At 44.0% G+C, this 70,675-nt stretch overlaps 6 protein-coding genes across 9 annotated transcripts in view; 2 read left to right on the forward strand and 4 right to left on the reverse strand.

Moving 5' to 3' along the window:
• Positions 1 to 342: 342 nt before the first annotated feature.
• chmp1a (charged multivesicular body protein 1A) lies at positions 343 to 8,262 on the reverse strand. The gene is made up of 7 exons (XM_061221114.1): positions 8,073 to 8,262; positions 6,120 to 6,139; positions 5,169 to 5,246; positions 3,692 to 3,838; positions 2,991 to 3,119; positions 2,278 to 2,471; positions 343 to 1,448 (listed from the first exon to the last, which is right to left on the reverse strand). The coding sequence occupies exons 1-7, from the start codon at positions 8,077 to 8,079 to the stop codon at positions 1,427 to 1,429; spliced, it is 597 nt and encodes a 198-aa protein (XP_061077098.1). The 5' UTR covers positions 8,080 to 8,262; the 3' UTR covers positions 343 to 1,426.
• A 712-nt stretch (positions 8,263 to 8,974) lies between these two features.
• On the forward strand, positions 8,975 to 16,654 carry cdk10 (cyclin dependent kinase 10). Of its 3 annotated transcripts, none has more exons than XM_061221112.1 (15): positions 8,975 to 9,113; positions 10,064 to 10,276; positions 10,535 to 10,691; positions 11,727 to 11,799; positions 12,060 to 12,131; positions 12,398 to 12,500; positions 12,707 to 12,788; positions 13,182 to 13,249; positions 13,554 to 13,606; positions 13,800 to 13,869; positions 14,081 to 14,140; positions 14,858 to 14,981; positions 15,430 to 15,569; positions 15,980 to 16,032; positions 16,142 to 16,654. In XM_061221112.1, the coding sequence occupies exons 3-15, from the start codon at positions 10,602 to 10,604 to the stop codon at positions 16,237 to 16,239; spliced, it is 1,086 nt and encodes a 361-aa protein (XP_061077096.1). In that variant the 5' UTR covers positions 8,975 to 9,113; positions 10,064 to 10,276; positions 10,535 to 10,601; the 3' UTR covers positions 16,240 to 16,654. The 3 variants fall into 3 exon arrangements, with proteins under 3 accessions (XP_061077096.1, XP_061077095.1, XP_061077097.1); XM_061221111.1 differs by having other exon boundaries at positions 10,064 to 10,272; XM_061221113.1 differs by lacking the exons at positions 8,975 to 9,113; positions 10,064 to 10,276; positions 10,535 to 10,691 and adding an exon at positions 11,313 to 11,411.
• Positions 16,655 to 17,476: 822 nt separating this feature from the next.
• Positions 17,477 to 27,083, reverse strand: vps4a (vacuolar protein sorting 4 homolog A). Its single transcript, XM_061221110.1, has 11 exons — positions 26,907 to 27,083; positions 26,194 to 26,305; positions 25,116 to 25,266; positions 24,713 to 24,774; positions 24,341 to 24,460; positions 23,698 to 23,854; positions 21,410 to 21,558; positions 20,520 to 20,601; positions 19,912 to 20,131; positions 18,822 to 18,962; positions 17,477 to 18,608 (listed from the first exon to the last, which is right to left on the reverse strand). The coding sequence occupies exons 1-11, from the start codon at positions 26,925 to 26,927 to the stop codon at positions 18,507 to 18,509; spliced, it is 1,317 nt and encodes a 438-aa protein (XP_061077094.1). The 5' UTR covers positions 26,928 to 27,083; the 3' UTR covers positions 17,477 to 18,506.
• Positions 27,084 to 31,149: 4,066 nt separating this feature from the next.
• chst6 (carbohydrate sulfotransferase 6) lies at positions 31,150 to 40,667 on the reverse strand. 2 transcript variants are annotated; one of them, XM_061222111.1, is made up of 3 exons: positions 40,557 to 40,667; positions 39,939 to 40,128; positions 31,150 to 32,358 (listed from the first exon to the last, which is right to left on the reverse strand). In XM_061222111.1, exon 3 carries the CDS (start codon positions 32,347 to 32,349, stop codon positions 31,150 to 31,152), a length of 1,200 nt encoding a protein of 399 aa, XP_061078095.1. In that variant the 5' UTR covers positions 32,350 to 32,358; positions 39,939 to 40,128; positions 40,557 to 40,667. The 2 variants fall into 2 exon arrangements, with proteins under 2 accessions (XP_061078095.1, XP_061078096.1); XM_061222112.1 differs by having other exon boundaries at positions 39,939 to 39,968; positions 40,557 to 40,620.
• A 3,920-nt stretch (positions 40,668 to 44,587) lies between these two features.
• On the reverse strand, positions 44,588 to 59,387 carry tmem231 (transmembrane protein 231). Its single transcript, XM_061222113.1, has 7 exons — positions 59,064 to 59,387; positions 58,521 to 58,687; positions 58,308 to 58,436; positions 57,857 to 58,000; positions 57,230 to 57,311; positions 46,679 to 46,784; positions 44,588 to 45,080 (listed from the first exon to the last, which is right to left on the reverse strand). Exons 1-7 carry the CDS (start codon positions 59,200 to 59,202, stop codon positions 44,918 to 44,920), a joined length of 930 nt encoding a protein of 309 aa, XP_061078097.1. The 5' UTR covers positions 59,203 to 59,387; the 3' UTR covers positions 44,588 to 44,917.
• Positions 59,388 to 63,120: 3,733 nt separating this feature from the next.
• Positions 63,121 to 70,675, forward strand: part of gabarapl2 (GABA(A) receptor-associated protein like 2) — a 10,158-nt gene continuing 2,603 nt past the window's right edge. The window contains exons 1-2 of the mRNA XM_061221744.1: positions 63,121 to 63,309; positions 70,117 to 70,172. Coding sequence (XP_061077728.1) covers positions 63,276 to 63,309; positions 70,117 to 70,172 — 90 coding nt within the window. The 5' untranslated portion in view covers positions 63,121 to 63,275. The remainder of the gene's footprint in view (positions 63,310 to 70,116; positions 70,173 to 70,675) is intronic.

The raw sequence follows: 70,675 nt of genomic DNA on the forward strand, positions 1-70,675 counted from the left end.
CCAGTGAACTCTCTCTAACCCAAGATCTCCAAAAACAGATCTGATGCACGAGAGGCCCTAATCCTGTAGACTGGCTTAGCAAACCATTCCAGTCAAAGCACTCGTCTAACACACCTTTACTCCTGGTCATATAGAAACCATAACAATGTGGACATGTCTGCTGTAAGGAAAACCCTCAAAATATTAACATTTCTGTGACATTGCCTTATTATATTATATATTATATTTATTTCATGGAAGATCTTCAAGAGACTGATAAGTGGCACGCATTAATAAAACTAGATGCGTTTTAAAAGTTTTGCGGTTAGTAAAAATAAATAAAATACTCGTGAAACTCCAGAGTATGTTGGTAACAGAGGGTTTATTTTTCGAATATAAACATAGAAAACCAAAACAAATGAAATTTTAACAAAAATCCAAACATAAATATCCACCCCGGGCAAAAAAAATAAATCATAAAATCATAAAGAGATCAAGAAAGAGAGAAAAACCAGAGGAAGTTGTTCTCTGCGACCAAATGAGAGGACGTCCTCGACAGGAACAGCGGAACGCCAGTACCTCTGTCCATCCACAGGTCTGTCCTCTCTCCCAAAATGTCTCACTCAGGCACTAAAGCAGAGTACCGAGGCAACAACCTGCACCCCAATAAGGCATGAATAATCAAGCAGGGCAGATCAGGCGTGAACAGTGGAGAAACCGATTCAAAGCAGGGAAAGGCTGTTTTTCGCCCGTGTCTGCAAACGCTGTGTGTGTGTGTGTGTGTGCGTGTGTGCGTGTGAGTATGTATCTGTGTGTGTTCAGAGGTTTGCCTGTGTGAGCAGTAAACATTGACACAGACAGTCAGGTGTCTTAGTGTTGTACTTCACAATGTACATGATACAGATAATGTGATGTTTCCAGCTCTGTTACCCACGGTTACCCCCAAGAGGCTCAATACCGGTCATTACACCCCCCCCCCCCGCCCCACCCAAAAACCTGACATGCGTCCCTGACCCCATTTCATCAGAAACAAAAGCAAAATACGTACATATATATATATTTATATTTAAAAATCCCAGGAGGCTCCATGATGTGACCTACAGTTCTGAGTCTGCCCCTCAGTAGAGTCTCACAGAGAAATACATCGTCCCCTAAATGATTACAGCTTCCATTTTAAAATGCACCTCATTATCATTCCTCTAGGAAAGACAGCATGAGAGAGAGATGTTGAAACGGACATTGTGAGAAGGTGTGTTAGGCATACATGTGGTGTTTGTGGGTGGGCTCCCCCCACCCCCATATATCCTCCTCTCACCCTGCTTTACCTAGAGCAAATGGGAGGGGGGGAGGGGGTGGGGGATGGGGGGAGGATAGGATGGTACAGGCAGGGTGATAGAATCTCAGCTCCTCTCTTCTTTCCTCATTGGTGGCAGCCAATGAGAGGGCTTCAGTTCCGCAAGGCAGCCAATCTGAAAAGAGCGCAGCGCTGTCAGTGTTTTCACAAGGTATGCTGCATATAGTGACACTGTGTATAGGATGTATGGAGCGAGTGCATAGTGTATGTAGTACATATGGTTTGTGGTTTGTGTGTGCTTATACTGTGTGCGGCACGTATAGTGTATTTTGTGTGTAGACTTCAGACCTGGGTTAATTACATTTTTGTTCTGGATTCAAATACTTTTCTACACTTTACTGAGCTTGTCTGGTGTATTTGAACTTGTGAAACCCCACCTTCTGGTCTTTTTTAGCAGGCTCAAGAGATCAAGAGAGCACAGAGATGTTTTTGAATCCAAAAGAAGTACGTATCTGACCCAGGTCTGATTCTATGCTTGTGTGTAGTGTATATTTAGCATCACCTGTGCATATAGTGTGGATACAGGACGTGTGTGTTCTCTGTGCTTATATTTATGTGGCTTGTACAGTGTATATTCTGCATATACTGTACTTGTCTGTAGCATATATTTTGCATACACTGTATAGTATGCATATAGACTTTGTGTGTGCTTACAAAGTATAGTGTGTAGCATGTGTAATGTACATTGTGTGTAGTTGCATTGTTGTGTATAGTATGCTTGTGTGTAGAGATATTGTACACATTTCACAACAGTTATGTGTATAGTATACGTACAGGGTGTGTGTGTGTGAGTGTGTTATATACTGTATATTGTGTGTAGCCTGTGTAGAGCACACTGGGTGCACAGTGTGTGTGTATGGTGTATATTTTCCATACGTACATGTGTACAATATGCACACAGGGTGTATATTGTGCGTCGCTGATGCGGCGTGTATGGCGCATACCTGCGGGACAGGAGGTCCTCCTTGTCCTGCGAGCGGGAGGAGCCCTCTCCCAGGGACGTGGCTCCGGCGGGCAGCTGGTTGAGCTGGTCCATCACCTCCAGCCCGCTCTCCTCCGCGATCTGCACGATCAGGTCATCCACCTGCTCCTGGGGCGTGGTCAGCGTGGTGGCCGAGCTCATCGAGTCCTCCATCACCTGGGGGAGAGGGGGCAGCGTTGTGACAGACGTGAGGCGGAGGAAGACCGCGCTCGCAGCGACGCTCAGAGAAACAGAAACAGAGAAGTCAAGAGTCGGAGCTCATTCCAAATCCTTTATTTATTTCGTTTGTTCGACTACTAGGTCCACTCATCGGGAGAGGCTAGGATAAGAAGTGAAGACGGTGAAATCGAGAAAAGGGTGAATTAGGCAAATTGAATGTTCTTGCTCCTTCAAACGTGAGTAAGCCATGTCAGTTACAGATGCGTGGCAGATGGGGAGAGGTGGATCCACAGGTGGATCAGGTACGCATTACACTTTCCGGAAAAATACTTTCACATTTAACAGGTTGAAATGTCCTTCAAGATAATGGAGCTCAATCGATTTCCGGGTCCGGAGCAAGGAAAAGAAAAAAGAGGAGGACTATAAGCGATTGGAATGAGCCCAAGGTGTCAGAGATGGACGGTGGAAGTAAAGGAGAGAGTGAAAGAGGAGTGTGGCGGAGGGCCTGCTACTCACGGAGGTGTGGACGTCCAGGTTCTGGACCTGCGTCTCGAACTTGTCCATGACAGCCGACACCTTTTGCAGGTCCATGGAGCCTAGGGCCTTGTCCAAGGCCTTAGTCACCTGCGCCATGTTCTTTGTTACCTAGGAGACACAGGCACAGGCTATTGGCCAACCGCGCAGCTGAGCAAATATAATTAACTGATAAAACACTGACACTGCTGTATGAGAGAGAGTGCGTGCGGGAGATAGACTGTGTGTGTGTGTGAGTGAGAGAAAGAGACTGAGTTTGTGTTTGCATGAGAAAGACAGGGAGTGTGTGCGTGGACATGTGTATGCGTGCGCGTGTGTGTGTGTGTGTGTGTGTGTGTGTGTGCATAAGAGAGAAAGAGACAGTGAGTGTGCGTGTGTGTGCACATTAGTGTGTTTGTGTATACATGAGAGAATGGGACAGCAAGTGTGTGTTTTTGTATGAAAGAGGCAGTGAGTGCGTGTCTGTGTGGAAAAGAGTAAGTGTGTGTGTGTGTGTGTGTGTGTACACATGAGAGAGAATGGGACAGTCTGTGTGTTTGTGTATGAAAGAGTATGTGTTTGCAGAGACAAAAAAGACAGTGAGTTTGTGTGTGTGTATGTGCGTATGTGCATGTGTGTGTGTGTGTGTGTGTACGGACATGAGAGAGAAGCAGACAGCGGGTGTTTGACGGACTCAGACTCACCCCCTTCATGGTGACTGCAGTCTGCACCTTGGAGGCGACGGCGTCGACGCGGGAGGCCATGCGGAGCCAGTTCAGCCCCTCGTTCTTCTTCCGGATGGCGTTCTCTGCATATACCCGCGCACACTCCACATTCTTCTGCTGCAGCGCCTGCATCAACACACACACACACGATTTTGTAGCACACTTTTTAAATGGTAAATGGTTGGCATTTATATAGCATCTTTATCCAAAGCGCTGTACAATTGATGCTTCTCATTTACCTATTCACACACACACACACACACACACACACACACACACACACACACACACACACACACACACGAACGGCGGCAGGTGCAAGGACCAACCAGCTCGTCCGGAGCAATTGGGGGGTTAAGTGTCTTGCTCAGGGACACTTCGACACATCCAGGGCGGAATCGAACTGGCAACCCTCCAACTGTCAGACAACTGCACTTACCGCCTGAGCCAATGTCACCCTTTTTACTATTACTATTAACTACTGTATTACAAAAAGTATTTACTATGACGCTTTCCCCCTATTCCCTTTGTAGACACATGCATTATAACACAAATATTCCCTTTAGACACTGATGTCATCCACACTTTGCACACTGACCTCAAAAACATATTTCACTCTATTCCCTCTACACACCGAACAAAAACACATATACATACACTTACACATAATTGTACAGTTAAAATAATTTCACACTCATCGCACTTTCCCCATTTGGTCAGCTTTCAGCAGCATCTATCATGCATAGCTGATGACATACTGCCCCCTGGGGGTGAACAAGCTGCATTACACCACAGAACTGCAGCTCCACACTGCAACAGCACTCAAAGCCACACCTTGTTTACCCTATAACCACAGTAGCAGGGATGCACAACAAGAGCTTACGCGTCACACACCAACTTGTGCTCTTCTCATTACTCCAATTATTTATCTGCTTTGACATTTCTAACAGTCTGCAGACATGCATTCTTGGTGAAATCAAATCTCCGATTGTCACACAATTCATCATTGAATGATTCAGCTATTTGCCTATTACATGCCAATGCATAAAAATGATTGACTTGTTTCAATCATATTGATTTACCAAACAATCTGATCTGAAGAAATGTGATGTGCCGCAGTCTATATATGGTTTATACCAGGCTTACCGTCAGTGGGATATGCATTGTAGGGGAAGAATTCAAGTTGCTATGCTAAAGTTTCATAATGGAGGGAATCCAATGCACAGTCAGGATTTGGTGAAAAGTCTGAACGTGATGATCCAATAAGCAGCCCACATTTAGCCTTTATTTAATCAGGTCTTGTTGATCGATCTCTTTTGCAGCGCCAAACAATGTTGCCCCTATTTGTCTCCAGCACAACAACCTCTGAGATGCAACATATCCAATCATAAAAAGGCAACAATGTAACTTAACCAATAAAAAAAGCTGTCCATTCCATGCCGTTCCCAACACTCACCTTCTTAACCTTTGACTGCTCTGACTTGGAGTCTTTCTCTGCCTTTTTGGCTAGCTTTTCCAGCTGCTTGGCTGTGAACTGCAGATTTCAGAAAACAGGAAGAAGGGAGGGGGGGAGAGAAGGGGAAAAAACAAGGTCAAAAGAGGTCCAAAAATGGAAAATGCCATTTGTTTCATAGTGTCTCTAAAGCCAGGAGTACACCAAGGCGAGGGCTGGGGTACAGTCTGCCTGTTCCATACGTGTCATTGGCTGAGCCCTGGCAGGAGGCGTTCGGACCCCGTCGGGACCAATACCAAAAAATGAATCAGGAGCTTGTCGGTCGGCACTTCACCGTGCAGTGAAGTTTTGACAAGAGTGAAGGGGCATGATGTGGAAGTGGGCTCACCTGTATGGAGCCCATTTTGTTTGTTTGTACTTTGTCCCTATGCTTATCGTGGCAACAGCTAGGCTATACACTGCACATTCATAATTCTGGTCAGAATTAGAAAGATGAAAAACGTTTATACCACATTTAAAATGCTATCCACTTGATGTGATTTACAACCTGTTTGTAAAACTATTATCTGTTGTTAAACAACTTCTTAACCCAATGGTATACAGGAGGTAGAGCTAGATTTCTCTCAGATTAGTGTTTTTATTTTTTCAAGCACTTGACAAGGAATTGATTGTTCCTACGCTTTTAGAACCTGCATACATGTGTTACATGTGCATACATGTGTTACATGTGCACACAATGTGGGGCTCTATTGGCTAAAAGACGACTTGCATTCACCGAAAGCAAGAATGCAAATGGTGAGGCAACCATCAGGGCAGTGATGTTAGAGCCATGGGATAGATCACTCCCAACCAGTTCCAACGAGACCCCACCCGATGCCGGCTGTAGTCGACCGACCATCAGGAGTCCTTCAGCTTGCTGAATTCACTGCTTTAAATCAGCAATCTGTGACTTACCTTCAACTGGAAGAGTGTGTCTGTAGGATAAGGGGGGTGGGGGGTGAGAGAGAGAGAAAAACATAATTACTGCATTGCAACAGTCTGCATTAGCCCCTGGACTAATATTGTGTGACATTGAGGCCAGGCTCCTGCTCCATACAGATGAGCTTGACCTGCGGTCTCCCACAGAACAGGGGCTTCAGTAGAGCCTGCCTCCTTCAGCCATTACTGTCAGACCTGGACCCTGGCAGTTTATATTAACATGTTAAAGGTACAATGGGTAATTTGGACGTCTAACGGTCAAAAGAGAAATAGCAGCAACGAACACCTTCAAACCACGACACTGTTTATCCCTCTCCCTTCCGTGTAAAAACGTGCAAAGTTGAAATGCCATTGGCTGTGGCAATTAGAACAAATTTTCAACCAATGAGCTTGAATTATTGTACAGTTATACAATGTTTTGGTACAGATTGTCTGGCCGTCAACTGTATATTTTGAAACCAGAATTTAAGGACTATAAACACAGACAGAGGGTGAATCAGCATGTCAGTGAGCCTTTTTCAATGATCGGAAGGGATTTACAATAGTCTTGTAACAATGTTTTAACACAAAAATCTTACCTTTTGTACCTTTAAGTATTTCAGAAAGATGCCAGGTCTCAGGTGAATAAATAACACCATACTTTGGCAGAATACCTGACCACACCCTGGCCATAGGGGCACAGACTGGCCAGGGAATATAGGCTCAGTATTTACCATGAAATCAGAAAAAAATCTAACGTATTCATTGATATTCATACTGATATGGTTAATGGCTGGCATTTATATAGCGCCTTTATCCAAAGCCCTGTACAACTGATGCTTCCCATTCACACACTCACATAAACGTGTGTGCTACATATATTACACTACACTGTATATACATATTATACGCCCCGTTTTTGAAGAAAAAAATTCTATAACATTTGTATATTGTTTGCTAGTTACAAATGTTTGTGCACATATAGATGGTGATATCCAAGACCGGTATTTTGTTTAAAATCATATTTTGCGCAAAATCCAGCGAATAAATCTGAATTAAAAAAAGAACTGAATGTCATTTAAAATATTTTCCCCATATACGTCAAAAACTCGTGAGCTAACTTAAGTTATATGACCGAAAAGAAGTGAGATTAATACGATTTCATATGACAACAAATAGAAGTTATTCAAAGTAGATCACACGATCTACTCACATACCCGCCCACGTAAGAACGAACGACCAAGTTAACGTTAGAAAAATGTTTCACTCGGTTTGCGCAGATTCATATTTCTATAAATGGATTTAGCTAGCTAGCTGACATAATTAAATTAGTTAGCTAACAATTTAACACAGACGAGTATTCAAGTTGGCTTAATGACGAGCTAAGAGTTAGCTATCATGTAGCAAAGATGCACGTAACATAAGTTACAATGTCCTATTATTGCAATTGCGCAACGCTCAATTAGCCACAAATGGAAAAACAAACTTTGTAAGAATGTGAATATAGCCGGTTAAGTATCTTCGTGTTCGTTAAGGTTATGTCAATCATAGCTAAAGTCCTTCAAAGAAAACTTGCTAGGCTATGCACCTGGCTAGCAAGTTGGCTAGCTAGGTTTGCTAGCTAGACTAGCTTACAAACAATCACTGTTGCGACAAGTAACTGTTACTTCGAGATCGTAAACAGAAATCAACTGAAAAAGTTGTATGGTGCATATGGATCGTTGCCGTCTATAAAAGGAGCTTATCTCTCCCAATGTCTAATATAAAGATAGCTATGGTTTGGTTAAACGCTACACACGGGTGGAGTTGTTACCTACGTTAGCTAGCTGCTGCCAGCTAGCCATTTCAGCTAGCTAGGTTTTGTGCCATTATGCAATGCTAGCTAACAGCTCATAATTGGTATCGATAAGTACCCATTCGGGCAGGACAGCCAAAATAGGCATTTCTTACCGTCCATTTCCCGAAGCTTGTGGACTCCGTTTGTAGTGACAGTGCGAAATCAGACAATTTATTTTGAGGCAAAGTATTTCTTCCAATTTGTTTTTGTCTCTCAGTCAACCGTCTTCCTCTTCCTGGCTTGCAACTGGCATCACGTCATCACGTGTGAGGGGCATGTCTGGCTGGTTGAAGTTGTATGGATAGCGACCAGTTCAATGGAAGCGACTCTCGTTGTATGTCTCGTGACTACGGTCGCATGCCTGGTGTTGATGAACAAATTAATTTTGCTCTAGATTGCTAAAATATGGTGGTGTCATGGAGAGGGATGTGAGCGAAATGGGATATGTAGCCTATTGCACAATAACGGGTTTCGGTCAGTTTTCTTTTTTTTATTGATTGAACAAGTGAAATAAAGTGACACAAATCCTGAATTTGGTCTTATATTATTTGGATAACACAAAATACATTCTAGCCGTCAAGCTTGTCAAGCCTGTCGACCAATGTTCAGCTTTTAGTTGAGTTAGCCAAATAATTTGCAATAAGACGTCGAGGATTCGTTTTCTCACAGTAAGTTTATTGAAAAAAGTTAAATTATTTGTATTCAAGACCAAGGCTACAATATATAGGACTACGCATTTTATAGATTTCGACAGATTTGTGTAATAGCCTATCTTTACAATGAATGAATAGTTGATTATTTTACATTTGACATAAAATACACCGCTTGTTTTCCAATAATACTCATATGCAAGCAAAGGACACGGAAACTATTTCAAACAGTCAATATTAGACCGTTTGATTATATGAAACCATCGCTATAGTTTGAACCCCGTTCTTATAGACTGTCACCAAAGAAAGACAGGGTGGGAGAGGGTTAAGGAGAAGGAGAGGAATAGGGAGGGAGTCTGACAGGCAGAATGGATGGTTCAGTTTTGACAGGACCAGTTGACAGTTGGCTACACGTCAGTGCGGGGCATGGGTCCCATCCGCACCCGCTATATCGAGGCCGATCTCTGATGGGGTCTGGGGTGAGCAAGGACACAGAAGCTGCCGGTAAGTCGCCGACAACAACAGGTATTCGGCGTAAGGTTCTTCTAACATGTATCAGGACTTATTCTGAAGTGAGTTTCGAGCGATCAAATAACTAGACGTCGGGTCTTTTGGACGAATGATTGGCTTTTCCATGTTTTTCTAGCTGTTCGGGTTCTAGTAGCCTACTTATAAGATTTTGTTTTTTACTGACAAAATATATCGAAAATATATCTTCTGAATGTTGTGGTTTGGCAGGCTATCGGTTTGTTTCCATGCATAGTTTGAGTGATGCCTATTTTCCAAGGAGCTTAAGAAATGAGCTCAATCCAATTTAAAGATGCTTGCATTACACTATCCGATCCCAGAAAGATATTTCCTCACTCATCACTCATATGGAAATATATTCCCAGCTAATACAAAACGTTTACAGAACATTGAAGAAGGTAGGCTACCTGTTAGATATTTTGGGAAGACGTCATAAGATAATGAGAAAGTTGCGAAAGTTGAGTAAAACAATCAAACATTAATCAAATAGGCCCTAGTCCTTATCTTTGTTGTACTGTTAGCAGTTGAAATTGTACTTCCCTCTGGGGTCTTTCAGCGCACTTATCCCTGGTTATGGGTATGCATTTTGTTGTACGTCGCTCTGGATAAGAGCGTCTGCCAAAAAGAAAGAAGATTAGTTACGTTGCAATTTAACAGACCTAAGATAATGTCCAAGTACTATGCAGAAACCTGAAAAGTGAACGTGGCGGGGACGCGAACCATAACTTTCCAAAAATGTTTTAACCAAAACGTAGCTGGATTACAATCATTTTGTGGGTGAGACGTTACCGTCCTTTTGCTTTTTAGAGAAGCAGTGCATAATTATAATTTGAAAACTGATTATTAATTATTATTTTAAGATTAAAATGTAGGTTAGGCCTACATTCGGCTGTATTTAAGGTCCGTGTTTTGTGTCTGCTACATAGGAGCTCAAAATGAGACGGGATCCCAGTCAATGAGCAAATATCCCAGAATCATCATAACAGCAGCGTCCAACGACGACCTCTTCGGACCGCCTTCAGACAAGCCTCTTATCATCCGGGAGGCCAGACCGGGAACTCCGATATATGTCGGTCGCCGGCCGTTTCCTTCATCGAAAGCAAAGAGCCACTAAAAGAAGATCACTGACATTTTGGTTGGTAACCGCTACATGTAGCCAAGCATATTCAGCCTATATTATAATATAATAACCCAATAAACCTATAGGCCTAGTTAAATTATGTATGACATATAGTTTCATTGTTCGTTGCCCAGTCTTGTAAGGTCGCTGATATGCGGTCTTTAATGGAAAACAATAGTTTTTGAAGGGGACGTGCAACACTGGGAAATGTTATGCTTGGCCAGGGTAAGACGGTGTCTGTAGTTCTGTAGCTAACCTAATTACTTCCGGATAACAGAATTCCTACAAGTTTGGACGGAGACAAATTTGGATCTACTAGAGGGTTTCGGAGCGCCTGGACGGCGATGGAGTCGACGACAGACACGGACCCCGAGCCTATCAAGCTAAAATCTCTTAAACGGCCGGGAACATTTACAGTACCATCGCAAGACAGGGTGAGCACGAATCCGGATCCCTAGGGTCTATCTACCAGGCATCTTGGATTCCCCACGCTGTGACGAGTTTCTAAGATTAAAAATGTTTTGGCGTTGCACGTTTCTCGAGGGCAGTCGAAAAGGGCGTCACTGCTTGCAGACTTTAATCGCCTTTGATTTAGCCAGCTTAATAAAACGGTGAGGTCACTGTAGTTCGATCCAAGCAGATGCACGCGTATCGCTCACCAAATGTCCAATCAATTAGCCGCGCATTCATCTCAGTGATGGCTATTAAAAGCTCATCTCTGGAATCCTAGTCCGATTAGACCAATGAATGGAAAGGACAGTGTAGCCAGATTTTATCTGTTCACGGTATTACAGGGGGATACTGGTTTGACATATTCTGACCACATCACTTTCTCGCACCCTGTTTAATATTGTAGCTATAGTGTCCACCGAATTACATTTTTGTTATTGCGTCAGTTACTATCCTGTAATTGATTAATTGTCTTGAGCCAATGTGCAATCAAAAGTGTTTCTTTCCAAATGCATGAGGATTAGCCTTATAATGGAAAGTCATGCATGTTCATGTCACACAATAACAAATACAAGAACAGAGCCAGGCAGGCAACTGGTGTACTCTTACTGTTTTGAACTGCGCAGAGGCAGATTACTATGGATGCCCGCAAGGGACATCCACTGCAACACAGATCGCTTACAGGACGACGTCGTATATTACTGGTAGGGCAAACAGGCAGTTATACTGTGACAATTACATCTGACCGCGATTTTGTTACAGTTAAGTGATTGCAAAAATTTGTATTGTATAGAGGTGATAATTGGCTTTGCAAGATCGAAAACAAAAACATTGAATTCTCCTTTAATAAAAAACCAAAAACAAAAATCTGGCCTTTGTGTAGGTTGTGGTTGGTTTCTGTAGCGAAGCAGCTTGGATCTTTGTAGTGATTGTGAATGATCTCTCTGGAGTGACTGTAACACTGTGCTTCCAGGTGTTACGGTGTACCTGATGTATTGTTGTTGTTGTTGTGTTTCCAGCTGGGCAGGTGCAGAAGCGTGAAGGAGTTTGAGAAGCTGAACCGGATAGGAGAGGGAACCTATGGGATTGTGTGTGAGTAAAGCAGATGGCCATTAAAAGTGTGGGGATTATACATGTAAAACCAGGGCAGAGTTGAATCTGATGGAGACCTTCCAATCATTACCAACCCCAGAAGTTTTAAGCTATTGAAGAATCTGGTACTCTAGCAACATGAATGAATCTTCCAGCATACTAACAAATACGATCTCTGTCTCTGGCCTACACACCGATAATTTTGCATACCTGTGTATATATGCGACGTGTGCACTGAAATGACCCTGCTCCTTGTGCAGATCGAGCCCGTGACACAAGGACTGATGAGATTGTGGCTCTGAAGAAGGTCCGCATGGACAAGGAGAAGGATGGTGAGCGAAGTGCCTTGTCTTGCGTTTGGTTATTCCTAATGTCTTGTGAAGTTTTTTAAATTGTATTTTGGCATTTTTCAGTTCTGGGGAGTAGTTGATGTTTTGGGAGTGGTGTTGTTGATGTTTTGGGGGTGGAGATGTTGATGTTTTGGGGGTGGTGGTGTTGATGTTTTGGGATGTAGCTGATGTTTTGGGGTGTTGTTGATGTTTTGGGGGTGTTGTTGATGTTTTTGGTTGTTGTTGATGTTTTGGGGTTGTGTTTGCAGGGATCCCAATTAGCAGCCTGCGGGAAATCACCCTGCTGCTCCGACTCAGACACCCCAACATCGTACAGCTGAAGGAGGTGGTGGTGGGGAGCCACCTGGAGAGGTACACGCAGAGAGACACACACACACGCACACACACACACCTGGAGAGGTAAAGACACACGCAGCTTGCACGTGCGTGCACACACACACACACACACTCACACATCTCACAGACACACCCAAATCTCACAGATGCACACAGACACACGCACAGGTACTTACTTGTGCACACACCTAAGCGCACTTCTCTGACCGTGCCCTCTGCAGCTTGTTTCTGGTGATGAGTTACTGTGAGCAGGACCTGGCCAGCCTGCTGGAGAACATGCAGACCCCCTTCTCTGAGGCACAGGTGAGTGTGTGGAGCGTAATGACCCTTCACACTCCTGATTTCAGCAGGGAACATTCTGCTTCAGCACCTGTCAAAGCATATGTGTGGCCCTAGACTCGAGGATGGAGTAGGCAGGCGTCTGGCCTTCATACTCCTGGTCCTTCTAAAGCCGTGTAGGGCCTACATTTCACTGGCACCCAGGCCTTTTTAACCTCTTCATCATACAGCAACACAGTTAATATTTGTAACCTTGTAACATGTCATTTGTATGTAACGTTGGTGAAGTATTGTTGCTCACTATGCTTATGTTTGTGGATAAAATGTTACAATGAGAGGAGTATGTTTCTTCAGATTAAATGTATTGTGATGTTTGAGGCAAAACGTCACAGTAATGGAAGTCTTATGTTTCTCCAGGTTAAGTGCATTGTTCTGCAGCTGCTAAAAGGACTGGTCTACCTGCACCATAACTTCATCCTGCACAGGCAAGAGCCCTCCATTTCTGTCCCACAATTCCCTGCTCCCTCACCCTCACTTTCTGTCCCACAATCCCCTGCTCTTTCTCTCACTTTCTATACCACAATCCCCTACTCTCACCCTGTATTCCTAATCCCCAACTCAATCTCTCTCCCAAACCCAGACAACCCTCTACTCACTCGACCATCTTCCGAAACCCCATTCTTTCTCTCCCCATCCTTAATTCCAAGCACTATATGTAGTTCATCTAGTGCTGTGATGACTTGTTTCTATGTGCAGTGCAGTATTTATATCTGTGGTGTTTTGTTTCAGGGATCTGAAGGTATCCAATCTGCTGATGACCGATAAAGGCTGTGTCAAGATTGGTGAGTCCAGTGGGTGATGAGAATCCCATAACGTATGAAAATCAGCCATGTTGAGGTCTGTGGATCTGTGCAGGGAAGGATTGAGATTTGTTGAGTGGGTTGCAGTAATAAGCAGGTTAAAATGTAGCCGTGGGCTTTCATACATGTACCTACTGTGTGCGTATGCACGTGACGCGTGTCTCTCTCTGTCTAGCGGATTTTGGACTGGCGCGGGTCTACGGGATCCCACTGAAGCCCATGACGCCCAGGGTGGTGACACTGTGGTGAGGCTCTTACACTGCAACCTTGCACTCCCCCTTCCTGTTCCTTCTTATTTTGCATTCCTCCCCAGTCTAAAATGGCCGATCGTATTGATCACGCTCAATGTCGCGACCTCCGCTATTGATTCAGGAGCACGCGGACAAGTGTGTAAGTGCTCGACTGAAACAGTGCCTTAACCGCACAAGCCATGAGTATTGTTCTTTCTCCCTGCAGGTACAGACCACCTGAACTCCTCCTGGGGTCAAAGACACAGACCACTGCCATCGACATGTGGTGAGTGCCTGTCAGTCTCTGCTCCCTCCCTCACTGAGCCCTTCTGGTCATGACATCACACACCAGATATGCAAATATATAATATTTTTACCAGCGCTCATAACTCTGACCTTATCGGCTATCTATGATGGAGCACAGACCAGCATAATGCTCTCGTTGGAGCACAGACCAGCATAATGCTCTCGTTGGAGCACAGACCAGCATAATGCTCTCGCTGGAGCACAGACCAGCATAATGCTCTCGTTGGAGGCATGTGATGTCAGGCGCCACTTCTTGTTGTGCAGAAATTTACAATCAGGTTTGCAGTGAGTGAGAGGAAGACCCTTCATGCTCAACAGGCAGCATGGCAGACACCTAACTGATTGGCCAGAGATTTAACTTACCAGGTGTCCCAGGTCCTGATTAGACAGAAACTGGCCTTGCCTAAAACAGAAAAGGTTGTTGTGCACATTCAACCCAGGTAGGGTACAGGTGGACAAAAATATGCAGCTATCAGAGAACACAAAGATGTGTCCAGACACTGAATTTGTTGCTTTAATAAGTTTACTCCTGCTTATTGGACTTATTGGAGTAAAGAATTCATTGTGCAGACATCTTTTATTTTAATTTTCTCTACTGGCCTCGAGGTCTAGATTTGAGTATCTTTGCACTAACTTGTCTCTGTGACTGTCTCATTTCTTGTCTGTTCCTGGCTCACTTGGCCACTTCCTCCCCCAGGGCTGTGGGCTGCATCCTGGCGGAGCTGCTAGCCCATAAGCCCCTGCTGCCGGGCAGCTCCGAGATCCAGCAGGTGGACCTGATTGTGCAGCTCCTGGGGACGCCCAACGAGAACATCTGGCCGGTGAGGACCACAGCGCCCCCTTTGGCCAGGCCTGTAACTGTGACTTAAACCATTACTGTGATGACACAATTTCACAGCTGTTAATTACCTAGTATTTATTGGGTAAATACACAGCTACTTGTGTAATTATTAGGTAACTACTTTGATTTCAGTGGCAAGTACTATATGTGCATACTTTGTAAATATGTTTTACAGCCCGTTTCATAGTGCTTACCTCTGAAATCGAAATAGTTACCGAATAGGTACCCGGTACATGCTCGGTAGTTAACGGGCTGTAAAATGAAATGTCATTATTATTGTTACAGCTGGAGCTAGAATTCCAGTATGTGTGTGGTGGTTCCCTGCAGTCCACAGTGACCTGTGCTGTGCTCCTCTTGTTTTAACGGTAATGGTACCTGTGTGTGTGTGTGTGTGTGTGTGTGTGTGTGTGTGTCTGTGTGTGTCTCAGGGGTTTTCTCGTCTGCCGCTGGTTGGACAGTACAGTCTGAGGAAGCAGCCTTACAACAACCTGAAGAATAAGTTCACCTGGCTGTCAGAGGCAGGGCTCCGCCTGCTAAACCTGCTCTTCATGTACAACCCACAGCGCAGGTAACGTGCGCACGCACACGCACGCACACGCACACACTTGCGCGCACACGCACGCACGCACTCGCTCAGTCACTGAATACCCCATTCAACCGCTTTCATGTGAATTTGTGGGGTGGAGTGGAAACGCATGAAGTTTGAAAAAACATGAAAATCTTTTTTTTTTTTTTTACTTTCAACACTTGGCTGATGTGGAAAAGTTGGCGTATTGACAAAGGGCGATAGAAACATATTTTAAAAATAAATCATGACGTGTTATGGACCTGTCAGCTTGGCAGCTTTTGATAGCGTAATCTTGCTCATAACGGTTCTTGATGGAAACGCACACCTATTCATGTTTTTCTTTTGCCGACTTTTCATAAATTTGCTCAACACTCGCATGGAAACTTAACTATTTATTCTCTCTCTCTCAGGGCCACTGCTAACGACTGTTTGGAGAGCTCCTACTTCAAGGAGAAGCCACTACGTGAGTGACGGGCGGGGCCGCTGGATGAAAAGAACAGCGTCTTTCTTCCTACTTCTGACCAAATATTGACCGTTTCCTGTTTCCCCCCCCCCCCCCTCTCTCTCTCTAGCATGTGAACCAGACCTCATGCCCACCTTCCCTCACCACCGAAACAAGATGATGGCTGCACCCATCGCCGAGAGCCAACCCAAACGCAGCAAAGTGTGACCTCTCATCCTAGGGTGTGTCGAACCTCGTACAGGATCCCTGGAACAGATTCAGACTGAGATGCAGGGCAGTTACAGGTGTGGACTCCACCTGTATACATGCCTGTTTCCATACAGTTGGCTAAGTGTTGACTGCACCGGTGTTGGACGTTAGCATCGTTTGCGTTGGGTCTATGCGCTGCGATTATAGGTCAGTGTTGAAGGACCAGATTGTGTATGGCAGGTTTGGGGGGTCCTGTGCCCAGGGTAGTTTGCATTTACAGAGTTCTCTAACCCTTGCCTTCACTGCCACATGCTGAGGGCCAAGCCCAGCTTTACCCACCATACTACTGCCGTCATTAGCATTGTTCGATGTGTAATATAGCAAATTGAAAATGTATCAGATGAAGATGAACAATAAAATGCAATTTCTTAGATCTCTGCTTTAAATACATTTTTTCCTTTTTACTTTTCTGCGTTTATCCACAAATGTCAAGAGCTAATTTTGTATCCAAAGAACTTCTACATTGCTTACACTGCTATTGTAAATTTCAAGATTTACAGGGGCAGCCTGTAGCTTACTGGCTAAGGTTGGTGGTTCAAGCCCCTGTATAGCCACAATAGGTTCCACACAGCTGTTGGGCCCCTGAGCAAGGCCCTTAACCCCATAGTGCTCCAGAGGGGATTCTCCACTGCTTACTCAACTGTAAGTCGCCTTGGATAAAACCGTCAGCTAAATAACAAATTTATAAGATGCACTCAAACTTAAGAAACACTCAGCTTCATATAAGTGTTGCCACACATTAAAGGACAGATTAAAGAAGATAGTTGGCCATCATAGCCCAAAAGTCTTCTGCCTGTTCTGAATTGGCCTCTTTTTACAGTGATACATTTGCACAGACCTAAAGATAATCAGGCACAAATAGCACAAATAAATTAAATTAAAAAATCACAAATAGCTTTTAAAGTCACAAATTGCAATACTGCCGATTGGTATAAACGTCCGTGCCAGTTATGCACACCACAACAACAGAGAATACCACAATTTAAATCATTCAGTTTAGTCTCAGCAGAGACATTACATCAGCAGAATATTACCTATGGACTTTATATACTCTAATTTTGCAATGTCACTGCTCAGTCTGAACATGGAGCCTGAGACAAAAACCTTGTCACATTTTGAATGAATTGTGTAAAATTGAAAAAATAATATAAAATAAAACTCAGCAGAACTTCAAGTGGAAATAAGGAGCCGCTCGTTTTAGAATTCAGCGAGTTTAATGAGGCTACGCTGGTCGCCATAGCGAGAATGGTCTCGGTGGACATAAAGGTGCCATTAAATGTCATTGTACAGACACAGCAGGACGAGTGTTGGAGCAAATGAGAGGACGGTCGAATGGCACAAATGGCGGAATTTGCCGGTCAGAACTACTCCACACAACGTCTCAGTTAGTGATAGCAGATTGAGGCTTCTACATAGGACATTTTACCTTTAAGGCTAATTCTGGGACAGCCAATCAGGAGTGTGCTGTCCCTGAAAGTGGGTGGAGCTATTGCTTTATAAGTGACCCAATTACAGTCTTTGCTATGGAAAGCAATTGATTGGTTTGTACCAGTTACTGATGGCAAAGAAGCTCCACCCACAACGGGACTCATGAAGCCTCACTGTCCCATCACTAGGGAGACCAGTAAGTACCTTTGCGTTTTTTGAACATAAATGCAGTCGTTCTACAATGCGGTTATGAAGAGTCGGGTTATGATGTTAGTTCAGTAGCTCAGTCTTTAGTAGAGTACTTTCACACTTCAGCTTTCATGTAGTGATCCTGCTTTAAAAGCAAATAAATAATATAAATAAGTAAGTAACACTGCTTGTCTGATTTTGGACCGGAATCGGACAGATTGATAAATAGTCAGCAATAGTCCCATATGTGATTCATGAACGGAATTAATGGGACAAATTGATGTGTCACTGGGACACTTCTGGTCCAGGAGCACTCACACTCAGTCTCTCTCTCACACTCAGTCTCTCACTCTCACTCTCACTCTCACTCTCACTCTCACTCTCACTCTCACTCTCACTCTCACTCACACAAAACTAACCACTCCTATCATTCTCAAAAATAAATAACTACCTACAGGTCAAAGGAGTGTAGAGAGTCTGTCGGTCTGTGAACCAGGAGAGGACAACGGTCTGATGAAAACTACGTCAGGTGAAAGGCTCCTTCTGTCCCGGGTGTGGACGGACGGACGGCCCACTTTGAGACGGCACCGCTGTGGGCCCGCCCCCGCTCAGCCTTCCTGTCCGAAGTCCTCGGTGAACTTCCTCACCTTCAGCAGGTCTTCAGTGTTCACCGTGGGGCGCGTGGTGGCCAGAGAGCGCAGCATGTCCGACTGAAACGCACGCACACGCACACGCAAATGACTGAGACGTACACACGTGTGAAACTGAAACAAACACGGGCGCGCACGCAAATGACTGAAAACTGAAACAAACACGTGTAGATGTTTCTCGGAGCGAAACACACACACACACGCAGTTTCTACTTGAATATGTATGCTCGTTTGTGCGTACAAGCACGTGTGTGTGTTTGTGTGTTGGCTCACCATGCACACTATGGGTTCCATCAGTTTGTCACTTGGCACATCCATCCAGGTCATCTCTACGGCTTCGGGGTCACCAGGGGAACAGGGGGTCAGGAGGTCGTCCACCATCGACGAGCTGTTGCTGCGTGACGGCCCTCGTACCTGAGGCCAGAACACAACTTACAGAATACAGCACTATTCAAAACAGTACATTATTCAAAATCGTAGGAAACTAAAGCAAATGCAACTTGACAGCGGGATGATACGTGAATGGATGTCCAAAGAGGGCAATAAAAGGCAAATAAATTAAAATAATCATCTTCATATGATCTTCACAGAGCTGTTAAATATTATGAAAGAGCAACAACGAGGATCTTATAAACTGGGTTGTTAGTGAGCTAATAACCATGGAGTAATGTAAGTTGGCATCCCCTGGCAGCAGATGTATAGTATAGTATAGTGTAGACCTTAGCTGTGAGTGTTTTACCTTTTTAAAGTGTGAGTAGTGTGTATTTATATTGTATAGTATATACATTAGCTGTGAGTTTATAAAAAAAATGTTTTAGAGTGTGTAGCATGTGTTTTTCATGTATACATTGTTTCTGTGTTTAGTGTGTATGTTGTACAGTGTATAGCTGTGAGTGTTTGACCTTTTTAAAATGTGTGTAGTGTGTTTATAGCGCATACATTAGCTGCATGTTTTAGCTGTGTTTAGTGTGTATGTTGTACAGTGTATAGCTGTGAATGTTTTACCTTTTTAAAGTGTGTGTAGTGTGTGTTTATAGTGTACACATTAGCTGTGTATTTTAGCAGTGTTTAGTGTGTATGTTGTACAGTGTATAGCTGTGAGCGTTTGACCTTTTTAAAGTGTGTGTTTTAGCTGTGTTTAGTGAGTATGCTGCACAGTGTATAGCTGTGTTTACCTTTTTAAAGTGTGTGTAGTGTGTTTATAGTGCATTGGCTGGGTGTTTTAGCTGTGTTTAGTGAGTATGCTGCACAGTGTATAGCTGTGTTTACCTTTTTAAAGTGTGTGTAGTGTGTTTATAGTGCATTAGCTGGGTGTTTTAGCTGTGTTTAGTGAGTATGCTGCACAGTGTATAGCTGTGTTTACCTTTTTAAAGTGTGTGGCAGACTGCACCTTCCTGACGGGCTGCATCAGCGCGTCCCGTACGATGATGCTGATGTCGGCGCCGGAGTAGCCGTGGGTCTTCCTGGCGAGCTCTCGCAGGTCTCCCTCGCCCAGGCTGTGCGGCGTGTTCCCCAGGTGCAGCCGAAACATGTGCGACCTCGCCGGCTCCTCCGGCAGGGGGATGTAGATTCGCTTCTCGAACCTGGAGCCAGCGTCACGGAGTCAGAGCACAGGAGCCGCCCGATATCCGCACCTCCAATTCACCCCTTTAACAACGACCACACTCACAGCTATCCGGCAAGCAGTAGCCTCTGCCGTGACAGACCTGTGTCAAATATGGCATCGTTTTGGATTCAAATACTCTGTGCTTTACAGAGCTTGTCTGGTGTATTTGAAACCTATGAAATATTCTGAAAAAGTGCCAACCCCTGTCTTCTGGTCCTCTTGATTGGCTCAATTGCACCAGCCAAGATTAAAATACTTTTTCGTGCTGGATTACATATTTGACATATTTGAACCGGGTCTACACCGTATACGCACATTCTGTGGCCCTGCCCCCCTGCCCTTTGACCCAGCTGATGACCTCTGACCTCCTGCGGATGGCGGCATCCAGGACCCAAGGGATGTTGGTGGCTCCAAGGACAAGGATCCCATCATTGTTGTTGCCCACACCTGCCAATCAGCAAGCATCGCGGTCTGAATGGCCACACCCACTGCACATAGCAGAAACTGAACTCCGATTGATGGGACTTGTATTTTTGTAGTTCCATCTACAACAACTGTCACATTTGCATTTGTATTCATTTGGTGCTGTAGTTTAACATAAGTATTGTATCACACCGTGCCTCTAGCTTAGCCTATATTTACCACTTGATGTTCATGGCTGTAGACAACTGATGCTTGATGTGAACTGTACCTTATCCTACCTGTTCATAACCGCCGGTATGTATTTATTGAATGCGTCGCTTTGGATAAAACAGTCTGCTAAATAAGTGTAATGCAATGTAGTGTGATGAAACATAGTGTAATATAAGGTAGTATAATGTAAGGGAATGCACTGTAGTGTACTTTATGTGTAATGTAATGTAGTGTAAAGTAATGTAGTATAATGTAAGGTAATATACTGCAGTGTATTGTATCGTAATGTATTGTTAAGTAGTGTAATGGAACATAGTGTAGTGGAACATAGTGTAGTGGAACATAGTGTAATGTAGTATAGTGTAATGTAATGTAGTATAATGTAAGGGAATGCACTGTAGTGTACTTTATGTGTAATGTAATGTAGTGTAAAGTAATGTAGTATAATGTAAGGTAATATACTGCAGTGTATTGTATCGTAATGTATTGTTAAGTAGTGTAGAGGAACATAGTGTAATGTAATATAGTGTAAAGTAGTATAGTGTAATGTAATGTAGTATAATGTAAGGTAATACACTGCAGTGTAATGTAGTGTAATGTGGAAGAGGGCGGAGTCTCTCACCCTGCATCTGCACCAGGAACTCGGTCTTGATCCGGCGTGCCGCCTCGCTCTCGTTCTCGTTCCTGGAGCCGCAGAGCGAGTCCACCTCGTCGATGAAGATGATGGAGGGCTTGTGCTGCCGGGCCAGCTCAAACAGGCTCTTCACCAGCCTGGGAGAGACGGAGAGAGCTCGGCAGAGTGAGAAACATTTCAAAGAAAACAATATAATCAAAGCACAAACACAAGAACAAAACCAAAAACCCCACACACATAAAAAAAAATGAAAACCCACCCCATTAAAAGAAAAACAAATAAATACAATAAATAATAAATACAGCTGCTAGCAGCGATGGGCAGGCCCAAGATCCAAGGGTGCTTCCTTGAACAGTATAGTGTGCATTGGAACTATCCCCTTTGATCAATGTCCTGTTTCCAGGTGGTGGCACAATGATAATGAGCCTACAGGGGGGGCATGTGGATGTCATTATGGTGCAGCAGTGAGCCTGCATGTGACCTCTCCCCCAATTCAAACAATAGTGTAATTATATCACACCTCCTGTTTCAGCAGGATTTGACCTAAAATACATGGAATAGCCAGATATCAATATTCCTTGTAAAATATAGTCGCAAAACACATATCACACTGAATGAATGGTATGTATTTGATGGATCCTCTAGGAAAAGAATTTAAAACTTGTTGCCAGCTGGTGGCACTATGACACTTGGTATTTGGATGTGATTACACTCCGGCAATTAACAAATGAGACGTTTCAGCCACGTCAGACAATGTACAGTGGAATGCTGCCTGCTTCCTGTTTGTGCCGCGTGACATGTCAATTCATTACATTATTGGCATTTGGCAGACGCCCTTATCCAGAGCGATGAACAGTTGATTAGACTAAGCAGGAGATAATCCTCTCCTGGAGCAATGCAGGGTTAAGGGCCTTGCTCAAGGGCCCAACAGCTGTGCGGATCTTATTGTGGGATTAGAACCACCGACCTTGCGTGTCCCAGTCATTTACCTTAACCACTACGCTACAGGCCGCCCCACGACCACACCATTTAAGATATATAAAGACTTCCTTTGCAACTTACTATCATGAATATTTAATATCATCCTGTCCAATTTTGGTATGAATTTCATGCATCCTCTCGGAAGAGGACGCGTAAGCTGGTTTTATTTTAAGGGCGAATAGGCCAAAGATATTGACCACGGTAGGAACCGAATAAGGTGGTCATTACACGGTTTTTATGCTCTCCGCGACCATGGCCTCCGCATCGTGCGTTAAAACCGTGTAATGACCACCTCGTCGTGGATTATTCCTTACTTATTTTTCTCATAATGTGCTGTGCTTTTGCGCAGCCGTTTGAATCACATCAAACGACTTGCAACGCTGCCACACTACCCGTTTAACCTGAATGCCATGTCAATTAAACGCCACGTCACGCAAACAAAATATGAAAAACCTCCTTGTAATAAATATCACTCATCTTGACATTATCCAAATATAAATGGCCAAGCCCTAAAGAAGGGTTCCTGTTGCCAACTGGTGGTGCTAGGACAGTAAGCCTCTATTTACTATAGGAATGCGATTAATCTACAACAATAGAAATGTGTGTACAATTTCCAACAAACAAAAATGTATTTTGGAATGATGCCCGCATCCTTTTTGTGCAGTGTGACAAGCAAATTCAACGCCTTTGAGAGGAGGAGAACGCATGCGACAACTATACACTCACCAAGTACTTTATTAGGAAGACTTTTACTTTATTACACCCACAGGATGGAGGAAAAAATTTGAAATCTAAGTGACTTGGAATGATTGTTGGTGGCAGACAGGGTGGTTTGTGTATCTCAGAAACTTCTGATCTTCTGGGATTTTCACACTAGCCTTTAGAGTTTGCAAAGAATGGTTAAATAAAAAATAATAAATAAAATCCAGTGAGCAGCAGTTCTGCAGACAGAAACATCAGAGAATGGCCAGACTGGTCAAAGCTGACAGGAAGGTGACAGTAACGCAAATAACCACACATTACAACAGTGGTATGCAGAAAAGCATCTCTAAGTGACGCTGAAGTGAAGTAAGTTTGACGGAGTAGAAGTCAAATAAATACCTAATAAAGCACTCAGTGAGTTTATATGCCTCACTTCCTGTTGCCAGCTGGTGGCTCTATGACAGCATTTGCCTCTATTGGTATGTGCATGTATACACACCAGCAGTGTGTAGTTTCCACTATTCTCCGAGTGGGAGAGAAAGACAGAGGGAGAGGAAAAAAGAGGAGAGAAACAGGGATAGAGAGAGACTCACTTCTCACTCTCTCCCAGCCACTTGGACATGAGGTCGGAGGAAGAGACGGAGAAGAAAGTGGAGTTGTTGGCCTCTGTGGCGACAGCCTTGGCCAGGTAAGACTTCCCTGTCCCAGGAGGACCAAAGAGCAGGATCCCCCGCCACGGAGTGCGCTTACCTGAGAGACACCCACACACGTGCACACATATACACATGCACAAATGCAAAGCGTACGCACACGCACAAGCGACTTATTGTTTTTTTTTGTTTCATATTTTTCTCCATCTTCCCCCAATTTGCTAGTCAACTGTACCCTTTATATCTTTTCCCAATTATCGCCGTTAGCTGAGGATACACCGTCAACGGTCCCCTTCCTCAGCGGCCTGGATGGATCTAGCGATCCTGAGAAAGACACGCCTTCTTCAAGCCGTATCGTTTCGCCTGTGACTGTGATTCCGAGTGTGCCTGGGCACTTGTATGCAGGGATCCTACTAACCCCCGCCAAGTCCCTCCCCCAGAGCGGCGAGCCAATTATGCCACTCCACGAGAGCCTGCCAAACTCGGCTTTGGCAGGTGTGCAACTGTAAACTGATGTCACTTGTAAGCTGTGGGCGGGGCTAACCTGAGAAAAGGTGTGAATTTGAGCCGTATGGGCGGGGCTAACCTGTGAAAAGGTGTGGGAATTTGATTGGCAGGATGACTGCCTCCTTCAGGGCCTCTTTGGCTCCTTCCAGTCCGGCCACATCGCTCCACCTGACGTTAGGCTTCTCCATGACGATGGCACCTGGGCAAGACCAGGGATCAGGTACCTCACGTGCGTTCAAGACGGCGTTCGCTAACATTCAAACTTATTCATGTTCAGCAACAACATTAGCAAACGTTAGCGAACAGCCTAAATGGTAGTGCACAGCACACAAAAAATGCTTATCTGGCTACCTCCACCAACCCAGTCAAGCTACCGGTAGTCTACCAATGGCACCACAGTCGGTGTGCCTGTTGGGACGGTCTGATAGATACTGGCTGCGGTCCGACTTACCCATCAGCTGCTCCTGCAGTTTCTTTCTCTCTGGGTTTTCACCCTCACTGTCACTGTCACTCCTGAAAAACACACACATACACACAGGGGCACACAGATAATCAAATGGCTGGACACAACTACGTATGTGTAGTGAGCAGTGTTCATGTCTAGAGTGTGTAGGGTATGAATACTTGTGAATACTGTGCATGCAGTGTTCATGCATAGCGTTTACAGTGTGTGAAATGGGTGTGAGCAGTGTGAGTAATGTGTGGGTAGAGTATGAGCAGCATGTGAGCAGTGTGTGAGCAGTGTGTGAGCAGTGTGTGAGCAGTGTGTGAGTAGTGTGTGAGCAGTGTGTGAGCAGCGTGTGAGCAGCGTGTGAGCAGCGTGTGAGCAGCGTGTGAGCAGTGTTATGCCGTACTTGTCATTGTTTTGCGCCTCCTTCACAGGCTTCTTCCCGGTCTGCTGCTTCTCCTTGTTCTTCAGGTAGTCCTTCAGCTTCTCCGCCCGGTCCAGGTACTGCACACACTTCCCCCGGATGCTCTCCTTTGCCTTATCGCTGTGCGCCTCGTCTGTGTGCACCCCAACACCTTTACTTTACAAACTCAACCCCCAACACCTTCATTTTACAACCTCAACCCCCAACACCTTTACTTTACAACCTCAACCCCCAACACCTTTACTTTACAACCTCAACCCCCAACACCTTTACTTTACAACCTCAACCCCCAACACCTTTACTTTACAACCTCAACCCCCAACATCTTTACTTTACAACCTCAACCCCCAACACCTTTACTTTACAACCTCAACCCCCAACACCTTTACTTTACAACCTCAACCCCCAACACCTTTACTTTACAACCTCAACCCCCAACATCTTTACTTTACAACCTCAACTCTACACTTTAGAAACAAACTCAACCCCCAACATCTTTACTTTACAAACTCAACTCTTTACTTTAGGAACAAATTAAACCGCCAACATCTTAACTTTATATGCAAACTCAACCCATATCTGGAGTCCACAAGCAGATGCATTGACAGAGCATTATTTAATTCAATGCTCACTTCATACACGATTAGAACCCAGATTCTCTACATCCACCTCTCAATGACAGAACAGCTGAAGGAGTTTTGGACGCACACTGACCAGATATTACTGCTTCTGCTGAGGTGAGGTCTAGGGCATACGTGTGTAGTGTTGGTGTTTTTGCGGGTTTTAATGAGTATATTCAATGTGCTGATCAAAGTTAATCATGATAATGACTTGACTAAACGAACACTGAAGTATGGTCCTCAAACTGATTCAAAGCTGGTATTTCATATCTGGCATAGAGAATATGACCAAATGATAATAATTGAGTGTTTCCACTTCTGTAAGTATGCAAGTATAAGACAAAGTCCTTCCATGATCTATCCGCCTCACTTCGGGGGCCACCAGGGACTGTCATCAATAGCTTATCATTGTGTGCAAACTGCAAAGAGGCTTTCCTTACATTTGATGGCGTGCAAGAAGTACTCGACCGCGTGCTGATACAGACGCAGGGCCTCCTCATAGTTCTTGGCCTTGTCCTCTTCGGTGGCTTTGGTAACGAGATCGATCGCTTTCTACACCAGAAAGCGAATGAGAGAGAAATATAGACACACAAATCCCAATCACCGTTAAAAGACTGGGGGACATTTCAGACATACAGAATCTAAAAACGCTAAGGATTACTAATATGTGTCGGTCATATGTCATATGTGTCAGTAATAACTGATCCTATATTGTTATTTATGAGGCAATAACTTCGCCTACTCATAATTTACATGTTAAATGTCGCTCAGGGAGAAATTGGACACTGAGGTGTACTTACTGTTCAACATAAACATTATAAATAAATAAAAATGTGCAATAGAATAGCATGGTATCGAACGACTAACAGTAACCATTAATATAATTCATTTCAGCTCGCTATTAACTTGAGATTAATAACTGTGACTCAAGTTCACCAACAGAACTGGTGTTGACACGACAATTCCTTGTTGCTATTTGACGAGGCTTGCTCACTAAAACCGGCCTAACTATTGTTCTTTATAAAAGCATGCGGAAATGTAAACATACAGTTAGGTAGTTAGCTGATAACAGTGCAGGCATCACTGGATATTATGTTAACGCTAGCTAGTGAACCAGCTAACGATAACCACAGCCGGCAAAGGGACAGATTACCTGTAATGTAGACGTTGTCATTTCATCGCACGCTTCGGCAATAATTCTTCCGAATTACAGTACTGGATCCCTGATATTCTGACGTAGTGAAGGTTACTGTCTCTTACTGTGTATATTTTAATAATTCTAAATCATTTGGAAGGGGGTTGGGTTCCACACCAAACGGCCTAAGAAAGTGAAAACCATAGATATAGAAAATTCTGTTGCTTGCTTCAGAAGTGCTGCCCCCTGCTGGATCACCTATATTTCATAAAACGGCTCTCAAAAATTGGATGGTCAGACTCGCCGCAGTTCAGGGTCAGATTTGACAGTTGCAGTTGTGTACAGCAGCAGGTGGAAAATTATGAGAATATATCTTAAATAATATCTAGGCCAATCCGTGTCAACAAAAATGGCATGGCATCTCTTCCACAAGTATTTTCCTATCATTTGTGATAAGGTTAGAATACACATTTGAATTGATGACCATTTCTCTATGTAGAACTTTTCAGAATCATTAATATCCTGGGGATACCCCCCTCTTCAGTTCATACCACAGATTTCTGTGTGGGTATGGTCAAAATGGGTATCTGACCATAGCACTCTGTTCCAGTCATAATTCCAAAGAGGTTTGGCAAACTCCAGATGCTTGGTTTGTTGGTATGGAGGTTTTTTTTCTTTCGACATGGTGACCCCAAGACACAACCAATCTCTGCAATTCTTAAACTGTGATCCTCGGGTTACTTATGGCCTCCCTCACCATTTTCCTTGCCGTTTGTGGGGATAATATGCACTTAAATCCTCTTCCTGGCAAGTTTGCAACCATTTTTTATGCCTTTTTATTACTGCACTTAATACTGTAAGTGGTACGTTTAACTATTTATGTATGTTTTTGCACCCATGACCCGACTTGTGATGGTCAATTACCATGCGTTTTCTGAATTGACAGTTCCTTGTGTTTTCCCATGCTGATGGTTGACAAAGGGAATTTGCATGCCTCTAAGGGAATTTGTCATTCCATCACCTCTAAGTGATGGAATGACACAATAAACATTAGACTGATATTAATTAAATTGTGTACCAATTTCACTTTGATTTTATTCACAATAATTGTTAGGGGTGCCAATAACTTTGGCAACTGGATTTCATAAATCTTTTTATTAAATATTTCAATTTTTTTAATTTAGTAGATTTAGTAAATGTATTGAAATTAAAGGATATGATTTTGCTGAAGTTTGAACTGAAAATATCCATAATTTTAATGTTTTTTATTATGTGCCTTTCCATTCAGGGTGCCAATAATTCTGGAGCCCACTGTATATACTCATTGTTAATCACCTGAGGTAATTGTTTTTTTTTTTATAGGAGACAGGTCTCTCATAAGACTTCCGCAGACAAAAAAAAGTGACATTTTACCAAATATCAAATGATTTTGCAGTTTGTATCTAGAATTATAACCATTTAATAATCAGAGTCCATGCTTTCGTAGCCCCTTAAATTCTTGAAGCAGCATATGAAACTCATATGAAAATGGTCATTGCCTACCACCACACAAAAATGAAAGAATGTTTCAATGCACTTCATTTCGTTACAGCCCATCTCTTAATCATCAATCAATATATTATGCAGGGCTAATTGGTTGACATTCATTATAATTGACGATACAATTAAGACAATCTGCTTTTATTCTTTATACCAGCAAGAAAGATTCAAATTATCAATAATTAGTCAATCCAAAAGGAAATATTTTGATGATTAAATATTCAGATCCAGGGCTATCATTTTAACAACCTTGATTTGGGAGTGAGAGGGTCAAAACATGAGTGTGCTGCATAATGTTAACTAGTTCATTCATTCATTCATTCATTCATAACCTAAACTGTAGAAAATAACTGGAGAGAAAAGTGGGTAAATCAAGCCATTTATTGCAACTTAATCCCAACCAAAAAAAAAAAAAAAAAAAAAGTATTTACAATTATTCATAAAACGTTGAGTACCATTTTGATGCTAGAGCCTATGGACATTATTATTATTAGTGAACCAATCACCAAGCTGTGGGATACTAGAGCTGGCAGACAGGCAGATGGTCATGTGACTACAGGCATGTCAGTTTTAAACCAGCTTGAACAGGTGCATTAAGTGTCCCACTTGTACAGTCAAATCAGCTTTATTGTAAACTACATGTGCAAAACATGGCTAATGACTCCAGCATGGATATTCACAGTGAATAAGAACCAGCACTTCCTCTTATTGCAGCTCCTGAACAGACAAAATGTGACATGTAAATAACACCTGGACAACCAGTACCAACATACTGGTCTTTAGAGAAGCCAGTGCTGTAAAGATGGTTTTTTAGGGAACCCAGCTCTGTGCAGACTGGTCTTTAGAGAAGCCAGTATTGTACAGACTGGTCTTTACAGAAACCAGCACTGGGTAGACTGGCATTTAGGGAAACCAGTGCTGAAAAGATTGGTCTTTTGGGAAACCAGCACTGGGGAGACTGGCATTTAGAGAGACCAGCGCCGTACAGACTGGTCTTCAGAGAAACCAGCGCTGGACATACTGACCTTTAGGGGGATGAATGATAAAACACTGAAAAAGGAAGCGCATCATACTGTACACATGAATCTCAACATTAAATAGTACACCATTCTGAATACGACATTCTAAATTTGTAACTCAAAAGAATAACACTCCTCCATAGAACACTGCAAGGCAGCCGAAAAGAGGAATAGGTTTCTGTGATGTTAAGAGGGATCTCTTCAGACACTTATCCACAGAAGTGCCGATGAGGAGAGCCAGGCGCCCGAGCACGTGCAGGATGCAGCCTGGAGTGTTAAGGGGTGTAACAGGGTGGGCGTCTACTGGCAGTGTCAGAAGAGGGGCGCTCAATGGCAGCGCAACAGGCCCAAATCCAGTTGGTTCATCGAGCGAAGGCCTTATGTCGTCATTCAGACAGCCAATGGTGTTCTTGGTCCCAGCTCTCCGCAGAGAGGTCACTTCCTGCCGAGGACTCTCACGCGCGGTCACACAGTGCTCCCCCCCCCCCCCCGACACACACTGACACACAACAGCTGCACCCCAAAAACCAGCGGATGTTTCCCTTCGTGCAGGACCCCAGCCCGCGCCCGTAACCTCTTCCACATGGACCCCTCTCTGGGCAGAATGAAAAACATTCAGAATTTATGGAGAAACACGAGGGAAGGATTACCCACACGAGAGGCACGAACACCGTCCGCGTGACCGGTCAGCCGGCTCCAACGTGTGTCCTCGTACAGTGTTACTCATTGTATACATTCACAAAACACATATTCCACAAACGTGGCTAATTTCATACATTGTTGTGGAAAAAAAATTGTAGGAAATTTCAGTTGCAGTGCTTTTTTTCATTTTTAAAAAAAAGAACAGCTGTGGTAAAGAAAACAGATATATTTTTTTCTTCTCGGTTTTTGTACAAAAAGCCTAGCTTGACTTGTTTGGACACTGCTAAATGCAGCCAACCCCAGAAGAAGGGTCAGTTACAGTACCTCATCGGCAAAAACTCACGACCCACAAAGCCCGGCGTCCACCATGACAGACCCTTCATTACCCATAAATTACCCGAACCATTCCCACACGCACACGCACACAAGTATCACTGTCAATATGGGAAGAAAAGACAGTGTAACCGCATTCACACATGGTGACACACAATGTAAAAACACACACACTCACACACACACACACACACACACACACCAGGGTTGTGAGCCCAAGTGGTATCAGACAGGAGGGGTGGGGTTCAGTGAAAGACCAATGAATTTGAGGTTTGGTTTTTTGTTGGCGGAGCACAGGTGGCGGGGGTGTGTCTGCAGCTGATGTGAAACTGAGCCCCAATCCCGCCCCCTTCCCTCACTCTCCACCCTCTACAAACACACTAACTGTAAACAAATTATAAATTAAACCCCTTTAGCCAATCACCCACAATGGTTCTAAAGATGTATTATCACTGCCACTGGCTGGCAATGCAGTGTGCTGCTCACATTTACTCCACCAGGGTGTCCCCCACATCCCACTGGCAGCACAGGAGGTTCACAAAGAGCAGGACACACTCCACTGCAGGGTCTCACTGAACGCACGCGCACGCACAGCGAGTCAGTTAGCGCGCCGTTAGCACGCAGCGTTTTCGACAAGACGCCACAGACAGCACAAAAGTCAAGTTCGACAAAACCCCCGTCACCCCCATCCCCCCCCCGCCCCCCACCCGCTAACCCGTACCCCGCTTTCACAGGTTGGGCAGCGCTGGGGTGGAGCGGTCGGGCGGGAGCCAGCTGAACTCGCGGCTTTTCCGGGGCAGCAGGAGGTCCAGGTCCTCCTGCCTCTGCTCCTTGATGCTGTGCACGGGCCGGTACCCCATCAGCTCCATGGCGCCCTTGCACAGCTGCTGGATGCGCCGCACCTTGTCGAAGGGCAAGGTGGTGCGCCAGGCCTGCGACACGTCGGCCGCGTTCCTGGACGTTATCTGGAAGGCCTCCTTGCGGGTCCCGCTGCCCTTCCCGTGCGTCACCCGGTAGATCCACTCCTGCAGCCTCTCGCTCATCTCCAGCCCGGCGAAGTCGTACATGTCCTCCACCTCGGCCGACGTGTCGCGCACCAGGTCCTCGTAGCGCACCAGCTTGTAGCGCCCGCGCAGGAACTCGGGCGGGTTCAGCACGGCCGTCTCGTATATCCGGACGTGGCTCCGGCAGACCGCCTCCAGCACGTCGTAGCGGGTGTCCGTCACCAGCGTGTCCCCCTTCTCCAGCACCAGGGCGTTGTCGCGCGTCAGCGCTTTGGCCGACTTGTCGCGGGAGCGGGCCACCGCCCGGGGGTCGCGCACCAGGTGTATGATGCGCAGGTCCAGGGTGGGGTCACGGAGAAGCGGGTAGAGGGGCTCCAGGTCGAAGAAGCGCACCTCCTTCAGCACCACGTGCGAGTAGGACCGGCAGGCCGCCTGCGCCCCCTGCAGGCCCCGGGCGTCGCAGCGGAGCTTGCAGGCCGTCTCGTTGCTGAAGGCGTCCCGGGGGGTCAGGGGGCAGGCGGGCGGGGAGCACAGGGCGCGGCTGTGGCTCCACATGAAGATTTGCGAGACGTTGCGGTTGGCCGGCGTGTACGACTCCAGCACCGACATGTCGCACAGGAAGACGCTGCGCATCAGGTCGCGGACGGCCATGCGGAGGGCCCAGGCGCCGGGCTGCCGCAGCGTGGTCCACACGTGCCAGGCCGGCTCCATCAGGTAGAAGACGTCGGGGTGCTGGCTGAAGGTCTGGCCCAGGAAGGAGGAGCCAGAGCGCCAGGAGGACAGCAGCAGGACGTGCACCTTGCCCTGGGCGAACTTCCCGGGGGCGAGGTTGTTGCCGTACCAGCCGAACAGCAGCAGCACGGTCACGCCCTGCAGCAGCAGCACCGTCAGCACCGCCGGGACCAGCACCTTGCAGCGCGGCATGCTGGGAAACTGAGGAGAGAAGAGCACGGCCGTGACTACAAGTTCCCTCCTGTACAGTCACACGTACGATGAGGTCCATAAGTATTTGGACAGTAAAAATAGAAACATTTATGTGCTTTTGATTTGAAATGAAGCATCAATATCGGACGATTTTTGGGAGAATTACATTCCTTTTTATGCATAGTCCCCCCCCCATTTAGGGGACCAACCGTACAGCTGGCTTATCAACAGTTTTTAATTAGTGAAGTGTATTCAATCACGTCCTTAGTGTCTGTATAAGAAAGCTTTCAGTATCAAGTCTTGATTCAAGGCTCCTGATTACTTTCAGGCATTATGAGGCTGATAAATAAGAAGAAACAGACACATGCCAAACAATAGGAATGCCGTTTGTCATTATGACGACAAATACTTCTGGACCTCACTGTACATGCATACTAGACCTGGGTCAAATACGTAATTGATTCAAACACTTTTCTGTGCTCGATTGTTCTTGCCTGGTGCAACTGAGCCAACCAAGAAGACCAGAAGGCAGGGCCGGCATTTTGAGGGTATATCAGAGGTTCCAAAACACCAGACAAGCTTGGTAAAGCAAAGGGGGTGAAAGGCGTATTTGAATCCGAAAAACAATGACATATTTGACCCTGGTTCGATACAAACAAACGCATGCATGAATGGCATCGATACACAATGCAATTCGGATTATTTTTATTTTCTGCACCACTATTTCTAATATGATCCATGATGAAAATCAGAGGGAGTTGTGGGAGAAATATTCCTGGATGAATGACCTCTATGTTTGACAACCCCGGCGCCTAACGTACCAACATTTACCACCAGATGGCCTCCCAACAACTAAACAAAGAGGTGCTTGTTCTCTGCCAGCCTTGGTCCCCAACTTTAAAAAATATTTTTGTTTCGAAAGAGAACATTAAATTGTGAAGCATTTTTTATTTCATTTCTTTTCTGTCACACCACTAAACATAAAGGCCCATGTAGGCTCATGAACAAATGCACAACGGAAAAAAAGAATATATACTGCATTCTTATCAATTACATTCATGATCATATGTACAGAATATATATATATATATATATATATATATATATATATATATATATATATATATATATATATATAAACACAATTTACCTAGTCATTAAGTCATTATAATTATGAGTGAATAACGTGTTGCAGTGGATGCCATTTAATTTATTCATATTTCACACAAATGTCTGAAATATGACAATATCAGAATCAGCAGTCATTTTAAATCTAGAACACTCATCCACCCTGGTCAAAATGTACATCTGGTTTTCAAATTCTTAAAATGAGATGAACAAATAAATCATAAGTAGCTGTAGCTAGGTTCTGGCACCGCTAATGAAATTTCCTCAGGCTGTGATTTGCATTAATGCACTGCCATATTTTGCACCTTCTTGATGAAACCATCATACATACAGTCATAACATACATGCAGACCAAGCTACAGAGAATAAAATCCACTCTTCAAAATGTGGTATGCCTATGCCTGTGACAGTGAAACAGCAACAGTCATTTCATATGACATTACATTACATTATTGGCATTTTGCCAGATGCTCTTATTGCGACATACAGTTGATGAGACTAAGCAGGAGACAATACAGGGTAAAGGCCCAACGGCTGAGCGGATCTTATTGTGGCTATACCAGGGATCGAACCACTGACCTTGCGGGTCCCAGTCATCTACCTTGACCACTACGGTGCAGGCAGCCAAAAATATTTATATATATATATATATATATATATATATATATATATATATATATATTGGGTTAGTGTTTGATGTAAATTTTCAGGTTTTGAAATAGAGAACATGTATACAGGCAGATAACAGCAGTCTATATGCAGTGGAATCCTTAGAGCCTCATACATCAGCTTGTGCGTATGTGTGTGTGTGCGTGTGTGTATGCTTAAATGCGAGCAAGAGACATGTGCGCGCGCACACACACACACACACACACACACACACACACACACACACACACACACACACACACACACACACACACACACACACACACACACACACACACACACACACACACACACACACACACACACACCTCTCTCGAACACAACCCCTCACCCGGAGAGAATGTTATACTTAATGGGGCCTTGGTTCCCACAAGGCTCTAAATAAATAAATAAAGGTGTTCTTTTGGCCTGGTGAATAAGCAAACGGGGGGGAGGGGGGGGGACACACGGTGGATTGTGTTTCGTGCCAGTGAAGCATTTTGAAAGGAAAATTGAATTGCACTGAGAGATAGGAAGACAAAAAAGCCTCGGAGCACATTGCAGTCAAATGCATCGAATGCCCGAGAGCCAAGTCATGAGAAACGCCATCCGGCAGCGATGCGAAGTCGTTAACACCTCATAGACAAAGTACACGACATCTTCATACCGGCACTGCTTATCAGACCACAATCATAAATCATATCAACATTATAAGGAAAGGAAAAGGAATGGGTGTTTCTTATTTTTTATTTAAATGTAAATAGCCAACTGCCATGCCCAACTAACTTCCTTAACTAGTCTAACCTCTTATAACCTCTCAGCCATATAAGATCATTTCTGAAATCATTATTCTGTTGATTCATTTTTGTATGCACTATCCTCCTGAGACCCAGCAGAAAAAATAGTTTACATACTTTTAATTTGTAAAATAAATGAATAAATAAAGTGTCTTGGGTGACAGAACATAATAAATGTGGGTGCAGGGGACAGAAATTAATGGCTGGGTTTTTGGAACATAACCCGAGGAGTATATCATTAGAACAAGAAAGAGCGATGAGTTAAAAAAAAAAAAGGGAAAGAGAGTGAGAAAGAGAAAGCGAGAGAGACAGAGCGACAGAGAGAGAGCGAGAGAGATGGTAAACTAGGAGTAAAATGGATACAGTGGCACAGCGAGTATAGAATGAGTTGCAGATCCCGTCTCTCTTTCCCAGACAATAGGAAAGAGGAAAAGAAAGAACCAAAACGTTCCCGAACACTCCAGCAATGTTCCCGCAACGCTCCTGAAACATGAAACCAAGGGGCCCACGGAGGTAATGAAACAGGCCCAAACACCACCTGCCCCACCCCCCATTCCCCGGGGAACTCATCAAACTGCATGAGCAACTGCACCGCTTTTACAAGGCTCACAGCGTGACACACGCACGCAAAAACACACACGCGTGCACGGGCGCAGACACACACACATGAACATATTTGCACTCACGCACATACATTAACTTAGGTGCGCACACACACACACACACACACACACACACAAACAATCTTTCTGTCTCTTGCACACACACACACACATACATGTGCTCTCTGTGTGACACACCCCCTCATAAAGCAAAAGGGCCTGGACTCTGGCTGACAGTATAATACATACCATACGGGATTCATAAAGAAAATGAATATGGTTTTTATTAGTGTTCAAATCGGTTATAAAACACTCTGTCTGCACTATCATACAGGCATTTTATTCATAGGATTTAGTTGTGCTGGTCTGGTGATAATGATGAACAGAAGTGTGTGTGTGTGTGTGTGTGTGTGTGGGTGTGGGTGTGTGTGTGGGTGTGTGTGGTTTCACTTTGAGAGGAACTGGCTGGGTGTTTCCTAGCTCTGTCATCCCACAATGACTGTCCGTCGGTCGTTTCCCCATCCCCAGAGCACATCCGTTCATATTTAAAACACAGCCTTCTTCCCCGTGCACATCAAAGCCTCCATTTGAAAGGCAAAAGCAGCTATAAATACAATAGGAAAGCAAAGGACTTGTTTCCCAAATGAGGTGTAGAGGTTGGCCGGGGGGGGTCCGACTTCAGAAATAATCGCAATCAAAAAATCCAAGCCTGCGAACACAGCACAGCAGTGACATTCTCATGGTAGGCAAGATACTTCTTGTGTATTATTGCATAAAAGTCCGTTTGTGGTCACGGAAGACTGAGAATAGGGGGGTTGATTTTGGCCAACACACACTGACCATGACCATGGCTGAGTTTACACCGGCCCAACTGACCTTAGGAGCATTCCAGTCCACTGAGGTCACCTAACCCTCCCTCCTCCCCTATACACACTGTTACAACCGTCAGAGATGTTTACCTTGTGATTGCATGGAAGAGCACAAGAGACAAGTACAAGTATGATCGTGACTATATTTGACATGTAATGTAATGTACATTACACTATATGTTATTTAGCTGACGCTTTTATCCAAAGCTTGCTCAAGAGCCCAACAGCTGTGACTATGTTACTGCTCCCCTGCGTGACTGTGCTGTGACTGTGTTACTGCTCCCCTGTGTGACTGTGCTGTGACTGTTACTGTTCCCCTGCGTGACTGTGCTGTGACTGTGTTACTGCTCCCCTGTGTGACTGTGCTGTGACTGTGTTACTGCTCCCCTGTGTGACTGTGCTGTGACTGTTACTGTTCCCCTGCGTGACTGTGCTGTGACTGTGTTACTGCTCCCCTGTGTGACTGTGCTGTGACTATGTTACTGCTCCCCTGCATGACTGTGCTGTGACTGTTACTGCTCCCCTGTGTGACTGTGCTGTGACTATGTTACTGCTCCCCTGCATGGCTGTGCTGTGACTGTTACTGCTCCCCTGTGTGACTGTGCTGTGACTATGTTACTGCTCCCCTGCATGACTGTGCTGTGACTGTTACTGCTCCCCTGTGTGACTGTGCTGTGACTATGTTACTGCTCCCCTGTGTGACTGTGCTGTGACTGTTACTGTTCCCCTGCGTGACTGTGCTGTGACTATGTTACTGTTCCCCTGTGTGACTGTGCTGTGACTGTGTTACTGCTCCCCTGTGTGACTGTGCTGTGACTATGTTACTGCTCCCCTGCATGACTGTGCTGTGACTGTTACTGCTCCCCTGTGTGACTGTGCTGTGACTATGTTACTGCTCCCCTGCATGACTGTGCTGTGACTGTGTTACTGCTCCCCTGCGTGACTGTGCTGTGACTATGTTACTGCTCCCCTGTGTGACTGTGCTGTGACTATGTTACTGCTCCCCTGTGTGACTGTGCTGTGACTGTTACTGCTCCCCTGTGTGACTGTGCTGTGACTATGTTACTGCTCCCCTGCATGACTGTGCTGTGACTATGTTACTGTTCCCCTGCGTGACTGTGCTGTGACTGTGTTACTGCTCCCCTGTGTGACTGTGCTGTGACTGTGTTACTGCTCCCCTGCGTGACTGTGTACATTGTGCTACTCACGGGTGTCCACTTTCGTGCCCGTTTCATCTACTTATTTGCGAAATATTGCGACAATTTCGCAATACAAAAACCTGACACTGTGCATCGTGGAGCATTTGGGGGTTGGGTGTCTTTCTCAGGAACCGTCAACCCTCCGACTGCCAGACGACAGCTCTTACCGTCTGAGCCAATGTTGGCCCATAGATCAATCATTTGCTACACTTTTACTACAATCAAGTATGCATGCAAAGGAAATCAGCAAATGCATAAGTGTTTATAAGGCTCTTTATGGATTTGATGCTTTTCACTGGTTGAGGAACGCATGCACTCATACGCATGCACTCATGAATAGCTTTAGATTAAAAGAATCTGCTCAATGACTAAGCTGTAAATAATGACGTCAAGAATTGTGACCCCACAGCATTCTCTGCATGTTCACACCCATGAAACACACTTTTTTGTAGAAAAACTTAACATGACAACTGATTTTAATTGTGGTTCGGGTGTGGTTCTTTTCTCCAAGCATGCAGTCAGGCCGCATATATTTTGATAGCTGTCAATTATTGCCTTGTGGGTGGCCCCGATAACTCTGTGCCACCTGGTAACTCCAGTCCGACATGCATTGCTGTGTACAGCGAGAAGGGGATGACATGCCACCTCAGTGTGACCCTTTTTCCCCCCCAAAGGTAAAGTCATTAACATATTTAGATAGATGTAAAATGCTTTTTTGAAAAATGTTTGTATTGTCTGCCTATACATATACACGCAAAAAGCTTTGCGGTGTTCACACGAGGAGATAACTATAATATTTAATATTGCTTCATAACTATCAACTGGCTATCAAATGCTCTCATTCGTTAATATTACACGTATATATAGTGCTCATACAATAACGGTATGTTCAAAAACTGTATTTTGCCAAAAGCAGAACACTTTAATTCACATATTATATAATCAGAATGTATTGTTTTTTGTACATGGATGCACAACACGAAATATTACCTTGCTGTGATTAAGCACTCCCTAACATATTTCATAATAAACGAATGTTATTTATCGGTCATTCGTCGCCATACAGTATGTTTTTGTATCACCAACCTTCATTAGGACTAATCGTTTTAGAAATAAAATAAAATGCGATGCAAACGAACATGAAACAACTGCTGAACAGCGACCTCCAGGGACAGATTTCGGTGGCTACCAATTTCGCGGTAACACCGGTCATGTCTGAATTCAGCTCCTACGCAAATAATAACCGAGGGTCTCGCTTTGGAAATTCTGCATTTATTCGATTTTATAAATGTTTTTAATGAAATTATATCCATCGATGAATCTGAAACATTTCAGTGAACATTCTCCTTGAGTTGAACTTGCTAACAGCGAGTTAACGGCGATTAGGGCCACTATTTAAAGTCTTTGTGTCTAAGGTCTGTATTTGGGTATAATTTAAGGGATAGAGCGCGCGCTCATAACTCATAAAGCACGATGCGTTGCATAAGTCCGGAGGGTTGAGCGCAGTCGGTGACTGAGTGAATGAGCATAGCCGCAGATTGAAAGCAGCGGCCGAAGAACTTTTTGTACTGTCCAGTTGGAATGCTGTGACGTATGATAGACAGCTCTTCTTGGCCTCTCGGAATGGATTCATACTGATCCTACAACTCCTTCGAGCAATATTAATAATGATGACAAGAATAATAATAATACACATCACATCAGTTAACTACAATGATAATGCCATATAATGACAATAATAAAGGTAATCCCTTTAATTGAATGTCATTCTCAGAAATAAAGTATATTACATATAATATAATATATTATATTATATTATATTATATTATGCACATTACATTACACGTTACATTCGGTAAATAATTTTGCTATGCAACTTGTACAGTAAGATACAGTCATCACTGACTGGTGCACGATACGTATAATGGTCCAGGCTATTACCACTTATTTTGTTCATGTACGTTACTCTTCGATAGCAACGGGAATAATTAGTCTTATTGGATGCGTAGCGGTTCATCTCGATGTTTATGGTTAAACCAAGAGAAAAGTGTTGGCTTGTGTTCATGGTTGCTTTCTTTACAGTATACAGTCGGAACCTGAAGATGGTACACGGTCCGCTGTCATCACGGATTACCCACACGGACTCTCGACACTAACATTAAACTCCATATGGAACTAAAATAAAGAAAACTCCAACAACGAGAAAACAAAGAAGCACCTACGAGTGGCTGCATGAAAACTTTAGAACCTGATACAAGCACGAGTTTGGAAGTTTACCCGGTAAGTACCAACTGTGATGTCATTTTTTTTTAAATAACGATGGGTAAAAACAAGTGAGAAACTTACCTCTCCACGTGTCTTGGAAATGGACTGTGGCTTCGGATAAAGGAAAGAAACCGAGATTAATGTTTCCGAATTTCAGAGAGACACTCTTGCGATGCACCTGGTTAACTCCAGGTTTGCAAAAGCACCCAAATCCAGGAGAGTCTGTTCAAAGAATGGCTTTGAGACGTGGCCACGACCTGCCACTGGGTATCTGGGAGAGAGAGGGGGAGGGTCGATGGCCGGGAGGGTGGCAGAGCAGGCGGAACTCAATTCTTTTTTTCTTTTTGTGTGTGTGTGTGTGTGTGTGTGTGTGTGTGTGTGTGTGTGTGTGTGTGTGTGTGTGTGTGTGTGTTGGCCTTAAGTCCTTTATGCAGCATTTAAACATTGAATGAGAATGTGTTCATTTGTTGCAGTCGCCTATTTACTCATCTTTACGTATCGGCGTTTTGATAAGTTAACACCTCAAATAGCACAGTATCACAATTTAATGACACTTACACAAAGCCATGCCACCCAATACACAGAATCCACTTTGTCATTTAACATTATTTTACCATCAATTCTAAGGGTGAGACAAGGCGATCACATTCCTATTAAAACATTAACTACAAAGCGGCCTAAAAACTAGGTAAAGCACACCTTCGGACAATAAGTGGCAGGATGCAGTTTCAGCTCACGAAAAGCGTATTCCCAGAGGTTCGGCGATCTGTTGTTTTTCGGGCGCCAGCTGAACATACACTCCAGAGATAAGTCAGCGTGAAACGTCGGTCAGTGATTGGTTCATCTCAATCAGGTCTTCCTGATGTCGCAAGTTGATCAGAGACACCAGAGAGCAAATTAGCACCTGAATATAAAGCACCACTCATTACATTTTAGTAATTTAGCAGACGCTTTTAATCAAGGGAATAAGTAAATGTAAATGGTTGGCACTGAAATACGTTCCCAAATAAGTGAAAAGCATCAAATCCATAAAGCAAAACACACATGTAGATCATCTTGAACCAAAACACCTTTTTTCCCCACAACCAGTAAAAACATTCACCACACGTCCCAGCGACCTGTTTCCAAACTCCTGCGAGCTTCGGCCAAGGCACTACTACGTTAAGGCAACAATGGCGCTACCAATCAAGTGTGTTCCAAATTGCACAGGACATGCATAGCAATGTATTACTTTGTTACTTTAGCTCCAAACTCGTCCCCGTTTTTTCCGGGTGCACGGTAGCACATGGCCCCTGGAGTTCAGTCCTGATATCAGTGAATTCCATAGAAACCTTTGGGAAAAAGGCTGAAATCAAGCCAGTAACGTCTGGTGGTTTTACATGGGTTCTTCTCGCCTCTTCTCAGTGAATATTCTTCACCGGGACACACATTTTCCTGTTTTCTTTCTTTCTTTGTTTTTTTTCCCAGTCAGAATGTGCTTCCAAGTTTTAATTTCATAGCTATACATTTATTTGATTGGAAGCCAAACTCACGTGCGGCTGCAGTGTACAGTATGCTTAATGTCACGGGTGGCCAACCCAGGTCCTGGAGAGCAGCAGGCTGTGCTGGCTTTTCTTGTTACTCAGCAGTTAATTGATCAATTAAAGCAGTTGATTCCACAGTACCACACATCACGTGGTTCTTGGGTCTGAATTGGTAGCTAATTTTAGGATGAAATGCCAGGAAACCCTCCAGGACCAGGGTTGGGCACCCCTGCTTAAGGTCATGTATGCTAAACAGTCAATCGTCTGGAGTTGCCCTACCCCAGCATGCATTGTTCTCACATTATCCACTGTGATTTATTCTAAATCACATAGGAATTTAAAGGAACTGAGCACACCTTTGTAAATGCTCAAGTGCATGTGAAACTGTACTCTTAGCCTTAACCTGAACAGAATTAAGAACAGAAATATGACATGCAGGGGAAGACAAAAAAAAAAGTCCAGTAGGCGGGCACGTGCACACACACACACACACACACACACACACACACACACACACACACACACACACACACACACACAATTTCAATTTCTAATGTACCCTCAACATTGTCACATCACAGTGGGACTACACTCCACTGTGAATATTGTGACTCCAGATCACAATACACAGTCACACTCTTTTCCCATGATGCTTTGCCCTTCCCGGCTGGGGGAAGTGCTGCTCCAGCGCTGCACATGCTCGCTCGCCACACCGGTTACCATCTCGCGCTGGGACAGGAAGGGCCAGCGTCTGTTTCCTGTCCTCAAATCTGCACTTCCTGTGTTTGTTCAGACACCAGTCCTGGCTCTGCCAGATGGGTCAACAGCCTCAACACGCTGCCAAAAACAAAATGTTAAAGCCCACCTCTCGAGGCTAGGCTGCAGGACAGGTGAAACCGGGGGGGGGGGGGGGGAGTGGCTTGTGGATGACACACCACTAAAGGGGAGGGGCTGTGACAGGCAAGTGCTGAGACAGAAAAGGGGAGGGGCTCTGGGCTCTTGCTGGCTTTGGGTGAAGTGGGAGCTGCCAGGCAATGTGAGGTCACAGCTTGGGACCGGACCAGGATAGTTAAGTGAGGACTGTGTGTGTCTGTGTGTCTGTGTGTGTGTGTGTGTGTGTGTGTGTGTGTGTGGAGGCGTTTGGACCAAGACAGCGAAATGAGAACAGTGTGTGTGCAGCAGCACCAGCAGGAATAAAAGCATCTTTGTGACTGGAGCAGTTTGTCTCAGTGTGAAAACTTGCTGGGTACGGTAGAGCCGCCACCACCGCCAACAACAGCAACAACAACAAATCAGGGTTCTCAGGTGGAAGAAGGCCATCTTGGTCACCTTGTTAACGTGTCATTTAAAACTTAGATCAGAGTCTAAAATTACACCCAGGCCTGCTACTTTTATAGTTATTTAATCTGGGGAGCCACATGTCCTGTCCTGTTAAAAAGCGCAGCCCTTTTGGCTTTGAGGCCAGCTAAAAGTATCTCCCTTTCATTTAACTTAAAAATTGCTGCCTATCCACTGATTAATTGCAGACAGACAGGCATTCAGGGAACATAACGCATTCAGATTATTTGCCTCAACTGCAATGTATAGTTGTATGTCATCAGCATAGCTGTGGAAATTAACATTCTGTTCTCTGATGACATGACCTAAGGGAAGCATATACACTCACTGAGCACTTTATTAGGAACATTTTAACTTTATTACACCTACTTATTCATGCGATTGGTCAATTGTGTGGCAGCAGTGCAATGCATACAATCATGTAGATATGGGTCAGGAGCTTCAGTTAATGTTGACATCAACCATCAAAATTCCATAGGTTCTTCCACAAGTTAAAGCATTACATCCATAACTTGTAAAGTACACATGAAGTGCTGTTCTAAACAAAAAATACAGTTAACGTAAGTGCAAAATTATTATTATTATATCAAAGTGACTTTGACTGTGGAATAATTGTTGGTGGCACAGGAAATACCAAATGAAGTGCTCACTGAATGTATATAATGTTAAAATAAGCACAACTGGGTCCGCCTTAAGTACAAAGGCAAGATATTCAAAAGATGAAAATGTACCAAAATCTCAGTCAACTGATGGGAGAAAATAGCAGCTATCCACCCCCACCCCCCCCCCCTTAATGTGGGGTTAAGGGCCTTGATCAAGGGACCATCAACTGCAGTGAACTTATTGTGGCTTGAAACACCAGCATTGGAGTGGCGTTTCAGTGCTCTTGAATTCCCCCTCAGGTAAGGTCGAGCATACAGGTGAACACTGGCCCGAAACTCGGCTCACCTGCCTTCAATCCTTCACTCATTAACAGCACCATTTCCACCAACCTTCAAGAGTCCTTCACAGATTCCCAGTGCTTCACAGACCGTGGCGCTCCCCAGTCACCATACCTGCTGCGTTCTGTAGCCAGACACTCATTTAGCTGATGCTCTTATCCAAAGCGACTTACAGTTGATAAGACTAAGCAGGGGACAACCCCCACTGGAGCAATTGACTGTGCGCAGTGAAATTAATAAATGTTTCAGGTGCCAGTCAGTCTGTATTTTCAGTCTATCTTTCATTAATTAATTGATCAGGTCACAATCTTGAGCTCCTTTTGTATGTTATACAACTATTGTATGGGATACTTGAAGGTTGAAAGAAACCGCAATAACTGCTGCAATAACAAGCATGAGTTTATACAGTTTTGAACACGTGCGTGATATTTTGTAACCGTTTTACTGGCCATGGAATGATTTCATTATAAAAATAGTGCAATCACAGACAAAAGGTTGGGAAACACTGCCCTGTACCTAATCATTCTGTAAAAACTACACCCTATTCCATTTCCTACTCCCTGCAGACTAAACCATTCCATAATCACTACTCCCCATACACCAGGGATCATTGACTCTGGCCCTCAAATCCAAATCCAGCCCTGGTTTTCTTTTCTCCCAGGTAATTAGTGCTACTGATTGGCCAGGCTATCTTCACACCTGACTCCCAGTTAAAGGGAGGATAGAAAATTAGCAGTTCCCAGCCCTCAAGGACCATGAGGTACTGATCCCTGGCACTACACAGTCAAGCATTTTCTAATCCTTAGATCCCAAACCCCAACACTTCCCCAAATAGTCAATTGGCTTGGTCTGAATCATTGCTCCACACACGCCTACACTGCACCATACACCATATATGCTACTGTCAATGAAAAGCATTCACAAAGTCAAATGTAGAAGCCTCAAGTTTAATAAACACATTATACCCACTGCAAGTTATTAAAAAAGAGAAATGCAAAAAAATATTTACAGCGATTTACAATCATTTTTTACAGCGATCATCGGACGCAGTCCAGCTCACTGGTGAGAGGTACTTGCCAGGACATGACCCGTGTCTGCGTCTTCAGCTGAGGTCCCCATGAGCCTGTAGCTCATCAACGTGTGTGTGTGTGTGTGTGCGTGCCTTTCAGTGAGCATACAGTACGTCCCTGCAGTGTGGAGTGAAGGCTAAACACGTCATAACGACAGGAGGTTTGGACCAGACCTGGACCGGGCTGGACTAATGTGAGTGCTGTTTGTAGAGGGGGACGGGCACGGTGGGAAGAACCTGGTTCTGAAAGACGAAGGTTTGGACGCGGTGAAAGACCCAGAGGAAGATGAGGAGCACGCTGACATATTGAATCCAGGCGAACTTCACCATCTCCCAGAATCCGGGCTGGTAGGTGAGCTCAAAGTCAAGGGCAAATGAAAACAGAATAACAAGAAGGGTTCACTGCAAGATGCAAACCACTGTTAAGCCGCAAGAACAGATTGCAATAAAAAAAAGAGAAATGAGAGGAGTATTAACCTCTAACAAAATGACAGAAAGAGGAACCGGTCATCATCCACAGCACCTCCCCTCATCTGTGAAACATGCTGGAGGTAGTGTCATGGCTTGGGCTTGCACAGCTGCCACTGGAGTTCGTTGACGTTACTGCTGACTGCAGCAGCAGGATGAATTCTGAAGTGTTCAGAAACATCTCATCCGCTCAGATCCAACCAAATGACTCAAAACCCATCGGACACCGCTTCACCTTGCTGCAAGACAATGAGCCCAAACATACTGCTAAAGTAACCAATTAGTATTTCTGGGCCCAAAAACAGTGGAATGTTCTTGGCTAGCCAAGTCAATCACCTGACCTGAATACAATTGACCGTGTGTTCACTTCCTGAAGACAGGACTGAAGGCAAAAAGTCCCCAAAAAAAGGAACAGAAGAGGGCTGCAGTACAGGCCTGGCAGAGCATCAGCAGGGAAGTTACCCAGCGCCTGGTGATGTCTATGGGTCATACACTTCAGGCAGTCATCAAACGCAAATGATTTACAACCAAGTACCAAATGCTAATTTGTCCAACTACTTATGGTCCCCTAAAATTAAGGGGGGGGGGGGGGGGTCTATGTATAAAAAGCCTGAAAGTCGCACATGGATCTCCTGATATGGATGCAAATACCGTGAAATTCAAGATGACACATTTGTGTTACTGTCCAAGTACTTGCATTTTATATTAAACAAAAACATTCACATTCAAATACTATACTAAAGAAATGTATATTAAACAAAGGAATTGAATAGTACAGGTCTGAAAATCATTCAAAAATCATCATGAATGAGCGCTGAGAGGTGAGGCTGGGTGAGCGTGGCACAGCAGCTCCCAGGCTGCTTTTTGGACTGCAGGTTAGTTAATAATTATGAATTACTGTAATTAATGATAAATTCCTTGTTTTATTTATTTAACCCTTTGTAGTCAATGGAGATGTTATCAAGTTGACAAGCGGAATAATGTCCAATATAATCAGTGTATTTCAGTCTAATCTACTGAAGGCTTCATTTGAAATACACACGTATGTACATATACTTACAAACACATACATACATACATACATGCATGCGTGCATGCAGTGGGGTCTAAAAGTCCGAGACCACATAGTTATTTTTCATGTAAACAGAAAGTTTTAGGATTTGAAAAAAAAGTTATGTCAAAGCTATGCAAGAACTACTTGAAAACCAAATAAGAGCAATGAGTGCTGTATAATTCACCTGGCCTCAACCCCATTTAACATTTATAGGGACACTAAAAGCCTATAAAGATTCAACTTTTCACTCAAATTGCTATGCTGATAATATAATTTGTAATGAATGTTTTTGTTATTAAATTAGAAAAGAATGCAAAATGGAAACATTTTCACGAGTGGTCTCAGACTTTTGGACCCCACTGTACATGCTTGCACACACACACACACACACACACACACACACACACACACACAGCTGTAAAGGATATCTTATGATCTCCACAGGGTAGCGGATCACAGCGTTGATCTGGAACGGGGCCTGTGCTGCCCGGCCAACAGTCCACACTGGGCCCGAAGTCGCCAGAACCGTAGTTACTGGCAACGTAGAAAAGAGAGAGAGGAGAGAGAGAGTTAACACGGATAACACTGCGATAACAAAGCCCTGAAATGCGTCCCTTCGGTCAACTGGTCTTGGTCACTGAAGGAAATCCAAACACGTCAGCTCCAGGATGGTGGCTTCCTTCTAGCTCACAGAATTCAACCAAACGCAATTATAGAGAAATAAAGAAATAAACAAAACCCCCAATTGGTATTTGAAACCTTAAATGCTCAGCAAAAGCTGCCCTATTTATTAGGAGAACACAAAAAAATGCATCAGACTTGCAGCAAATTACATTAACAATTTTGTGTTTTCACCCATCGTTGTTGTGTAAGGACCTTTGTTGAAAATGCCATTTAGTGAAACACAACTGGATGATTTTAAGGGCTTTTAATGGCATAATTTCCTTTGCATGACATGACCACAAAACAACTCCTCAGGAGTAGTGCAAAAAGCAAAAACATGGCAAACCCTTCTGTGTGAAATTTCTGCTCTTCTGGCACAGCCTTTAAAAACTCAAGAGAACATTCTGCCTATTCATCCAGATGTGTTTCAGTGGAGGGCGCAGCTGTCTAGAGCAGGGGACAGGGCTGCACCCAAGAACCAGGACTAAGTGGAAATTTGTAGTCAACACACATTACAGCCATTGGTCTCTAGTTTTAATGGGACTTTACCTTATTCTCTAAGGGAGACCAAGACTAATACAACAAAGCACAATCCCTCCCACCCACAATTGTGACTCTTCTAGTAAAATCCTGTAAAACAGTTTTAACTAAAAAAAATAATAAATAAATAAAAAATAATACAAACATTTCATCAAATTCACTGCACAGACCTCCACGAGCCCCCAGATTTACAACCTCTGAGTCCTCCATGGTGGACAGTTGCATCAGTTTTTCTGGATCCCTTCCCAGTAAACAACTGTATGGCGGAGGGAGGAGGGGGAAAACATCAACTCGAGTGCCAACCTGAATCCCTCTCCTCAGCATTCTGTGCCCCTGGGGTCCGTCTACGTGGGCCGAATGAGCTAACCAGCTGCTAATCCAAAGCAGGACGTCAACCATCAAGCCGAAAAAACGGATCTGCAGAACAATCTCCACACAGTTTGTGTTTTCATTTTTTGGCACAATTACACGCTTCATTCAGAAATGAATGCATTCTTTAGCCTGTGATGGGTATCAAACTGCCAAAAGTACTGGATACAGACCACACAAAGGTATTCCTGCTTCGTGAGACTCGCATAGTTAAAGCATAATAGCAATAATTAAGCAATAGCATAATGTTAAAATGATACCGATTATGGCATTAAATAATACTACCTACTACCTGCATACTACCTAATACTACTACCAACCCCGGTCCTGGACAGCCGCAGGGTGTGCTGGCTTTCGTCGTTACCCAGCACTTAATTGATCGATAAAGGCGGTAGATTACACGGTTAGCTCACCGCTCAGTTTCTGGGTCTGAATCAGTTGTCGATTTTAAGGCAAAAACAAAAACCAGGACCAGGGCTTCTGACCCCTGGCCTAGACAGTAAGATTTCTGCCTTATCTTGTAACATGGTGAGCTCATTTGTCATTCCTGCTCTCAGTGCAGCGGCTAACATCAGATGCTTGGCTGGACAATCAATAAATACATTTTTTTAAGAAAAGGTTAGTAAACGACTCCAAGGCTCTATTTTAAGGACAGAAAAATGCCACAATGTGCCAACGCAGTTGATTATTGCCAGAATATTGGAGCAGTGCAGGAAACTAACGCAGGAAACTAGAAACTAACCACGACAGGAACTAACGCAGGAAACGCCTTGTTTCATCCAGTGCTGCATTCGTTTAAAAGCGTGTAATGGCAAATGCTCACAATGCAGCAATCTGCCATGATGCACTTTCAGCATGACTGAATACGTCCATTAAAACACTTCATAGGCGGATGCAGGAGATGAAAATGAGCAAATGAATGCAGTTTTAAATAGGGATGCACCAATGTGGTTTTTTTAAGGCTGATATGATCTCCAATTTTTTCCCTATGCATATCAGCTGATACCAATTATTTAAAGAATTTGAGTACAAATTCAGACAGAAGAGCTTAAGCTTTTCAGAGATGCTGATACAGAAAATCAAGTGATATCATGAATATAAGAGGAAATGTAATCGCAACACTATGAATTTCCTGGTTCAAAAAAAGCAATCAAATTTGTGTGTCTGAATAATATATGTTAAAAAAGGGGGCCTCCATCTTAGTGTCCCTGCCATGAGGCGTACAAGAATACAATTGGCCAATCAGGAGGCAGAGAGAAAGACAGGACAGAGCATTGGATGTTTCTGATTGGATTGCGCTCATCTCCCTAATGGGTAATTGTTTTGCCTACATCAGTGACACTCGACTGAGCCTTGGTGTTTACATCCTGTCGTCAGTTATACAAACGGCAAACACAGCAGAAGTCGTGCAGATACCAGGCGAGGAGATTAGGGAGAAGTGGTGATGGTGCCTGGCGTCTATCAGGGCAAAAACGATGCCTCCCCCAGTCTCGAGCCCACCTCGACACAAACGCTGACCTTCAGCAGGGTCTCTACCAATAAGGAAAAACAGCTGAACACAGTTCAGGCACACTGGCACAGTGCAGAGGAATGGGCCATTGAAATACAGTAGTGTGCAGAAATATGGGCACCCCTGGTCAAAAAGCCTTTTACAATTCCTATCTAAGTGAACAGAAGCGAACCTGACCTCTAAATTGCATAACGTCAAACACGACACATTTCTTCAAATGTAAACGCAAGATTACTTTTTATTTACATTTTTTACAGTTAAAAAAAAAACGGAAAGGGCCCTGTTTAATTTAGAGTTTGCTTTCGATCACATTGTAACAGACATTTAAACCAGGGACACACATTATATTGCCTTCGCTCTGTACTCAAACACATCTATGCCTACATCCTGGTGGAGTGTTCTTGTTTTGTTTAACAGTTACAAAGGGATTTTGGTACACCATTCCAACGACTCTTCAGTCATCCACTAAACTTGTCTGTCTTGGGTTACGAGGTTGTTTGCCATGACTGAGCTGATCAGTGCGTTCTTGCTTCTTAACAATGACACCTAATTTTTTGGCTATGCCTCGGATTTATTTATGATGATTTTCAGCCTATTGATGACCTGCTTTACTGGCATTGACACTTGGTTCTGATGTTAAGACAAAAACAATAGACTCAAAATGCAGATGGCACTCCTAGAATCAACTCAAAAAACCTCAAATTAAAGCTAAAAGTATACACTTTAACTGAATGGTTTAATTTCAGATTCAATGCGCTGGACTACAGAGCCAAAACAACAAACAACGTGTCACTATACGTAAGGACTGCACTGCAGCAATGCATGAAATTTCAAAAGCAATAGGTCTCTCTTTGCACGTTTCTCCACTCTTAAAAAAACACAGTCACCACCCCTACAAGAAAATTCAATAGCACATATGCCTATGAAAGTGTCATTACCAGCATGCCTCTTTGAAATGTAGTGCCATTGGGTAAACCAATTCTGCGTTTAAATGGCATGCTTGTGTTCAGCAACCCTATTTTTCAGACCCCTCTTGGTGTCACCAATGTGGAAACAATGTATCGAGATAATAATATGCATGCAAGGTAAATATTGCGTATGTTGTGTAGCAACCGATACAATGTCTGTTTTGATATACCGCTCGTCTGAAGGAAAATAAATTGTTTATTTTGTATCATGTTTGTACAGTGATAACATTAAGTCTGCTCTGCATACATTTCCACGTGCCTATGGGTCTCTTAAGCAACCCTTTTCTGGCTGGAATGTTGGTATGCACCGACCTGTCTCTGACAGTAGGGGCCCATCTGTAAGAGAACATTGGGGAGGATCTGAAAAAAGAGGGCTCCATTTTGAGATGACCCAGACTGCATGATATATCTTTTCAACATGGTCGCTATAAAGTGTGACAAAATGCAGACCAGAGGTTGCCTTTCTTGCTCTACAGCTTTTTCTTAAGGCGTTCCTGTGCCCAATTTTGGGCATTGTAAATAATACTCTTACTGTAAGATCCATCATGGAAATTCAATTCTCATGGATTTACTGTTTGTCAAACATCCTGGTCATAAGTCCGTGTTAATCGTTGCGTTATAGAAATGACTTTCTTTTGAAGGATTGGCTTTTTGAGCAAGCGGATGAGCACAGGAGCCAGTTTGAGTCATGTGTTTGAGTATGTTTGTTTATTCTTTGGATTTTGGGAGTCTGAATACATGAACGTGAAATGTTGTTTTTTTTTGGGGGGGGGGGGGGGGGGGGATTTTGTGCATTGCATGACTATTAAAATAGAGAAACATAAAACTATGAAATATTAGAATAAGAAAGTTCATTAGAATGAACTTTTAGTCTTGACTACTTTCAAAGGAGATGACAGTAACTATATCCCAATTTATTTAGAAAACACACAGACCGTAGTCTTTTAATGATGCGTCTTTTCACCCACAACACTTAAAGAATAGTATTCCCCAACAACAAAGAACGATTTGGACCTAGGATGTTGACTTTGTGAGTTGTGTTCAAAGATAGCAGTGCCAGCAATGGGTCTTTTAACAAAGGGCATATATAATAATAAGCTATATAATATGAAGCAGTATTGAAGCGGTGGCAACAATTATGCACTAAAAATAACAGGCTAAGACGCAGCGGACTTGCAGTTGCAGTTTTCCGGCGGTTGCACACCGGGGACCGGGGTTCGATTCTCGGTCCTGCCAAAAGCCAAGTTTGGCCGGCTCACGTGGGGCAGCAATAATTGGCTCGCTGCTCCAGAGGGAGGGACTTGGCAGGGTTAGTAGATCGCCGCACAATAAGCACCTCGGGCGCCTCGGAATCACGGCAACGGGCATGAGACGAGACGGCTTGAAGAAGGCGTGTCGCTCTCCTTCGGGCCGCCGAGGGACGGGGTATGGGCGGTGCATCTAATACTAGCTCTAATTGAATCAGACGAGGTACAATTGGCTACCAAATTGGGAGAAAAAGGGAAAAATCTGAAAAGAAAAATATATATATACTTTATATGAAATAAAATACACCCTGTAATATAACTTTTTTCATGTTTTTTCATGTTTTCTCTCAATTTAGTAGCCAATTGTACCGTCCGCAGTGCTGTTGTATGTGCCGATTTCATGAACGCAGGACCGGGGATTGAACCCCAATCCTCAGTGTGCTACTGCAACAAACCGATGCCTGCATCAAGGCCCGTTTGCCTGCATCAAGGTGCTTTTGCCATGCACCACCAAATCATTTTTATTTATTTATTTTTTGTTACATTACATTACATGGCATTAAGCAGACGCTCTTATCCAGAGCGACGTACAATGAAGTGCCTTTCATGAAGTTGTCGCCTTTTATGAAAATCTCCCTTTCATGAAAATCGCCCAGGCCGTCATTCGAATCCAGGATCTTCTTGCCATGAGGCGACAGTGCTTTCCACTGTGCCACTGTGCCGGCAGTTTGGAATGAGTGAGGAACAGGGGAGAGGGGGAATGTGTGGGGCAAATTCTGGGGACGACATTTGGTCTCTGGAGGGCAATAGGCCATGTCCAGAGAGGAAGATAGTCTAGTGGGGGGGGAGTTAGAACAGAATTTCACCTTAACTTTAGTGCTGCCGCGCTCTCCACCTCAACCAGCCTCTCACCTGAACATCACCAGCCCTTTGATCCGGGCGCCCGTGTGCCAAGCCAAACCATGTATTGTATTTTTATTGTGTTTGTTGTGTGTCCTTTGTACATTTATGGAGGAGAGTGCCAGTTTTGCCGGTGTTTTATCGCGTAATCTAATATTTATTGTGTGCAGATTGTTGACGTCCTAATTACACCGTGTGTGCCTAGGGTGATTATGTAATCTAATAATCTAATATTACAAAATCACACTGGGCGACATTGACTCATGGGGTAAGAGCAGTTGTCTGGCAGTCGGAGGGTAGCCAGTTCAAAGCATCAATTGAACAGCACTTTGGATAAAGGTGCCATATAAAATGCAAATCATTTACCATTTAATATTCCTTGTGTGCGGGATTTTAACTTGTTCACAAAATCCAGTTGCAAATTAATTTATTGCAGTAGATCTAGGTTTGTTACAGTATTTTAGATGTTCCCTTAAGAAGTTGCTAGGGAATGAGAGTGCACTACACATATAGACACATAGTGTAGAACGGATCAACACATCCACGATAGTTTGGGGACCGTAGAAACCCAAAACCTGTGTTTATCATTGTATTGTAACACGGAAGCTCAGGGAGATTGTAGTTTGAGTGGAGTACAGAGCCGTCTAATGAACTCATGGGCACTCGACAAAAAAAAAATTAAAACACTCAAACAACAAAGACATTTTCCAGTGGTATAATTCAACTGGCCGCAAAAGAAGACCATAAAAGAAAATGTAAGTAACTAATATATGCCATAGCTTAATGATTTAAATACGCGAGAACAAAATGAGACTACTGAAACTAGCATACGCAAAATTGACACTCTGATGAAATGCAGAAACTGTATCTCCAATCGACGGTTTTGCGTTTGAAAAACAGAGTTGGTTTAGGAACAATGAATCTGCAGATTACTGATCTGCGAGCTAAACCGCGCTATAGCCAAAATTACGTGACACAGGAAAAGTGTTGCAGAAGCACAGGCTTTCCACTTGCGACTATACAACGAGCACTGACTGATCCAACTCAGCCTGGTGCACAGAGCGATAGCGATGACCAGATCCTGTGTGCTGTAGCCAGCGGGACCCCCTGTCCAGGACAGTCGTTTCATCTTTGCCATCTTTACTTGGGAGTCTGTCATTTTTGAGCACTTGGGTTTTCTGCTCAATTCTACAAGGGTATGCCCACCATCTTGATTACCCACAATCCAACTGCTAATAGACTTAATCTAATTAATCTAGTTAATCTGAGATCTCCAAGCCTCGCTGAGCAACTGGGCCATATCTGAGAATATGCAGAATCATGTAGAATCATGCAGAGTCGAATGGGATACCATTCTGCCAGAACTCCCCCCAAATCCCTCATAGCCTATCAAGACTAATGGTCTAAATTCCTTTTAAAAAGACACAAACATTCCAGCACTTAGCTAGCCATAGGCTGAGGCCCAGTGAGTGGCCATCTGACACAAATCTATACAAGGAGCTCCGTTCCACTGATACAGTGCATATATAACATAGGCTTAACATTGGTGTACAAACTGCCAACATTAAGTTATGTTAAGGAAATATGTTAAGATATTTATTATTTATTTTTTTCCCAAAAGAAAATGTATACCAATATACAGTACAGCAGAGATAAGCTGAAACAGACACAGGGAACAAGGAAGAGAGTTAATCTGAAACACTTCTAAATCAATTATACGAGGCTCTGCCTATGTCCAATAGCAGTATCTTTGCTGTGGCAACACAGCGACTACATTTGCACTGAAACAACTGAACTGAAAGGATTTGGAGGAGGTTATATAAACCCTCTCTCCTTGCTCCTATAGCCGTCTGTTACTGTATCTCAGTGTGTGTGTGCATGTGTAAGTGTGTCTGCGTCTACACATGTGTCCGCTCCATGTGTGTGTGGGGGGAGGGGTTGCTGTATTCTGTGTAGGTGGAGTCAGAGATTCAATCCAAAAGCATATAGAATTCCCCTCGAATTACAAATTTCCAAGTTTGGTTTCTAGAACATTCTGTTCAGTCCCACCCTCTCAGTTCAGTTCAGCAACCAATACATTTAGCACAACATTTCTGTTGCACTTGTACATATTGTACATATTGGCAGATGAAGGAAAAGGAAAATAATTTTCCAATTTCACACAAACACACTATCCCGCGTCTTCAACGTAAGCGCGTCTTAAACACCGTCTCCCCCCCGCTCTGCGTGTCTCAGGCTCCGCGTCACTACACCTCTGAGACCGAGTGAAACGGCTGCTCTCTGAAGCGCGTGCTCTCTGGTCCCTGCGCTGCGTCGGCTGTTTGGCAGGCGGTGAGCTCCGTGCGGGGCTGCCCTGCTCCCCGGGGTGTAATCTACTCCCCGGCAGGCTCGTAACTCTCACCTGAGGTGAGGAACGTGACTCAGCCTTGACCTCTCCGAGCGGGCCGTCGCCCGTGCCTGCGGAGACGCTCCGGCCCCCGTCAGACCGTCATTTATCACAGGGCATTCTCCTGCTCTTTTCAGCCATTTCCATTTCCCCAGAGGTGCCGCCCTTCTGTCTGCCTGCGTTTTATTTTGGCTTGCTCTACTTTTCCGTGGCCTCCCATCTGATCCAAAAACTGTTCTACACGACAGTCACATTAGCTGTGTTACTATATACGTTACTATAAAAATGTAATAATGTTACTATATACGTAATGGCACCTAAAGCACTACGGAAGAAAGGTCTTGTGCACAAACATGTCACTCAAACCGTGAGGTGCTGGTAGTAGCAACAGTATCTATGATACAGAAAAGGGGCTATAACACTAACTCCATAACATTAAAAACCACACACTCACAACATAGGACTAACCTTAGATGCAAAAAGTTATTCTTAGATTATAAAAAGAAGAATGAACAATGCACATTTCAAAGTATTTCAAAGCACTGTTTGTATTGATTTAAAAGCGTAATACGCAGAGATAGGGCGGCCTGTAGCGTAGCGGTTAAGGGACATGACTGGAACCCGCAAGGTCGGTGGTTCGATCCCCGGTGTAGCCACATTAAGATCCGCACAGCCGTTGGGCCCATGAGCAAGGCCCTTAACCTTGTACCCCTCCAGGGGAGGATTGTCTCCTGCTTAGTCTAATCAACTGTACGTCGCTCTGGATAAGAGCGTCTGCCAAATGCCATTAATGTAATGAAATGTTCTTGGAAATGGCACCATCAGCATGCTATAAACTCTGTACTGAAACTGCACTTGGCAAGTTGTGAATGACCTAATACTATCATCAGACTGCCCACTTTCTATCTGTACTAGTGCTGTCAGCCACCCCACTGGCCCGGCCTGCTCACTGACATGTTAACTCACCCTCTGCCTGCGCTAAAATATACAGTTGACGGACCGACACCCTGCACCAAAACCTTTCTCGAGCTGCTCAATAATTTAAGCTCATTGGTTGAAACTTGGTTCTAATTGCCACAGCCAATGGCGTGGGCGGATTTCAAGGTCACGTTCACGTTTGCAGGGGAGGGATAAACAGTGTTGTGGTTTGAGGGTGCTTGTTGCTGCAATTCTTCTCTTAACCGTTAGAAGTCAGAAATTACCTATTGTATCTTTAAGAGCACAGCCCTGAACACCAAGAAGTCAACACCCCCCATGGTTCTTGTAAACAAAGGCTTTAGCATTTTGAGATGTGAAGCACAACAAAGTCAGCCATTTTTAAGTGGAACCCAAGTTAATGCATTTCTCCAGTGGAGGCTGTTGAGCCGTTTAATGTTCAATATGTAAATATGTGATAATCAAACAAATATGTGATTAGAGTGTTCTTATATGAATTTCTCTTTTTTTTTTTTTTTCAACAAGCCTACTCTTCAAAGGGTTAAACACACATGTGGTCAATTCCATAAGGGCAAATCACCCTGGGTGTTCAAAGCTACAGACCCAAACCCACATGCTCCTAGACACCTCAGTGAGATTAAACATGATGCCGTCTCTACACTTACAGGAACTGAAGCCAAGGGCGTCGCCAGTTGGAGCGTAAGCAGGGATATTCGGCTTTGGCAAAAAAATCTGAGGGAAATTGCCACACGAGACGGGGTTTGTGCGGAGGAACCAGGAGGCTTCCAATGCTCCCTTTCTTCTAATGACGGCGGATTCTCATTTCATTTATTTTGATCTTTCTTGCGCTGTCTCTGACTGATTTTTGCTGTCTGAATACTGAATGTTGTTCTCAGGCAGTCGTGACCTACACTGTGGTGACCAGACTTAAGTGCTCCACTTTCACAAACAGCACAGAGTTCTAATTAACACATCACAGGCCTCTATAAAGCCCTCAATGCTAGGCGTCTGTTACCATGACAACAGCCCACAGTTGAAATGTCTGTTTTTCCACTCTCTCTAGACATGAGGTGAGAGTATATTCCTGTTTACAAAAAAAAACCAGACTTTGTATTTCGGAGCAGAAGTTGACAACCCCCAGAATTAAAGACAATGACTTAGTTGGATATTGTAAGATCAGAAACGTCTCTCCGGTCCTGTCATTTTTGTGATTGGTATAGAAATATAAAGCTGATATTATCTTTAGTGCACTGCCAATGTTCCATGGCTCTGGCACTAATAAATGCTATTAAAGCTTGTGTAATTTAACTAACGTAATGTATAAACAAATAATTTTTTCCTCCTCATTTCCTGAAAAGTTCCGTTGCAGGTGGCTTTTTATGGCACCAACTAGAAAGAAAATATGGTGGGGTCATGGTTTTGCAGAGGGGTATTTTCGGGCTGAATCGAGCGTCTCTTACGGTTTCTCTCCTGGTAGGACTCCATGATGTTGACCAGGTCGTAGGAGCTGGCAAAGGGGCTGTTCCCATCAATGACTGACACCTAGGAGGAAGAGTTTCAGGGTCACTTGACTAACACACCTGCTGGAGACAGACAAACATATTTTTTAACTTTTGTTTTGTTTTTTTGCCAAATGCCAAAGTTTCTGCCTGGCCCTGAGTTAGATACTAAATGTTATTATTACATGATGAAAAGAAGAATGACCAATGCGCAAAGTATTTTGAAGTACTGTTTGTATTGATGAAAAAGCGTAATACGAAGAGATGTTCTCGGAAATGGCACCATCAGTGTGCTATAAACTGTGCTAAAAAAATGTGACACCAACAATGGTCATAGGACTGAAACTGAAAGTTGTGAATGACCAAATACTATAATCAGACTGCCAACTAGTGCTGTCACCCATATGTCCACTGCTCCTGCCTGCCACCCTACCCCACATGCCCACAGAATTCTTCTTACACTCTTACTTACTGGACACACCAAGAGGAGGCTGACAGATAGGGTGGCAGAACACAATGCAGAACAGTTCAAGAACAATGACTGCGAGGACCGCTGTATTTGTGAGCACCGCTGTGCCTGGTGCTCACATTGTAGGTAGTGTCCATGCCGCGGTGGGCGAGCGGGGTTCTCTGCTGCAGCCGCAGGTCCCCGTTTATGTAGAGCTGAGCGCCGGGAACAGAGGAGGACTGCTGCACGTACAGCAGGGTCTGCATCAGCACTGTGGACATCCTCTACAGAGAGAGAGAGAGGGTGGGGGGAGAGAGGGGGGGGGGAGAGAGCAAGAGAGGGAGGGAGTACAGTTTGCGTGTGGTGCTGTACAATTTTTATTTACCATGTTGAGTCAAAAAGATAATGTATACAGTGAGTAGAGTGTGCAGTTGGAATATAATGAATGAATACGTGTAAGGTATGTGTCAAGTGTGTAATGCGTATTAAAAAAAATTGAATGTGTGTAAAGTGAATTTATGTGGCGTGTGCAGTCGGTACATGGTATGAGTGCGCTTAATGTATTTGTAGAGTTCAGGGGGAGGTACTTACGAATAACTGGTAGGAAAACGTGAGCAAGAGCTGCACGCTGTAAACTTGCTCATCGGGTGTCAGCGGAAGCTCCAGACGAAGTTTCAGACGGTCAAACTTCCCGTCCAGATTCCGGTCCTCCTCGCGCACCTGCAGCACACCGACAGCTCATTTGCTCACACACAAACTTTGCTTAAAAAAATGGGGACCAGCTACGCATGACCGAAAACTCACCGAAACGACTGGAATTCGCAAATTACTGCCCTGTAAGATGTTGAAGTTTGGGAAGGTGCTCCAAGCCACATAATCTCCGCCGGTGCTAGTCGCAGCGATCAGCAGAATCTGGTACCGGAACCGGACAGTCGGCTGCTCCTCGTACGTGCTCCGCTTCAGCCAGAAACCTGCGAGCACAACACTGTGAGACAGCCTGCTGCTGTTGCTGCCCAATTGCTATGAAGACTTTGGATAATAAATGCGAATCGGTATCCAATTTGTAGTTGCCATAATAAGCGCAACACGAGCAGCCCCCGCGGCCCCCGAAATTAGTCTTCTACATACCTATACCACACTGTGGGTCATCTTTAAAAACAGTAGCAGTAGTTAAGTTAACATCTCAGTGGTACTTAGCGAGCTAAGTTTCCACGATAGACAACATGGGTCGCTTGCAGAGTTAGTTAGCTAGGTAGCAAACTTAGCCGGGTAAGATAACTCGACAAGTACAAATAAAGTGGCAGAATCATTTTCAGTTTTGCCAGTGCATCATGATACTACCGTTACCTTGGCTCCTGTATGCTACAAGCAAAGGCGGGATGTAGGTGAGACACAGCACAATGACGATAAACAGTGTGGCTTTCGTGCAGATACTGGTTTTATATCTGAGCAGCGCAGGGTGAGCATAGACTTCATAAACAGCCATGGGAAATACAGCGAAACAGTGGTACTGTGTCCTTTGTTATACTTCGACGTCTTGGATGTAGTAAGAAGAAGGTTAATCCTCTTAAAAAACGGGAAAGCCCCTATCGCCGCGCACAACACTGCTAGGTCGCGCGATTTTCAGACACTTCCTGCTATCTGGCGTCCCTACGTTTCCATAGAGCCCCGTCATAGTAACCATTGCTGAACGGTAACTGGTCAATCTTCAGCAAATTATTTTATGGAAAATAAACACAATTACCCGTTATTACTGCCACCTACTGCACGGGAGGTCGTATGACAATAATACTACTGTCCTGACAAATCCATATCCAGCTCAGACTACAGCATGTGATTAGAATACAGATCTTGGATTACCCATTGGCGTGACATTTCAATACGATCTCCACTGATGCAACTGCCGTCTTCAGTGTATTAAAAACTTTGCTATAAAAATGTGGGACATGACTTAAAAGCACAGCCCTGGACACCAAGGACAGTAACGCCCCCCCTCAAAAGGCATACATTGGAGCCACAAAAAAGCAATCCCCATAGGCAGTGATCCATTGTTCTTGTAAACAAAGGCTTTAGCCTTTTTAAATGTGAAATACAACAAAGTGAACCATTTTTAAGTGGGACCCAAAGGAAGATCCCGAATCGACCGTTCTCTGCGTACTGAGTTAATGCATTTCTCCAGTGGAGGTTTAACCCTTTAAGGTGTAAAATATGTGATAATCAAACAAACGTGATTAGAATGTTGAAATGTGTGATAAGAACTTTCTTATCTGAACATTCTAATCCTGATGTTGGAATCGCTAACTGATAATTGAAAGCAGTGTACAATGACTGAGAATTTAAAAATAAAATAAAAAGACATTTCTAACAAGCCTACTCTTAAGAACCTGTGTGGTCAATTCCGTAAGGGCAAATCACCCTGGGTGTTCAAAGCTGCAGACCCATAGTCACATGCTGCTAGACACCTCAGTGAGATTAAATATCATGCCGTCTCTACATTTACAGGAAATGAAGCCTGAGACGCCTGAGAATCCTCAGTGCACAACACTGCCAGGTCACGCTATTTTCACACACATCCTGCTATCTGGCGTCCCTATGTTTCCATAGAGCCCTGCCATTGTAACCGTTGCTGACCAGTAACTGGTCAGTCTTCAGCAAATTATTTTATGGAAAATTACGACAATTACCCGTTATTATGGCCACCTACTGCACGGGAGGTCGTCTGACAATAATACTGCTGTCCTGGACCATACCCAGCTCAGACTGCATCTTTGATACAGATGAGACTTAAAAAATCCCTGCAGGGTATCTGCGCATCCGTACCGAACTAGGAGTAGCACCATTTATAAAACACTTCTTGCTTAGTCAGTACAGGAAACAGATATCACCAGACATCCCACTTACCCCACTTAATGTATCTGCTAATCATTCACTCACACACTAATGTTCACCATGTGCTGCATCTTTATTTGGTTTGTGAGGTTTTTCAGCAACTGTGTTTATTAATTTGCACTTCCATAACTATATTGGTAATTCTGACCTTCAAAGCTTCTGACAGTGACATGTGATGCTCTCTGCTGAAGGTGAGGGTGGTAGCGGGGATGCCATCGAATACATCAAAATGTAATTTCATACAAAATACCCCAAATTTAAATGTATCAAAATAAATAGCTAAATACCGCAACCATAACATGTAACCAAATAAAATAGAGTATTTTGTATTTTGAAAATACAATAAAATACATTTCCTTGTGAGCATTAGATTAAGTTAGATCAGGTGGTTAAAAACCCTCCGCTCCATAAGCAGTGCCAGCCAAAAGTATGGTAACAGTTAAAAATAACATTTAGTTATTTGTATATAGGTAACATTTAGTTATTTTTCCTATATACTTACACCATTTGTATTTGAGATCAATTGGTAATAAGCTTTAATTGCGTTGATTCCCCCCATTTTCCACTCTGCAAAAGCAAATTCACAGATGAGTGACAGGTGTTAAGTGTTGCTCAGATGTTTCCTTTTGCATGGACTGTTTGCACATAAAAAAGCAGTGAGTGAGTGTCTAGTCTTGGATTTAGCCTTTGTATACATCTGTGGAGACTGAATTGGGAGTCAGCAGACATACACCATAATGAAAGAAACCCCTGGTGGACCCTAGAAATTAAACACTGTACAGGTCAGCCAAGGAAGACAACTGCAATTCATTAGAAGAGCTGTGAAGAATAAACCTAAAAGAACAGTCAGTGACATCACCAGAATACCTTGGTGGGAATATCATAAGCCACCATACACAAAGGTCTTCAACAGCAGAGCAAAGGTTACACTGGCAGGTGCAAACCTCCCATCAGCACCAAGAAACAAAAGATAAGATAAGCTCTTATCAGATAAGAATTCTCCAAAAAATTCAAAGAAGCCAGAAGGTCTGGAACAGTTTTATGAGGTAAGCTAGCTAACGTTACCAGTTAGGTATCTTCTCTCTAAGGTAAAATTGAGTATTGGGGGGTTAAAAAGACAGCTAATGGGTTGTTTGAGCGTTTAAAAATGTTGAAACAGTGCGGCGCAATGGCATGTAATGACAGCCATAGGAGAGGGCTTGTAATAGGACATGAGTTCCAGGATGAGCCCTGTTAAAGTCTAGCCCAGCACAGTGGAAAGGGCCCACATTAGGCAACGCTAGGCACTCAATCAGCCAAAGGAGTCACGGATACAGAATTAAACAGAGAAAACCTTAATAGGGGAGTCACTGTAATCACTGTGGTGAACTGTCATCCGGCCGGTCAGACAGACAGCCATGGCCAGCTCTGGCACAGTCAGGATTTGATTCTATGCCAAGGGGTCTGCACCAAGGATCTTTGGCTTAGTTGGACACAGCACCTGGAAGGGCCAGTCAGAACATTCTCCATATGTTTGTAAGGGGCAGCCTGTAGCGTAGTGGTTAAGGTAAATGACTGGGAGACACAAGGTCGGTGGTTCTAATCCCAGTGTAGCCACAATACCATCCGCACAGCTGTTGGGCCCTTGAGCAAGGCCCTTAACCCTGCATTGCTCCAGGGAAGGATTGTCTCCTGCTCAGTCTAATCAACTGTACGTTGCTCTGGATAAGAGCATCTGCCAAATGCCAATAATGTAATGTAATGATTGTTTGGACACACCTGATAATTTATAACATTCTGAACACTAATTATTCATCAAGGATCCCACACCTGCGAATCTAAAGAAAGAACCCTGCATTGCTAAAGACAAAATATGTATCATTATGCTGGACTGACGGCTGTTAGTTACCAAGGTGATAACAAAACATATGAAACGCCACCACAATTTAAACTGCCTTCGCTGTCTTGGTGCAAAAAACATCCAGTGAGCAGCAGTTCTGAACACCTTGGTAGGTCAGAGGAGACAGTAACTCAAATAACCCTATGTTATGTTGTGTGTTCAGAGATGCTCTGAACACACAACTTTAACCTTGAAGTGGATGATCTCCAGCAGCAGAAGGCCAATACATCCAAAAATAAGTCTAATAAATTCTTAATAAAGTGGTCACAGAGTGTTTGAATGTATCAGCTACAGTGTGAAATATACAGTTTAGGTTATACAACAAATTACAACCAGAGAAAGCCATCTATGATCTATGTTTGCATACACGCACATTCAAGTTGGGGGTGGGGACCCATACTTGCAGACATGTAAACATATGAACTCCAGTCAAGGATTGTACTACTAGATATTCAAAATATACACTTCGAAAAAGTCAACCGTATAACACATAAGGATATAATTTGAAATTATTTGACGTTGACTTGATTAAACATTTATCCAAATATGTCAAAAGAAAGAACGAGACCGTATGCCTTTGCTTTCTTATTCATATCGGCCTCCCCCATCTGTAGTTAAAATGGTATGATCGAGGCGTGACATCATCGCTTGGGTTGGACTCGGACGTCTGAGGCTTGTTTTGCTACATTGTTGTCGTTTTAGTTAACAGTTTTTATTTTTATACAACATAACAGCAATACCGTGTCATTTTTTATTTCAGAATCCAACAGAACAGTGTCTAATCTGCAAAAATGAAATGGATGTTTAAAGAAGATCATTCCCTGGGTAAGGCATTTTCTTTATTATTATTGGTAGCTGGGAAATCGATACTGCGAAAACTACGCTTTTATTTTCGGACGGTTATACACTGTTTAGATGCATGTTGCTGTTTGGGGATTTCAAGGCCTAGGCTACGAGGGTGACCTATGAACATTTCCCATTACTGCGCTCAATAGCGTTTCAAAATGTGTGTCAAGTGTTTCCGCAGCTGTATTAGCTAGGATAAAAATAAGCTGCGTGATGTCAAACGTTATATGTGCCAGCGTGATTGTGTTTGTTAAACGAAAGGTATCCTTGGATCCCTTTGTCACGCAGTAGCTAGCTGGGTTGAAAGGTCCACACTGACGTCGGTTGTTTCAGTATCAGACTGACTTTACAAAATGACAACTGTTTGTATCCCTCCCGTCAGCACTCCCGTGGAATATGGAGAATACGTAACAAGTACAACATCCATGTGAACATTTTTTTTAACCTGCATCTCACAGCCAGAGAACTGAGCCCAAAATAAATGTAAATGGTCACCCACCATTTTTAGTTAGGACAAAGCCAAATTGGTCTCCGTAAGATCTTAAAGGTCTACATCAGAAACACACCGAGTGATTTATTTTATTTTTTTGCTACTGTTGCATCAGGGTTTTTGTGTGCCTTACTTTGAATACGCAAATACATGGCACAGCTGAAGCAAGGATATGACCACCCCCACCCCCACCCCAACACACATACACGCAATAGAAAGTGTTATTGATTTTAAATTGTAGCAGCCTGACCCGAGACCCTCTGGAGAAGAATACATCTGTTCAGAAGATGGCCCTGGCTGGTGTGTGTATGGGTGTCCGTGTCAGCAAGGCTATCAAACTTAGTGGACTAAGAGTTTTCACCCAAAATCTCTCACTGTCAATGAAGACACATTGTCACTATGCAGCACTGTAACACACACGACCACTGTTGCTCATCCAATTGCCTACATCACCTGTTACACACACTCAACTACACACCTCATCTCTGTCACACAGCAATCTTAATGACCCTTAACCTCCCTTCTTTAAACGGGGGCTAGTGAAAATGCAAGCCTTGGCATACGCTTGTGGCGATTCTCGGCTGTCTGTACCACCAACCACAGCTTGGTTCCTGAATTCTGCGGAGCTTGGGAAAAGGGCAGAGCTGCCAGACATTCTTTAGATAAACTCAATAAAAGGGTTTGTCAAAACAGCGGTCAGTGACTGAGCGATTGGAAGTGTGGACAGGAATGCGGTGCTCCTGCCTCTACTAAACCGCATCAGATTCATCAGCAACCACGTGACTTTTCACGGGTCAGTTCGTGGGTCTGGAGGTCCTCGGAGGTCAGTCACAGAGGCACTCATTCGCACCATTGTTCTTGATCACGTCAGTTTGTCATCAGCATTTCATTGGGGCGAACATTGATTTGGGTGGCAGATATACAGTTGTGTTCAAAGTAATAGCAGTGTGTTTAAAAACGTGAGTAAAGCTCAAAATCCTTATAATAGTTTTTATTTCGATGCATTGGGAACACTGCACATTATATCGTAAATCAAAACATGAAGAAAAATGTGTCAAGTTTTTAATTACTTTACAGAAAATGAAGAAAAATGAATATTGGGCTGTTCAAAAAAATAGCTGTGTCTGCATTTTTCTTTACAAACTCAAATATTTACTGTATAAACTGAAAAATCTTCAGGATTTATCATTCCTGTGAATCACTAAACTAATATTTAGTTGTATAACCAATATTTAGTTTGTGAGAACTGCTTCACATCTGTGTTGCATGGAATCGACCAACTTCTGGCTCCTATGAACAGGTATTTCAGCCCAGGATGATTTGACAACATTCCACAATTACTCTGCATTTCTTGGTTTTGCCTCAGAAACAGCATTTTTGATGTCACCCCACAAGTTTTCAAACGGATTAAGGTCTGGGGATTGGGCTGGCCACTTGATAACTTTAATTTTGTTGGTCTGGAACCAAGATGCTGCTCGCTTACTGGTGTGTTTGGGGTCGTTGTCTTGTTGAAACACCTATTTCAAGGGCATTTCCTCTTCGGCATAAGGCAACATGACCTCTTCAAGTATTTTGATGTAGGCAAACTGATCCATGATCCCTTGTATGCGATAAATAGGCCCGACACCATAGTAAGAGAAACATCCCCATATCATGATGCTTGCACCACCATGCTTCACTGTCTTCAGAGTGTACTGTGGCTTGAATTCAGTGTTTGGTGGTCATCTGACAAACTGCCTGAGTCCCTTGGATCTTACTTTCATCAGTCCACAAAATGTTTCTCCATTTCTCTTTAGGCCAGTTGATGTGTTCTTTGGCCAATTGTATCCTCTTCAGCACGTGTCTTTTTTTTAACAGTGGGACTTTGAGGGGGCTTCTTGCCGATAGATTAGCTTCACACAGGCGTCTTCTAATTGTCACAATACTCACCGGTAACTTCAGACTGTCTTTGATCACCCTGGAGCTGATCATTGACTGAGTCTTTGCCATTCTGGCTATTCTTCGATCCATTCGAATGGTAGTCTTTCGTTTTCTTCCACGTCTCTCTGGTTTTGCTTTCCATTTTAAAGCATTGGAGATCATTTTAGCCGAGCAGCCTATTATTTTCTGCACTTCTTTATACGTTTTTTTCCTCTCCAATCAACGTTTTAATCAAAGTACGCTGTTCTTTTGAACAATGTCTGGAACGACCCATTTTTCTCAGGTTTTCAGAGAGAAATGCATGCAAACATGTGCTGGCTTCATCCTTAAATAAGGGCCACCTGATTCACACCTGTTTTTTCACAGAATGAATGACCTCACTAATTGAACTCCACACTGCTATTATTTTGAACACGCCTCTTTCAATTAATTATTCAATTACTCAGGACTCAGGAGCATGTGTATCATGAATGTTGGGTCTGTTGGTTTTCTATGACTACTACACCTACTGGTAAATTATTTGCCATGTAGTAATATATTTTCTACCAAAAACAGTGATTGATCTGGTAAGTCATATTGGACTGCTATTATTTTGAACACAACTGTATAGTTTGCCTAGCTAAGGGCTGACGGCCCGTATCTCATGTATAACTTTAAACCATAACCCAAAATTACACTTGAAATGCATCCCTATGTGAACTCAGGGTTCCTCTAACATCCCCCTAATGTTCAAACAATACCAAAGCGTAACGTTCCCCGAGAGTGGATAATGCGCAATTACACTGGACCCTGGACAGACTGTCTCTGCAACATTTAATGTGGATACTAGCATTTCCGCAGCAAACCTGACGACCGTTTCAAACTTATATATATATTTTTTTAAACGGACTTAAAACGCCACAGTATGCAACCTTTTTCATTTGTCATTAGAAGTAACTAGCACACTTTCCTTATGTGCCTTTTCAGTTTGTTTTTTTCCAGATGGGGGGAAATCAGAGGTGATTACAGATAGCAAACCTTGGTCAAATACGTAGTTGTTTTGGATTCAATACTTTTCTATGCTCGATTAATTTTGTCTGTTGCAGTTCAGCCAACCTGAAGAGGACTAGAAGGCAGGGCTTGCAATTTTGAGGGTATCTCATAGGGTTCCAATACACCAGACAGGCTCAGTAAAGTTAAAGAAGATAAAGAAAGTGACACAGTGGGGAATGAAACCCCAGGCAGGGTGGGAGGGGGGGGATGTGGGGCGACATGGCTCAGGCAGTAAGAACAGTCGTCTGGCAGTCGGAGGGTTGCCGGTTCGATCCCCCGCCTGGGCTGTGTCGAAGTGTCCCTGAGCAAGACACCTAACCCCCAGAAATGCTCCTGACGAGCTGGTTGGCGCCTTGCATGGCAGCCAATCGCCGTCAGTGTGTGAGTGTGTGTATGAATGGGTGAATGGGAAGCATCAATTGTACAGCGCTTTGGATAAAGGTGCTATATAAATGCCAACCATTTACCATTTACCATTTAATTTGTACTTGGGCTGAAACTCAGCCACCCAAATTTCAACCAAAGCACTCCACACCGTCTCCCCCTTAACCAGTGCATTTGTTTTTCCAAATGAATTTTTAATTGGTGTATGAAGTCAAGTGCTGAAAGCCCCCTACCTATGCCCCCCACAAGGAAATCAATTTCATGAATTAAAGTAACAACATGCCCTGCAATATTAGAGCATATTTCAAAATTGTAATTCTATTCACACTACAATTTCTGTTTTGTTTCAAGTTCGACGAAATATCACCAACAAAAATTATTTATCATTAAAATCAAAAGAATAAGGGGGTGAACCCTGCCTGATTGATCTAAATACTGAAATGCTGGCATCACATAATTGGACCACTGGGTCCTTTGATCCGCCGGCTCACTGGTCAGTATCACAAATGACATTCAGTGCATTGTGAATATTACAGTGGAAACAGAAATGCATATGGCTCCTGTCCTAAAACATGTCCCTGGAAAACACCAATAATATGGTGTAAATCTGGCAAAAGGTAAAGGTGGCAGACCTGGGTCAATTACTGAATGATTTTGGATCCAAATACTTTTCCGTGCACGATCGATCTCGCCAGAAGGCAGGGTTTGCACTTTTTGTATTTCATAGGATCCCAATACACCAGACAACCACCGTAAAGCGTAGAAAAGTATGTGAATCCAAAACAATTACAACAATTACGTATCTGACCACAGGTCTGAAAGGTGGTAGAGCAGGGGTTCCCAAACATTTTCCTGATGTGGCCCCAAAATAATGTTCAAAACTTACACAACCCGAACACCCCACCCATACACACCACCCCAACAGAACAAAAATGACATTTTATCTTCATAAAGATTTTCAGGCGACCCCATCCTGAAATCGAGTGACCCAACATCGGGGTCCTGACCCTCAGTTTTGGAACCCCTGTGGTAGAGCGTAAGAGACAGTTGAGTCCAGGGAGATTCTGGGCTTGTGACAAGGCGGGAGGGGCTAGGATTATTGACAGGTCCAGGTACCCGTGTTTAGGGGCCGACATGGCTCAGGCTCAGGCAGTAAGAGCAGTCGTCTGGCAGTCGGAGGGTTGCCGGTTCGATCCCCCGCCCGGGCGGTGTCGAAGTGTCCCTGAGCAAGACGCCTAACCCCCAGAAATGCTCCTGACGAGCTGGTCGGGGCCTTGCATGGCAGCCAATCGCCGTTGGTGTGTAAGTGTGTATGAATGGGTGAATGGAGAAGCATCAATTGTACAGCGCTTTGGATAAAGGCGCTATATAAATGCCTGCCATTTACCGTTTAGCATTTAGCCACGGAAGCGAGCGTCGCGGCGACCTCGGGCGTCCGGCCGCAGAACACGCACAGCATCGACTACGGAGCGCCGTCGGCTCTGTCTCCGCCGGTCTGCTCCGCCGGGCTGGAGGCTGAGGGAGGGTCAGCGGCCCGTCTGAGAACCCGCACCGTGCCAACGTGCAGACAGCGCTCTGAGTGCTCCCTTTAAAGGAAGCGGGCGTAAAAATCGATACGCGGATAAGAGCTGGCGCAGGGCGCAGGGCCAACGGCTCACGTTTCCGCAGCGCTCGAAAACACAACACTCCTCTGCTGCTGAGAGCGCGTCCTCAACCAGAGACGCTCATTACCCTGCGTGTGCAGCTATGATTATGAAGATGAGAGGGAATCTGAATATAACACGCTGGTGTGAAAACGGTAAAGGGGCTCAAAAGGTGGTGATGACAGAAAGACGCGAGAGGAACCTGAGAATTGCAACATGCACACGTCTATTGATTTTCCTGAGGAGCCGAAGCTGATAAATGCTTGTAAAGCTCTCGAGTAATCGAACTCTAAACGCGGTGAATTAACACGGCTTATCTGCAGTCAAGCTTGTGCACTGTATTATTTCAGCCAGTGATGGTATCCCCACCCCCGTATGTGTTCCATTGGTGCGTACCTCACAGCTCTGATTGGCTCTGCCATCTTCATTGGTGGGGGGTTTGCAATCAGGAAATGGAAAACTCTCCATAAACACAATGTATTATTCATTGACTTCAGTCTTCCTCGGCCAAAATCAGAGCAAATAAAAACACCCTCTCTCTCCTGGTCTTCATCGCTGTGATGGGTTGGGGAGAGCCACACTGGTCCTGTCTGTCTCCACACATCAGGCAGCACAGCAGTGATACCCATGATGAATGACTGGTGTTGGACCACTGGGTGCTGTTGGGTTACAGCCATTTTAAGGGCACTTTAACCCTTTGAATAGTAGGCTAGGTTTTTTGGAATGTTTTTTCAGAATTCAAAGACGGTGTTCTAGAATTTCATTGCTTTCAATTACGAGCAGTGAGAATTACCATACCATCTGTTACAACCACATTAGAGTGTTCAGTTAAGAACTCACATATTGGGTGAAAAGGGTTAAGGACTCCAGATCAGCACATAAAACCCAACACACCCTTCGTTCAGAAATCACATAACCCACCTGCTCATGCTGATTTTTCTAACATGGCAGTGCTTGTACTGATCATTGAGGGCTGATGTGGGACACCAACGTGCACAGACCAACCAGGTCCTCCCATTGAACTTTCCTTAAAATTAGTCTTGTTAGAAAAATGTCATTACTGCTAATAGTCTCTTGCTATGTGTTAGTTATTTTGTTGGAATAAGCCTATATTCTGCATTATGTTGTTCTTTCTATATTCTGCAACTATGCATGCCATTGGCTCCCCTTGGGTACCTTATCTGTGATCGGCTCAAGAATGACCAATTCGACCTCACTGCCATATTTTACCGACCAGTCCGATCCCAATCATTCCAGGTTTGGGGCTGGATGTATATACAGAGCTCCCACCTCATCCCTTTCTCCCTCTTTCCGCAGAACACAGGTGCGTGGAGTCGGCCAAAATCCGCAACAAGTATCCGGACAGAGTCCCGGTAAGTGTGCCAGTGCCTGCGAGTCTCTTTGAATCCCGAGCGGTACACTTGAGTCCGAACCGAATCCCATGGCCCCGCGGGGTTTGATGCATAGCTGGTTATACTATTGCCCAGGGAGGGGTGGATTTGTCAGGGGAACCCTCACCTTGTCATGCTAGAACAAGTTCTGGAGCGCCGCCCACCCAAAGAGAGTCTGTCTGTCTCTGTGGTAGCACTGGTAGAGTGAGGTTTCCTGCGAAGGGCTATCTGTTACATTTTACTCTGGGGAGTAAACCTTTGAATTGTTTAAAGTTACAATAGGTAAGATTTCTGTATTAAAACATTGTTACAAGACAATTGTAGATCCCTTCCTGTCATTTAAAAAGGCTTAAAAAGGCTAACTGACATGTTGACTCACCCTCTGCTTGCGCTTATAGTCGTTAAATTCAGGGCGCTTTCCGTTTTAAAAAGTGATGTCGCCACTCTTTTGGACTTTGAAATTTGCAAGCCCAAGCCTGGCTTGA

The sequence above is a fragment of the Conger conger genome, chromosome 15 (assembly GCF_963514075.1).
Source record: "Conger conger chromosome 15, fConCon1.1, whole genome shotgun sequence".
Taxonomy (NCBI): domain Eukaryota; kingdom Metazoa; phylum Chordata; class Actinopteri; order Anguilliformes; family Congridae; genus Conger; species Conger conger.

Bases quoted from the DNA above. Each gene is read 5' to 3' on its own strand.
- chmp1a (XM_061221114.1), bottom strand. The intron at 5,247-6,119 runs GTAAGTCACAGA...TGAAATCTGCAG, and splicing joins ACACACTCTTCCAGTTGAAG to TTCACAGCCAAGCAGCTGGA. The intron at 3,839-5,168 runs GTGAGTGTTGGG...GTGTTGATGCAG, and splicing joins AGCAGTCAAAGGTTAAGAAG to GCGCTGCAGCAGAAGAATGT.
- cdk10 (XM_061221112.1), top strand. From the start codon at position 10,602: ATGGAGTCGACGACAGACACGGACCCCGAGCCTATCAAGCTAAAATCT. The intron at 13,250-13,553 runs GCAAGAGCCCTC...GTTTTGTTTCAG, and splicing joins CATAACTTCATCCTGCACAG to GGATCTGAAGGTATCCAATC. The intron at 13,607-13,799 runs GTGAGTCCAGTG...CTCTCTGTCTAG, and splicing joins TAAAGGCTGTGTCAAGATTG to CGGATTTTGGACTGGCGCGG.
- vps4a (XM_061221110.1), bottom strand. From the start codon at position 26,927: ATGACAACGTCTACATTACAG. The intron at 20,602-21,409 runs GTGAGAGACTCC...GCTGATTGGCAG, and splicing joins GTTCCTGGTGCAGATGCAGG to GTGTGGGCAACAACAATGAT. The intron at 18,609-18,821 runs GTGAGCCAACAC...CGTGCGTTTCAG, and splicing joins TGGAACCCATAGTGTGCATG to TCGGACATGCTGCGCTCTCT.
- chst6 (XM_061222111.1), bottom strand. From the start codon at position 32,349: ATGCCGCGCTGCAAGGTGCTGGTCCCGGCGGTGCTGACGGTGCTGCTG.
- tmem231 (XM_061222113.1), bottom strand. From the start codon at position 59,202: ATGGCTGTTTATGAAGTCTATGCTCACCCTGCGCTGCTCAGATATAAA. The intron at 58,437-58,520 runs GTGAGTTTTCGG...GGTGTGCTGCAG, and splicing joins TGCGAATTCCAGTCGTTTCG to GTGCGCGAGGAGGACCGGAA. The intron at 46,785-57,229 runs GTAAGAGACGCT...CTACGTTGCCAG, and splicing joins GTCCTACCAGGAGAGAAACC to TAACTACGGTTCTGGCGACT.